Source organism: Nicotiana sylvestris, chromosome 8, assembly GCF_000393655.2.
Source record: "Nicotiana sylvestris chromosome 8, ASM39365v2, whole genome shotgun sequence".
Lineage (NCBI taxonomy): Eukaryota > Viridiplantae > Streptophyta > Magnoliopsida > Solanales > Solanaceae > Nicotiana > Nicotiana sylvestris.
The window spans coordinates 85,968,393-86,040,481 of record NC_091064.1 but is presented as its reverse complement, the minus strand read 5'-3'; the positions used below and the strand labels follow the sequence as shown (position 1 = coordinate 86,040,481).

The window sequence follows — 72,089 nt, the reverse complement described above, 5'->3', positions numbered from 1 at the left end:
CAGGTGTTTCTCGACAATTCTCTTAGGTTTTAGTGATCTACGTAGCTCGGTTGAGTTCGAAGGATTCAGTCCTGGCAGGTCTGGTTTGTGCAAGGGGAACTGGGAGAGTTCTTGATGGTTTCGACCTTGGTTGGAAATGTATATTTTCTATGGTCATGAGGAGCATGGTATGTATAGTGATTTTCTTCTAGATGGGAACAATGGAAAGTTCTTGGTTGGTTGAGTACATAGTTGCTTGTGGTTCGGAAGAGATACAAGGTTCTTGTGGTTATCCTAGAATGGTATGGTTTATGCGATATGTTGTGTAGGAGTGAGATTGGCATATGTAAGGTCACGGTTCAGATTTGAAAGGAAGGTCATAAATTCTTAGGCAGCACGGGCAGTTCAGATAAATTGAAGAGATGTGCTTCAAATGATTTGAGAAATACTCTTTAGATGATTAAGGAAATGGTAATGCTAATTGAGGTAATTGGACGAGGGTATATGATTCAGAGAGGTAATGTGATTAAGTTGATGGTACTCTGGTAGTATTGCAGCACTTCTTGTCAAATCGGCTGCTGATATTCAAGCTTGCTTGGCAGCACATAGGAATCATAGAGTAGATCTCGTGGAATGATTGAGTACTAGAGGTGAGTTATATATGCGAGTGGCAGAATTGGGATCAGATATGGTACTTCGTGTGTTTTATGGACTTGGAGACTGGAAGTTCTCATATGCAGGTTAGCTCGTGGTTGTGGATGGCAAAATGTGGGTAAGTTAGTCAAATGTTAGTATGTGCTATGATTCAGTCATTGTGAACCTTCGAAGGATTATTTATCTGTTGTGGGTAACTAGAGTTGATGTGTGGTCCATTGGTAGACCTATATGGATATGTGTCCAGCATCGAGACGGCCTTGTTGACTTTGAGTTTCTATAGGCGAAGGGTGTGTTGATTCGATTGTTATTGAGCTTATTGGTAATTTGGGGAGATCTATGAGTTACCTTTCTGTGTTGCGAGATGTTATGATCTACTGATTAAAGGCACCTATGGTGTGGTTCTGTCAGAGTTTCATAGTGGATGTCGAGCGGGAAGAGTGATTGGGTGTTGCTCGGTGAATGGCGTATCGGTTATGTCCTTTCGGGTTTGCGTGGTGTATGTTATTTGTTTCACCGTGGGTGTAATTATTTGCTTTGGCTCCAGACATCAAATTGCGTGTGGTTGTCAATTTCGAGCATAGTGACTCAAGGAGTTTCATGTGGAGCAGCGTTTGGATAGGATCGCGCGTTGCAGCGAAGCTATGTGGAGTTATGACCTTGCAGGTTAGATTCATGTGTCTATTTCTATAATGAGAGACAGGTTCTCAGCCTTGTGTTGTGATGGTATTGGTGAGCTTGAGGGGCCGCTCTTTCGTTAGAGTCATTTTCATGATTTGAGTATGTTTGGACCGTTGCTTATTGGTGTGTGTATTATGCAAGTTGTGGCTTAAGCCTGTATTGATGTGTCATGTCACCAGAGTAGTGTGTTGGATCAGAGGAGATCGTTGGGATCATTAATGAATAAAAACGGATTCGATTTCAGCAAGTTGGAAGGATAATATCGAAGTTCGGCTCAGAAATTGCTATGGTTTTTGCCAAAGGAGAAGTGGCTTCATGAATGGTTAATCTGAGGAATGGTTATGGCTTACTGTGTGGTTTATTTATCATTGGCAGTATATGGAAGTGTTGGGAATGAGACTTTGGTTGATAAGAGGTTTTCTATCGGTATTCGGTTGTTGTGTGCAGCTATTGTGATTAGAAGTTATCGCTACAAGTGGTTGAGGTATGTGGTATACCATGTAATTGCACCTGAGGTTCCAGGTATGGGTTATTAAGCCAGTTCGGGCTTATTCGGAGTATAGATGTGAGATTTTGATCTTGAGGATGATCTCAGGAGTGGAAATATGGTTCTAAGGTTTATGGGCTAGGTCAGATTGTGAAATTTTGGTTGCATTGTGTTATCAAACCTATATGTGATAGGGTGACGTGGGATCACCCCCAGGTATGTGCATGGTAAGGCTATTCAACGATTGGTTGGCTTTTGGAACAACTCAGGGCACATTCGAGGACGAACGTATGTTTAAGTAGGGGAGGATGTAACGACCCAACCGGTCGTTTTGAGCTTTTGCAGTTTGCTCGCCAGTTCTTGGGCATGACTAGCCCCGTGTGATGAATTATGACTTATTTAAATCGTTGGTTTTGGTTTTCAGGAAAATCGGAATGAATTTGGAAGAACAGTTCCTAGTTTGAAGCTTGAAATTCGAAAGGTTTGACCAATATTTGACTTGCTTGTATATGATCTCATATAGGAGTTTTATGATTTGGTTAGCTCCATTAGATGATTTGGGACTTAGGATCATGATCGGAATACATTTTGGAAGTCCGTGGAAGGCTTAGGCTTGAATTGGCGAAAGTGAGATTTCGGCGTTTTCCGATGGATAGGTGAGATTTTGATATAGAGGTCGGAATGGAATTCCGAGAGTTTTTGTAGCTTTGTTATGTCATTTGGGATGTGTGTGCAAAATTTTAGGTCATTCGGATGTGGTTTGGATGGGTTTTTGATGAAAAGCGTATTTCGGAAGTTTTTAGAAAACTTAGGCTTGAATTCGATGTGAATTGGTGGATTTGGTGTTGTTCGAGGTGTTTTGATGATTGGAGCAAGTTTGAATAAGATTTTAGGATGCGTTCGCGTAGGACAAAATTTGGTCAACGTAAGTTTGTGTTTCGCAAACACGAGGCGTTGACCGCATTCGCGAAGAAGGAAGGGTCAGACGTGGGCAGAATGTTTTAAGTCACTTCATCAGCGATTTTGGGGCTCATTTCCCTCATTTTTGATCCTTTTGAGAGCTTTTTGAAGGAAATTAAAGAGGGATTCAAGGAGAACCGATTTGAGGTAAGATGTTTTGAACCTAAAACTTGATTTTATTGTGAAATCAACCTAGAAATTCATGGAACTTAAGCTAAAAATGGAAGAACTAGGGCTTGAAATTTTGGGGATTTTAATTGGGGATTTGGAAGACCTTTGGGATCGGATTTGAGAACTTTTGGTATGTATGAACTCGTGGGGAGATAAGGAATCTATTGATGTGAAAATATTTGAGATTTGAGAAGTGGGCCCAAGGCTCGGGTTTTGCTAATTTCGGGATTTTTGGCCTTTTTCGATTTGTTTTCGCTTGGGCTTTGTTCCATTTGCATATTGTGACGTATTCGTTCTGATTTTGGATAGATTCGACGCGCGTGGAGGACGATTTGAGGGGCAACGGCGTCGCGAGCTAGAGATTTAGCCGGTTCGAGGTAAGTAATGAGTGTAAATGTTGTTCTGAGGGTTTGAAACCCCGGATTACACATCGTTCTGCTATGTTGAGGTGACTTACACGCTAGATGACGAGCGTGGGGCAGATCAGCGGTGGGGATTGTGATTTAGCCCATTCCGAACAATAATTTTAATGCGTAATTGATAGTTAATTGTTTGATGTTATTATATTTTGGATTGTATGCCATGTTTGGGGTCTTGTGCCGACCTGTTGAGACCCTTAGGGGCACTTCCACTATTTTTCCTCTCTCTATTTGTTTTAAAAGCATATCCTCAGTCATGTTTTACCTGTTTATTGTTTAAATCTGGTTTATCACTTTATTTCTTAAAAATATGAAAACTGTTTGGGCTGAGTTCCCTGTTTTACTGATGGTCCAAGTGCGTGAGGTTGATGACTGAGATAGACCGAGAGTCTGATTGTGAGGTTAATGACTGAGAGAGGCCGAGAGCCTGGTTGTTAGGATTATATAGATATGGATCAGGATGCACGCCGCAGCAATATATATATATATATATATATATATATATATATGTATATGGATCGGGCTGCACGCCGCAACGATACTTATATGGATCGGGTTGCACGCCACAATGATATGTTGGATCGGGTGGCACACCGCAGCCATATAGCGCTTGGGCTGTAGGAGCCCCTCCGGAGTCTACACAACCCCAGTGAGCGCTGTCGACGAGATATATGGATCGGGCTGTGTGCCGCAGCGGTTATTATATGGTACCTATTGAGTGTGAGTGCTGAGTGTGACCGTTGATTGGTAAGAGTTGAGTCACGAGTGACTGAGAGGCTTGCCCGAGGGGCGATAGATATATAGATGGACATAAGTGATGCTTTGCCTGAGGGGTCTGTTTATGAACTTATTGATTTTCACCCCTCTTTAAAATGAGTTTCTATCGAATATGTTGATTTATTGACTGTTTTCACTCATCTTTATATTGAGACTCTGTCGAAAGTGTTGAACAAATGTTTTAGAACAACTTCCATTTAAGCTGGGGTTTATGAGATGTTCAGAATAATCATTAATTTGGCTTTGTTATTTCCACTGAGATTTTCATGTTATGAGGTGTTTATGATTCCTGTTTTGCTCGAGGGGCTATTTACGAACTATGTTTTGCCCTGGGGGGCGATTATGGTTTTTCATCTCTTTTTTTATAAATTGTATTGAACCCCTATTGAAACTGTCGGAAAGCATTTTCAAATGATTTTTACCAAAAATGCTGGATTTTAATAAGATGATCGACTCGTATTCTGAATTAGCAGCCTGTGTGCTTATTGAGTTATCATTAATGTGGATTCATTGTTTCCTACTGCTTAGTCTTTATTTACTCTTATTACTTACTGGGTTGGAGTACTCACATCACTCCCTGCACCTCGTGTGTAGATTCAAGTATTTCAGAACCCAGTAGCGTGTATTGATTGCTCACACGCGGAGTCATCAGAGTTAGCAAGGTGGTTGCAAGATGTTCGCAGCACTGTTTCTTCATCTCATTTCCATTTCTGTACTTAGTAAACTTTAGTATTTTGTTGTATTTAGACCTTGGTAGATACTCGTGACTAGTGACACCCCGATGTCGGGCTTGTGTAATTATTCCGCATTGTTCTTTTAAATGTTCATTATGAGATTAATGGTTTATAAATGGTATAAAAACCCCTTTTAAATTGAAAATGGTTGATTTAGGAATTGTGTCAGCTGGCCTTGTCTTCATGAGAGGCGCCATCACGACTGGGTCCGGTTTGGGGTCGTGACAGGGAACAACATATTTTTGGCTAAACAAAGTCCTTATTTGGTTTGCCAAAGATGCCATTGTTCCAGGTTTTGTGTATGTCGCGCTTGTCTTTCTTTTGGGCTTTGAAGGTCTTTCTTGACTCATGTCTATCAAATCTGATGAACAATACAAATAAAAATAGCTTTATTAGGTATTATATAAATGACAATAGTAGAATGACAATAGTAGAAATTCCAAATAAAATGCAGCTTCATATGATAAGTTAAGGATATACATATGATAGTTTCAGAGTAAACTATGGCAATGCGCTGCATATTATAGTTTCAGAGTAAACTATGGCCTCACATGGTAAGTTGGAAAAGATGCATATATGATGGTTTCTAAGTAATGATTTTAGATTACAAGACAAGGAAAAGCCAAGGTAAAAAATGAAAACAAAGGTCAAGAACAAAATTAAAACAAAAGCAGCAGTGACGACAAAGAAAAAGTAGTGAAAAAAGATAAAATAGCAGCAGTAGCAAGCAGAATATATGCAGCAACAACAAAGTGAAAGAAGAACAAAAGAAGCACCAGGACTATCATCTTGTCTTAAGTCTCATTTCTTGTCTTAAGTCTTGTCTGTTCAAAGACCTGTGAGCACGTGATTTTTACTTCACAACAATTACTCCAAAAGAAATCAAAAAAAAAAGTAAAATAATTTTCCTTTACATGCAATTTTTGAGAATTTTTTGTGGTATTTTATTAATTATTTGCATTTTTGTGCGTGCATGTTTATTTTTTCTTAATTAATGAAAAATACAAAAAAATAATATATGTGCATGTGCATTTAGTAATTAATTTTGCATTTTTAGAATTAATTAGTCATATAAAAGGGGAAAAAATACCCTTAGGATTTAATTTTATAATTTGTGGGTTAAAACTTAAATCATAATTTATTTGGCAATAATCGAAAAATCATAAAAAATAGGCATTTTGTATTTTTTGTACTTAACCTAATATTATTTAAGTTAATTTGGCTTTTTATAAGTTAGAATAGGATTTTAGGCTTTTAAATTTTAAAAAATTAGTTTGAAAAAGAAAGAAAAAAGAAACAAATTAAAGAAGAGAAGGAAATCGGACCAGGCCCAATAATCATCAGCCCAATTCAAACATTCCTTTACCGGTCCAATTGGCCCAAGCGTCACAGACGTCCCAAACGACGTAGTTCCGTCATGCCCCATCCTGACCGTTGATCTCACTTGATCAACGGTCCAGATCGTCCAACCCTCACCCACATGCATTATCCGACCCTGACCCGTTACTAAATCGGACCTCCCCATCATTTCTTTAAAATCAGAGCCGTTGGATCCCATCACCCAACGACTCAGATTAAGATATCATTTTCTAATATGTCAAAAGACCCCCCCAAACCCCTTTTACCCGTCTCATTTCCAAACACCCCCCCCCCTTCGTATCTGAAAGAGACGAACCAAACGACCTCTAAACCCTAAGCGTCGCCCATCCATCCCCTCACCGTAAACCCAGCGGCAACCACTCCGAATCCGACCAAAATAACACACCTGAACTACCAAAGCACCCTCTTTCCAAGAACCTGAACCTTATTCTTCGAATCCTCATAGAACCTTTCGAATATTGGATCGAAGATGAACCCTAAAATCCCAAAAAATGGGCGAGTGGGGGTTACTATGAACGGATTAGGTCCGTTTGGACTTTATTCTTGTGTTTTGCTAAAACAAAACACACGAATAATGTCCGAGTGGACCAAAATTGGAGAGATGTGGGAAATTCAAGTTTGTTCTTGCTTAGATCAATTTCAGGTACTTCTGTTTCCATTTTCTTGTTTATTTTTAGTCGTTTGATGTCGTCTTGTTCTCCTACTATCCTTTCTTTCAATTTCTTTTTCTTCACAGTTTCGCCGGTTCAGCCCGTATAATTAGGTCGATTATTTGTTTGTTCGTATACGGTTATCGACTATGAATCAATTGTATGTTAATTAATCCATTACGAATTGAATACGAATGTTAATCGATAGTTTAAACTTTACTGATTCTGATTTTTAGGTTGTGTTGGAATTTCTGTTTGCATTTTTTTTTATGAAATCGATTCGCTTTGCTGATGCTTGACTCATTAGTTTAAGCTCACTGTTAATTGATTTTGTCTGGGCTTGTTTAATCCTAATATGCTTACTGCTGAGTTTTAATGGATAATTGGATAGTTTTGAGTCAAGATCACATTGTGGTTGAAGTTCAGTCCAGAATTAGGAAGTTGAATTGGTTATAGCTGCAGTTTTAATGTAGATTTTAGAGTTTAGTTTGGGATTTGAAAACCTAAAAAAGGGGTTTAGATTAAGTGGGCTGCCAGCTGAGTACGTAGTAAACCATTAAATTAATGAATAATTTAATCAAAAGAGGGAATCTATAGTGCAAATACATCCTGGCTGACATCTTTAAAGGTGGGAAGTCAGATGTAGGATGACTTTTAATAATAAAAGTTGAGAATGCACATGGAATAGGTAGTGAAACTTGTTGTACAGTAGGATATGCATTACTTTTTGAACTTCATGAGATTTTTTAAATAAGAAAACCCATGCCTAGACAACAAAAGGTGGAAATGACAGATTAGGAACTATACTTTAAGTCTGGGCAGCTGTTTATTTTGAAGGGGGAGGGCTCCTCTTTTCTAAAAGGCATATAAAATCAAACGAGAGAAGATCCCTGAAGGGGGAGGAAGAACTTCAGCCATAAAAAAAATTCCATTAAAAAGTCTCTCTTACTTTTCTCAATTTTTTTTGAAATCTGCATTTGACATTCAAATACACAAAAATACAAAAAATAATATCAGAAAAGTACAAAAAAAAATAGAGTACTGTTGCATTGAAGTATTGGATCAGTTGCAGGTTAATGGTTCATTCTGATTCCTACTGATTCTGAGTTGGTCTTCTTCTCTCACTTCTGGGTCATCAAGTTTGTTCTAGAGTCGAATCTGACCCTGTGCTGCTTGAATTTTGGTTAGTGTGGGCTGCTAGTTACTGCTGCTGATACTTCATTTTCAGTTTTTACATTTCCAGGTACACACTCAAATTAAGCTTAGTTTCGATTGGTATTGGTTGGGATGGTATACTGTATAATTAGAATTGTTTTGGACCGTTAATGGACTATCTAGTTGCTGAACTTTGGTTAGTTAATAGCCTTAATAACGTCATTTTGTGGTTAGTTTAATTGAAAGCTTTAGCAACAGAATTAACTGGTTCTAGATCTGCATTTTGCAATTAATCATTAAACAGTCGAGTAGTAGAATAATTTCAATTCATTTGTAGTTAGTCTTGGACTGTCCTGGGCTGGCGTAATTGGAAATTTGTGTCAATAGAGCTGTTTAGTATAGCTTTAGTATGATTCAAGTTCATTTAGCATTAGATACCTTATTCATAGACAGTGAGTCATAATTTAATCTGTGCTTAAGGGAATCCATCAATAACTCACGTAGTTTGTTAGTTTAATAGCATGAAGTTGAGTTTTAACTTGGATTGCCGGGTTTATACAATTGTATACATTTTGAATTCAAAAGCACTAGATACATCTCATCTCTGAAATAATACACACTGCATTTGCATGTTGAAAGGCCATCTCATCCCCACCCCTTCATAAATGAAATTAATGTTCACGTTTACCATATATGTGCATTGTTAAATGAATTGAATGGTCTGAGTGTCCATTGATTGAGGACTAGCGTGCAATTTGAATTAAAAAGGGTTAGTTGGGCATAAAACACTAGCAGGTCTCGAAATTGAAATTGTTGTCATGTTTCTGGGCGCACTATGGGCTCAAACCATCCAGCCCCCTTATGAACACAATATGGGCTATCTTGAACGAGTTGCTAAAATGATATATTTTTATTTATTTAGTTAATGGGCCTGGCTGATCTGAAATGGATTTATAAGAATTTGGCCCTTTCAAATAGGCTAAATAATTAGGGCTTCTTCTTTTATTATTAGAGACAAATTAAATAGAAAATCGTAGTTTGCTTTAGGTTGGCCTTCAAATAAAAAAAATGATGAGACGAGCCTCGCCAAATAAAAAATGTAAATTGCGGGGCCCTCAATAATTGGTCAGAATAAAATACTTAGAATTCGGAATGGCCGTTTAGCGAATTTCATGGCTTTCCCCAAAAATAATAATACGCTAGCCTCTTTAGGCGCGTTCTTAATAATATTACCTCCTTAAACTCGGGTGCACATTTATGTGACCCAAATCCAAATCTCAATGGAGACGAAATGTGTCAACAACCACGGGTGCATTGATTGCGACGTGGTTCGAGACGCATTTTTCATAACGTTGCAACTCTATTAAAAAAAATATAAAAGCGGTTTAAAGTTAATAAAAGCACATAAGTTATAACATGTATTAAAATCAGATATTTAGCCATTACAATAATTTAAGCGACCGTGCTAGAACCATGGGATCCGGTGGTGCCTAACACCTTCCCTCGGGTCAACAGAATTCCTTACTTAGAATTTCTGGTTCGGAGACTTCATTTGGAAAGTCGAATATTTTCCTCGAATTGGGATTCAAGATAAACCGGTGACTTGGGACACCAAAAGCCAAATCTATCCCAAGTGGCGACTCTGAAATAATAAATAATCCCATTTCGAATAATGTCACTTAAATTGGAAAAACTCCTTTGTGCATTATCCTTCGGGGTAGGTGCGCAAAAAGGAGGTGTGACAGCTCTGGCGACTCTGCTGGGGATCCAAACCCATAACCTCGGTTCAGGGTTCAAGAGTTTGAGCTTAGAATAACTGTTATAGTTGGCTTGTTTTATCTGATTTTTACATGTTGAGCCTAATGTGCTAAATGTCTCTTTTACCGCTTTGATATTGTTTGGACTGTATATAAATTGCTACGAAACCCTCCTCTCTCTGAGTCTTCTAAATCATCTGGGAAGTGTGCACTTCGTGTGACTTATTTTCTGTTAGAGTCTTATCCCATTTTAGAACGAGGTTCGGACAAGTTGCAAAGCCGGTGAAGCTTCTGTATTCCCGGTACACTGCCCCCCCCCCCGGCTCGAGCTGTCCGCTCGGGTAAGCCAGGTCTAGAACAATAAACCCAGGTTTTTAAACCTAGTATAACAAGCCTCATGCCGGATCCCTAGTAGGAACGTTTGTTTGCATCATGTGCATTTGACCTTGGAGACTCAACATAGGGGTTGAGTCTGTCTAGGACAGGTGTACCCAAATAAAAAAGACAATCCTGATGCATCTTACGTGCTACTTGCGCATCTGTTTGTTTCGGCTTGCATGTTGACCGGCTTCTAGAATAGAGGAAGAAAATCAAAAAAAAAATCAAAAAATCAAAAATAATAATAATAATAATAATAATAATATAGTAGTGAGAGGTAGGTATTTAGAAAATTCTGAAACTCTGTCGAAATTCTGAAAAAAAAAAAGAGAAGTCATCTCCAAATGAGACAAAGTTTTCAACTGCCATGTTCTGTCAAAACTACCGAACTACGCTAGTTTGATTCTCATCGGATGTGGGATACGTAGGCAACCCCTATCGGGTCCAACTTCATTTTTGTAAAAATAGCCCAAAAAGAACAAAAAAAAATTTTGATTGTAAATAAGAAGGTGATGTCATTCTTGTCTAAAATAGTTGAATGTCCCCAAAAGGGCGCCGGAAGGCCGTTTTTGCAAGAACAACCACCTTTAGTAGTTTTTTTTAAGTTTTTGGCCGTTTAGCAAACACAGCCTTAAAATCTTCTTCCCCGAACTGCTGAAAGGCCGTATTTGCAAAGCCGGATATTTTATGAAAATTTTAAAAAACAAAAGTGATAACCTTTTCTTGAGTCAAAATGAGTCATAACCTTTTAAATTAAATCACCCTAATAAATGTGCAGGATGAGCACAGATGAAAACGAACCCTTCGCAGCTCTTGAAGAGATCCCCTTACAGCTCCACATGTGGTGGAATGACCTAGGAAAAGGTAGCCGAGGAACTGTGATAAAAGTTTTGGGTGGTCTTATCGGACTTTTTAACATCAAGCCAAGATTGGACGTGATTGAAGCCTTTTTACCTTTTTGGGATCCGACTCGCAATGTGTTTTGCTTTTCTGATTTTGAGCTCACACCCACACTAGAGGAAATTGCGGGTTACGCCGGCCTTAGCGGAAACTTTAGAAGTCGGTACCCGGTGTCACCGAGACCAGTATCGCCTCACAAGTTTCTTGATATGTTGAGTATTAGCCGGGATATTCAGGATGGGAATTTATTTGAAGAGTTTTGCACTTTCCAGTTCCTGTACCAACGCTATGGAAATCCCCAAGGTTTCGAAGCACCGAATACTGGTCTGACCCATGCCGGAAATAAAGATAAATGGGAGGCAAGGCGGGGTTTGGTTTTTATAGTAGCATTCTTGGGTGTTATAATATGTCCACGAAAAGACGACAACATAGAATTAGGCCTCGTGGGAATGGTTGATGTCGCAATCAAGAAAGCTAATGGCACATTAGTTCCCCTGATCTTATCTGAGATTTACCGAGCTTTGACCATCTATCGAGAAGCGGGAAAATTCTTCCAAGGCTGCAACTTACTACTACAATTGTGGATACTGGAACATCTTTGTCACCGTGTCGGGTATATGAACAATGGCATGACCGGTTTGGATTGCATCGAAGAATTTGAAAGTCGAGTGGCGGGGGTTGAATTTCCAAAGGGTACCGAAGCTTGGTTTGCCCACTTGAGTTCTTTAACTTCGGATAAAATTGAGTGGACGTTCGGATGGCTCCCTGCCACCGAAGTCATATACATGTCAGCTAAAGTGTGCTACTTTCTCCTAATAGGCATCCGGAGCATCCAGCCAAATACTCCTCACAGGGTTTTGCGCCAACTAGGAAGATTTCAAACCGTCCCCCATGACGAAGATTTGAGTATACATGTCGTCGAATTGGGCCCAAAGGCTGTATTTCCAGAAGGAAGAGTTCGCCAAGTTTGGAATGAGTGCAGATTTCTCGAACCCAAGACTATGGTGCGGGATCTAGCTAGAGGTGAGGTGGACCCCAATTATATGGTTTGGTTTGGCAAAAGATTTCAAATTCCTCGAGAGCCCGAGAGACCTGCTAAGAGACCTCATGTCCAACAATTCACTAACGACTCGCAGGAGCAGTGGGGCTGGTTGGCAAAAAAAGAAAGCTATAGGGCTAAGATAAGTAGATTAGAGGGACAAATCAGGGACCTCAAATTTGGCCACAGTATCAAAGTTGCCGCAGATGAAGGGGAAAAGAAAAAAGCTAACTCAGGAAAACAAAGCTCTCAAAGCTCAAATCCATAAAATGAGAATAGCTGCTAGAAACCCGGAAAGAAGCCGGGCAGATGAAAGGCTTATAAGCGGTCTGAGAAAGAAAGTGCTTGAGTGTCAAGATGACCTAGAAAAATCTGAGGCTAGTCTAGCAAAAGTCCGAGCACAATTGGCAGAGAATGCAGAAGGGCGGGCAAAGTTTGTGCGACAAATGAAAAGAAAATATGAGGGGACAATCGCCAATTTAAAGAGAAAGCTAATCACCCTTGAAAATGAGGCGGACAAACAGGCCAGGAATTTTAAAGCCGATAGGGAACATTGTTATGCTTTGATGGCCCAAATGGACGAAGATATGCAATAATTGCGGAACCAAAATCATCATGACACTCAAGTGTTGGAAGCCCGGAATCAGCAAATCGGGCGTTTACTTCAGGAAAAGGGTATTGTCCGAGAGAGGGTTAGAGCCATTGCCAACTACATCGTCATGAAATGCCACGCATGTGAGGATATGACTCAGACCACTTTCTTCGCTACTGTAATGATATTCGCCTGCCAGATAATGAGTGATTTGGAGCAGCTTCAAGGGGATCTCGCGCATAGGCCCGTGAGACCGAATGATGTCCCACGGGCCCCAGGAGTCGAAGCATTGATGTATTCATGATTTTTCACTTATTGAGTCTGTATTTTGAAAAAAAAAAATTTAGTCTGTTGGTAGTTTTAAAATCCCAAGAAAATGAGTAGTTTGAAGTCTTTTGTAATAGAAAGTTTAGGAGTTTTTTTAATGAAAATTTGAAAATTCCCAAAAAATTGTTTCTTTATTTTTCGCACTTGTTTTTCTTGAACTACGTAATGATATGATTCACGCGGCGTCGTGATACGTAGGAAATAATCGTCGGATCCGGTCACGATTTTTGTAAATAACTCAAATAAGAGAGGGATGTGAAAAAGAGAGCAAAAGAAAAACGAAAAAAAAGGCAAAGAAAGAGAGGAAAGAAAAGAGTGGAAAATGGGAATAAGAGGAGAAGTACAAAAGCCAAAAGTGGAAAGAAAAAGAAAATTGGGAAAATAAGCAGAGCTGGGATGAAACATGCAGCCGTTGCGAAACATGTAGAAACACATTTAACTGTATAGGTGCATCACACCCCAACGTGCGATTTCCTATGTGTTAATTGCTTCAAACTAACTGGTTTGTTGTCTGCTATTGTAAAGGTTCTATAGTAAGGTGGTTGGTTTTGTGGTAGTCTGGCTTCACATTCATACTTCACAAGGTCAAAAGGAAGCATTGAAATGTCTTCGGAAATTCCTCTGCCAACAGTTCCTATTCCAGAGGATAGTCCGATCTCGACCATCCCAACTTCTGAGTCAGCAACGGCTGAGGAAAATAGAATTCTACGTCTCCGCATGATGGAAATGTGGGACGCCTGGGCCAATGGAAAAGAACCGCCAAGTGCGATCCGTGGATTCCCTGAGCTTTTCCCCAGGGCAAGTGGGACCTCCAACATCCCCATAAGTTATCCAAATACCCCACTGGGATATCCTACCATTTCAGCCCACTTTGCTGGAACACCTTCTAAGTCTCGCCCCCAGGTTTTAGCTTCAAGTGCGGCTTCAAACATATTCACCGCGCTACCTTGTTCAGCTATGGCACAACCTGCTTTACCCAGGCCTAACTTTGATTCATCTTCCTTCACATTTCAAGCACCATCTTTCCAAGTGGAACCTCCTCAGTTTCCTACCTATACTTACCCTCAACCACCCCAATTTGAGTTCACTGCGGGGCAAGAAAAGACCACAAAAACTCCTGAGCAAGAAGAGATTGTGAGGGAGATGAGAAGTATGGAACAGAGTCTCAAAAGAATATAAGGCTTGAGTGGACAGAAAAGTGTATCCTATGTCGACTTATGCATGTTCCCTCATGTGCACCTACCATTGGGATTCAAAACCCCAAAATTTGAGAAGTACGATGGGCATGGTGATCCTATTGCTCATCTCAAGAGATATTGCAACCAGCTGCGAGGAGCCGGTGGAAAGGAAGAACTACTCATGGCCTATTTCGGAGAAAGTCTGGTTGGCATCGCATCTGAGTGGTACATGGACCAGGATATATCCCGCTGGTACATCTGGGATGATCTTGCTAGAGATTTCGTCAGGCAATTCCAGTACAACATTGATATTGCTCCAGATAGGAACTCATTGACAAACTTGAAAAAGAAATCCTCAGAAAGCTTCCGAGAGTACACAGTTAAATGGCGTGAGCAGGCATCCAGGGTAAAGCCTCTGATGGATGAGGTTGAAATGGTCACAGTTTTCCTTCAAGCTCAGGAAGCTGACTACTTCCAAAATATGATGTCCGTAATGGGTAAACCGTTCGCTGAAGCTATCAAGATTGGCGAAATGGTTGAAAATGGGCTGAAAACGGGTCGAATTCTAAGCCAATCCGCTATCAGAGCTACCTCCCAAGCCATTCAGGGTGGGTCTGGAGGAATATAAAAGGGAAAGAAAAAAGAAGAAACATTCATGGCAGTGTCGGGTGCAAGGAGAAACTGTACTCCCAGATCCCTTTTCTCAGAAAGGACCCCGCAGCACTATTACCCTCACCAAGACTTGGCCTATACTCCTCAGCCATACTCGGTCATGAATACTCAGCCTTATGTCCGGCCACAATAACAAGCCAACAGAAATCAAGCTCCATTTCCTAGAAACCAACCTCCTTACCAAACCCAATACAACCCCTGTCCTCTACAAAATAATTTCCACCCTCATGAACCGCCCAAGAGGCCAAATTTCACACCAATTGGCGAAGCCTACTCCAGCCTGTTACCAAATCTTGTTCAAATGGGTCTGCTACAGCCTGTTCCTCAAACCAGGCAAAACCCAGCATCTTACAGAGTCGGTACCCGATGCGCCTATAACCAAGGGGCAGAAGGGCATGACACGGATGATGCTGGACTCTAAAGAGAGCCGTGGAGAACTTGATAGAACAAAGAAAGATAGTGCTAAGGGATGAAGATGTTCCCAATGTGACCAATAACCCACTGCCAGCCCACAACAACGGGCCGGTAATTGGAATGATTTGTAAGGATAAGGAATTTGACCCAGCATTGAAGGCCATCATTGCCATTACTGACAAAGAAAAGAAACCAAAAGCTACCCCGAAGCAAGATAAAGGGGAGAAAAAGAAAGAAACCACCCTTCCAAAGTCAGAGAAGAAAATTGAAGTTGAGACCGGAGCAACGCCTCCCAAAGATGTTGTTCTCTATGTCCCTCAAGGCCGTAAAGAAAAGCAGATGACATTGAGTCCTCCCAGGAGATTCGAGCTGAACAAAACAACCCAGATGTATGTGGCCAAGGGGGTTTATACGATGCGAGGGCTAATTAAGCCATCGAGGCTAAATGAACCCGTGGTTATTGGACGCGCACCACAGAAGCGCATGAAAGATCCTACTGCTGTACCCTGGAACTACGACAAAACGGTGGTGACCTATAAGGGCAAAGAAATCCCAGGAGAAGTTCAAGAAAATAACCCTGTTGAAAAGTATTCCAATTTGGAAGAGGTGAACAACGCTACTAGAAAGCGCTTCCCACTTAAGAAACCCGTGAGTGCCGAAGAAGCGGAGGCTTTCTTCTAAAACATGAAAATGGCAGATTATGAGGTGATTGACCAGCTTCGAAAATTTCCCGAACAAGTCTCCTTGTTGGCTTTGTTGATGAACTCCGCCGAACATCAGAAGGTATTGATCAAGACCCTTAACGAAGCATATGTGCCTGTTGACACTTCTGTAGAGCAGTTGGAGAGAATGGCAGAAAGATTTTTTGCAATCAACCAGATCACTTTCAGCAAAAATGATTTGCCCTCAGAAGGGGCCGCACATAACAAAGCCCTGCACCTAACAGTCAAATGCAAAGGGCACTACGTGAAAAGGGTTATGTTGGACGGAGGCTCTGGAGTAGACATTTGCCCACTTTCAACTTTACAGCGCATGGAAATCGGGACCGAAATAATCCAACCAAATAATGTCTGCGTACGTGCTTTCGATGGCATCAAAAGGGACACAATTGGAGAGATCAATCTAATTCTGACCATCGTCCCAATAGACTTTGAAGTAACCTTCCAGGTTCTAGACATGGACACATCCTACAACTTTCTTTTGGGGAGGCCATGGATTCATGCAGCGCGAGCTGTACCCTCTACTCTTCATCAGATGGTGAAGTTCGAGCATGAGGATCAAGAGATCGTGGTCCACGAAGAAAATGAGCAATCAATTTATCGGGACCCATCAGTCCCATGTCTTGAAGTAAGAGAGGGGAGTGAGCACATAGTTTATCAGGCTTTTGAAATTGTGGTTGCAGACCAGTACAAAGAAGGAAACCCTTGACCCCAACCCTTCCTTTCTAATGCATCAATCATGGTGGACAAAGAAATGATCCGACATGGCTTCAAACTGGGGAAGGGACTTGGGAAATCATTGCAAGGGATAGTTGAACTTATCACCCTGCCCACCATTGAAAAGTTCTTCGGGGTAGGCTTCCGACCCACTCCAGTTGATATAAGATGGGCAGATGATAGAAATAATGATGGTTGGGTCTTGCCTCAGCCGGTTCCGCATCTGTACAGAACATTTGTCAAGCCAAAATACCAGAAGAAAGAAAAAGATGAGGCCTTTACTGCCGAAGAGATTGAAGAAATCTGTGGGGCAATGAGGAAGATACTATATGAAACCCACATGGTCCAGCCAGGGGAGGGCTCAAGCACCGCTGAGGTGCTGTATATGGGACCCAATTCCAAGCTGCAGAATTGGAAGGCTACGCCATTCCCAATCAGACGGGAGTCTCGATAGACCTGTCCTGCCACTTTTTCTGCATTGCGAGTTATGTTAGGGTGTAACTCAGATGTTTTTCTTTAGTTTCTTGTCTTTTAATTTCCAATGTAAACCTTGTTATCTTCAAATTCAAAGAAAGGAAATCATATTTCATCATCCATCCTTCTTTATTCTTTCTGATTTTGTTATTTTTTCTGTTTTTTCTTTCAGCTCTAATAATGTGGCTTTAAATAACATGACATGCTTGCGGAATTCATGCCCAGATCCAAACACGCTGTCTAACTGCGAAATAATGAACCAAGAACCGGAATATGATAAAGAAGAGGCTTTTAAGGAAATAAATCGAGAATTGGAACAATTTGAGAATAAACCTAAGCCAAACTTAAATGAAACTGAGCCGGTTAATTTGGGTAGCTCTGAAGAAGTCAAAGAAACCAAGATAAGCATTCATACAGATGAAAGGACCAGGGACGCAATGATCCAACTTTTGTTTGAATTCAAAGATGTGTTTGCTTGGTCATATGATGACATGCCAGGATTAAGTGTCGATTTAGTGGTCCATAAGTTGCCAACCTACCCTGATTATTCCCCTATCCAGCAAAAACAGAGGAAGTTCAAAGTTGATATCAGTGACAAGATTAAAGAAGAGGTCACAAAACAGTTAAAGGCGGGAGTGATCCGAGTGGTCTGATACACCACATGGCTGGCTAATATAGTTCATGTGCCAAAGAAAGATGGGAAAATTCGGGTGTGCGTTGACTACCGAGATCTGAACAAAGCAAGCCCCAAGGACAATCTCCCTTTGCCAAACATCCATATCCTTGTTGATAACTGCGCCAAACATGAAATACAGTCTTTTGTGGATTGTTATGCAGGATACCACCAGGTGTTGATGGATGAAGAAGATGCAGAAAACACAGCTTTTACCACACCTTGGGGCACTTACTATTATAGAGTCATGCCATTTGGTTTGAAAAATGCTGGGGCAACCTACATGAGGGCCATGACTTCCATTTTTCATGATATGATGCACCAAGAGATAGAGGTATATGTGGACGATGTAATCATCAAATCCAAAACCCAGGACGACCACGTTCGGGACTTTAGAAAATTCTTTGGACGGCTGCGCAAATATGATTTGAAGCTGAACCCAGCCAAATGTGCATTTGGAGTACCATCCGGCAAACTCTTGGGATTCATAGTCAGTCGGAGGGGTATCGAGTTAGATCCAACAAAGATAAAGTCTATTCGGGATTTGCCTCCTCCAAGAACCAAGAAAGATGTTATGAGTTTTTTGGGAAGATTGAATTATATCAGTCGTTTCATTGCTCAGTTGAACTCCACGTGTGAACCCATATTTAAGTTGTTAAAGAAAGATGCGGCAATCAAATGGACAGTTGAATGTCAAGAAGCTTTTGATAAAATCAAGGAATATCTGTCAAATCCACCAGTCTTGGTCCCACCTGAGCCAGGAAGGCCTCTGTTCTTGTACCTGACCATCTTGGAAAATTCTTTTGGCTGTGTCCTCGGGCAACATGACGTGACCGGAAAGAAGGAGCAGGCCATTTACTATCTGAGCAAGAAGTTTACTAGTTATGAAGCCAAGTACACTTTATTGGAGAGAACTTGTTGTGCTTTGACATGGGTTGCTCAGAAGCTGAGGCATTATTTGCAAGCTTACACCACCTACCTCATAACCAGGTTGGATCCTTTAAAATACATATTTCAGAAACCAATGCCCACTGGGAAATTAGCAAAGTGGCAGATCTTGCTCACGGAGTCTGACATAGTCTATGTTACTCGCGCGGCAATGAAAGCCCAGGCATTAGCGGATCATTTGGCTGAGAATCCGATTGATAATGAGTACCAACCTTTAAGAACTTACTTCCCAGGTGAAGAAGTAAATTCAGTTGAGGCAATATCTGAAGACACTCATGCTTGGAAAATATTCTTTGATGGGGCAGTAAACGCAAAAGGTGTTGGAATTGGGGCAATTTTGATCTCACCCAAGGGTCAACACTATCCAGCCACAGCTCGGCTTCGGTTCTTCTGTACAAACAACACCGCCGAGTATGAAGCTTGCATTATGGGTATAAACATGGCAATCGACCAAAATGTCGAAGAGTTGTTGATCATGGGAGACTCAGATCTGATTATCCGACAAGCCCAAGGAGAATGGGAAACCCGAGATGTTAAGCTTATCCCTTACAAGAAGCATGTGGAAGACCTCAGCAAGCAATTCAAGTCAATAGAGTTTAGGTACATTCCTTGTTGTCACAACGAATTAGCCGACGCACTTGCTACTTTGGCCTCAATGTTGCCGTATCCAGGTAATGCTCACATAGATCCCTTGGAAATTCAAATTCGGGAAAGGCATAGTTATTGTAATACAATTGAAGCAGCATCAAATACCCGACCATGGTACCATGACATCAAAAAGTTTCTGAAAACTCAAGAATACCCCGAGCAAGACAGTGGAGACCAAAAGAGAACCATTAAACGGCACGCGAGTGTTTTCTTTTTGAGTGGGGATGTCTTGTACAAGAGAACTCCAGACCTCAATTTGTTAAGATGTGTTGACACAGAAGAGGCTGGAAGAATCATGCATGAGGTACACGCGGGAGTATGAGGGCCCCACATGAACGGGTATGTTTTAGCAAAGAAAATCCTTCGAGCGGGTTATTACTGGATGACCATGGAAAAGGACTGTTTTAGTTTCGTTTGGAAGTGTCATCAGTGTCAGGTGCACGGTGATTTGATTCATGCACCTCCCACAGAACTGCATCCCATGTCTGCACCTTGGCCATTTGTTGCCTGGGGCATGGACTTCATTGGGCCAATCGAGCCAAAAGCCTCAAATGGACACAGATTCATACTAGTTGCCATTGACTACTTTACAAAATGGGTTGAAGCAATCACTCTCAAGTCTTTCACCAAGAAAGTTGTGGTAGATTTTGTGCACTCCAATCTTATCTGCCATTTTGGCATTCCTGCAACTATTATCACAGACAATGCTGCAAACTTGAAGTCATTTGATGGGGGAGATATGTGAGCAATTCAAGATAATGCACCGAAACTCTACTCCTTATCAGCCTAAAGGCAATGGTGCCGTTGAAGCAGCAAACAAAAATATCAAAAAGATTTTGAGAAAGATGATTCAAAGTTCCAGGAAGTGGCATGAAAAGTTGTCGTTTGCGTTGTTTGGATATCGCACTACTGTGCGCACAACAATTGGAGCCACCCCGTATCTTTTGGTTTATGGCACGGAAGCCGTAATACTCGCCGAGGTTGAAATCCCCTCTCTCCGAATCATTGTTGAAGCCAAAATTGAAGACAGTGAGTGGGTTAAAACCCATCTGGAACAATTAACCTTGATCGATAAAAAGCGAATGGCTGTGGTCTGCCACGGGCAGTTGTACCAACAAAGAATAGCTCGTGCCTATAACAAGAAAGTGCGGCCTAGAAGTTTTGAAGTGGGGCAACTCGTTTTAAGGCGTATTCTTACCCATCACCAGGAAGCAAAAGGAAAATTCGCTCCTAATTGGAAGGGCCCATACGTCATCAGAAAGATATTGCCGAGAGGAGCATTGTATCTGGGCGATATCGAAGGAAATGATCCTGAAGCAACTGTAAATGTGGATGCAGTCAAAAGGTACTATGTTTATTCTTTCTGTAACAACAACATTGTCCGATTGGGAGGACGAAGGCTTTTATTCTCGCTACCCAAACACTATCTACCCTTTGCAAACCTATTTGTGTCAGTTACGCTTCTTTGATTGCCCTCTTTGGATCTTGAAAGTGTTATTGAAAAAAAAATTAGACTTGATTCCGAAAGGATACGTAGGCAGCCTCTCTATGGGGTTCAGTCACACCAAAATAAAAATCCAAATTCCCTCAAAAGTGAAACTGGGGCAGATGTTGTAATGGTCCTGCGATAATCCCGCTTGAATGGTTCCAAAGTTGTAATTTGATCCAAATCATTTTTACCCAAATCCTTTCAAGTCCTTCCGATCAATCGGTGAGAATGTTCAAGGATCAGAGAATACAGCTACTTGGATCCAATGCAATAAAAATTAGAGAAATAAAATGATAGAGTCTTATTGGTGAAAACTCACACGGGCACCATAAGGCGTCGGTGAGCAGAAAAATTGAAAATGAGAGAGCCTGGTTAGTGAAAACTCGTAAAGAGTAATATCAGGCGACGGTGAGAAGAGAAATGAGAGAGGTCGATTGGTGAAAACCCACAAAGGGCGTCGTCGATCGAAAAGAAGACACCCCCACCACTGAAAGAGTCCTGGCCAGGTTTCTCGATTTGGAGATGTGGTTCACAATGAGTTGGATAGTTGTGCATATAGGGTATCTAGTCCAAGAAGTATGTCATGTCTATTGAAGTCTGCATGCACCCCAGATAAGTCCTTCTTTCCCCCAAAAGGGACGCTTCTCCTTAAATTCATTTTTTTTTGTCCTTTCTTTACTTTTCCTTGAATCCCTTTCGGTCTACCTCTGTTCCGAAACTAATACAAAGAAAAGATGGCAAGATTGGTTTTATAGGGTTTTGTTTAATAAAGCCAAGTCCAAAGAAAAGTACCCAGCCTCGGTGGATGCATCAAGTCGATCCCAACTGGCCATGATAGCCGATGCTCTGAAATCAGAGTTATTGAAAATGAAAAGAAATCTAAAGTCAAAAGCCCCTAGAAGCAGATTAAAATGAAAGGGTTAAAGCCCTATACGGGGGAGCCGTCATGATAAATTTTGAAAAGTTGAGTTCTTCGGTTTTAGGAGAGAGACCAATCTTTAAGAAAAGCCAGCAAGCGGCGGAGGTTCTCGCCAAAAGAGTTAGGCTGAGATCAAGTGATCAAAAATAATGAAGGCCACAAAACCGACCACCGTTTCAAACTAACAGTGGTTCTTTGTTTGAAAATTGAAACAGGTGCAATCCAAAGCAACAGTGCAAGAAGCAGGTGTAACCAAAATGGAAAAAGAAATATGCAAGCGCTAGAAATAGCTTAGCAACAATAATCAATCCAAAAGGGAAGTCTCCTCCAAATTCTTTCCTGCATTTTTTTTTACTAAAGAATGAATTGAAAGAAAATAGATAAGAAGAAAATAAAAAAAAGGGTAGTTTAGAAGCCCCAAAATCAATCTTTTGCCTTTTTGCCGACATTAGGGCTCCAATCCCTAAGTTGAGATTTTAGACATAGGGCCTCCATTCCCTAGTCGCCTTTACCAATATTAGGGCTCCAATCCCTAAGTTGAGATTTTAGATATAGGGCCTCCATTACCTAGTCGCCTTTACCAATATTAGGGCTCCAATCCCTAAGTTGAGATTTTAGACATAGGGCCTCTATTCCCTAGTCGCCTTTACCAATATTAGGGCTCCAATCCCTAAGTTGAGATTTTAGACATAGGGCCTTCATTCCCTAGTCGCCTTTACCAATATTAGGGCTCCAATCCCTAAGTTGAGATTTTAGACATAGGGCCTCCATTCCCTAGTCGCCTTTACCAATATTAGGGCTCCAATCCCTAAGTTGAGATTTTAGACATAGGGCCTCCATTCCCTAGTCGCCTTTACCAATATTAGGGCTTCAATCCCTAAGTTGAGATTTTAGACATAGGGCCTCCATTCCCTAGTCGCTTTTACCAATATTAGGGCTCCAATCCCTAAGTTGAGATTTTAGACATAGGGTCTCCATCCCCTAGTCGCCTTTACCAACATTAGGGCTCCAATCCCTAAGTTGAGATTTTAGACATAGGGTCTCCATCCCCTAGTCGCATTTACCAACATTAGGGCTCCAATCTCTAAGTAGAGATTTTAGACATAGGGCCTTCATTCCCTAGTCGCCTTTACCAATATTAGGGCTTCAATCTCTAAGTTGAGATTTTAGACATAGGGCCTCCATTCCCTAGTCGCCTTTACCAATATTAGGGCTCCAATCCCTAAGTTGAGATTTTAGACATAGGGACTCCATCCCCTAGTCGCCTTTACTAACATTAGGGCTCCAATCCCTGAGTTGAGCGTTCTTCTTTAGCCGATATTAGGGCTCCAATCCCTGAGTCGAGCAATTTTTCTTTAGCCAACATTAGGGCTCCAATCCCTGAGTTGAGCACTTTTACCTTAGCTGATATTAGGGCTCTAATCCCTGAGTCGAGCAATTTGCCTTTACCAACATTAGGGCTCCAATCCCTGAGTTGAGCACTTTTACCTTAGCCGGCATTAGGGCTCCAATCCCTGAGTTGAGCGATTTACCTTAGCCGATATTAGGGCTCCAATCCCTGAATCGAGCAACTTTCTTTAGCCGATATTAGGGCTCCAATCCCTGAGTCGAGCAATTTTCCTTTAGCCAAAATTAGGGCTCCAATCCCTGAGTTGAGCACCTTTTCCTTTAGCCAACATTAGGGCTCCAATCCCTGAGTTGAGCGACTTTCCTTAGCCAACATTAGGGCTCCAATCCCTGAGTTGAGCAGTTTACATTAGGGCTCCAATCCCTGAGTTGAGCGTTTTCTTTTTTGCGAACATTAGGGCTCCAATCCCTGAGTTGCGCCTTTTAGACTTGGGGTTTCCAATCCCCTCATCGATTCCGCGAATTTTTATTGCAAATAATTCACTAAATTTTCCTAGTAACACTGGGGCAGAAAAATTTTGTTCGGTTTTTGTTTTGATGCTTGAGCAGGTTTAACCTCGAGGCACAGAGATCGAGATGACCTGCGGAGTGAGTCCCAATCCAGAATAAAGAAAAGAAGGAAAGAACAAAAAATAAATGAGCTAAAATATTGGAGCAAACAAAGGTGCGGATTGCTCGAAATCTGATTGAAGTCACAAGCTCCGCCAATCCTGTCTTACTCAATGCTGTAGAAATAAACAAGCACCTACAACTTGCGAACATCAAGATTCAGATCGAAGTCTACAGCAAAATCAGCTAAGACTCAAGATCAAGTTTCAAGAGAATTGTAGATAGGAATCTTGTAACTCATAGTTGATAGGCATAGCTAGCTTAGCTTCGATTTTACCTTTTGGTGTAATAAGGAGGTCAGCAAGCAGTAGCAGCAGCAGCAACAGCGGTAACAGTAAAACCACAGCTCCTGGTAGTCCCAGCTACCAAAACTTCCCGAACTACATTAACCCGATTCCTTTTTAGCCAAGGATATGTATAAAACCTTCGAAGCAGAGGTTCGGTCAAATCTTTCAAAAAATGCTTCACACGGAGTAGTCAAACGGACAAAAAATCGCTCGTATCCGCTCACTTTATCTTTGTGCGAAAACTCTTTGTGTTTTCGAACAAAGAGGGGCAGCTGTGAGCACGTGATTTTTACTTCACAACAATTACTCCAAAAGAAATCAAAAAAAAAAAAGTAAAATAATTTTCCTTTACATGCAATTTTTGAGAATTTTTTGTGGTATTTTATTAATTATTTGCATTTTGTGCGTGCATGTTTATTTTTTCTTAATTAATGAAAAATACAAAAAAATAATATATGTGCATGTGCATTTAGTAATTAATTTTGTATTTTTAGAATTAATTAGTCATATAAAAGGAAAAAAATACCCTTAGGATTTAATTTTATAATTTGTGGGTTAAAACTTAAATCATAATTTATTTGACAATAATCGGAAAATCATAAAAAATAGGCATTTTGTATTTTTGTGTTTAACTGTGATTTTTGTACTTAACCTAATATTATTTAAGTTAATTTGGCTTTTTATAAGTTAGAATAGGATTTTAGGCTTTTAAATTTTAAAAAATTAGTTTGCAAAAGAAAGAAAAAAGAAAGAAATTAAAGAAGAGAAGGAAATCGGACCAGGCCCAATAATCATCAGCCCAATTCAAACATCTCTTTACCCAGTCCAATTGGCCCAAGCCTCACAGACGTCCCAAACGACGTCATTCCGTCATGCCCCATCCTGATCGTTGATCTCACTTGATCAACAGTCCAGATCGCCCAACCCTCACCCACATCCATTATCCGACCCTGACCCGTTACTAAATCGGACTGCCCCATCATTTCTTTAAAATCAGAGCCGTTGGATCACATCACCCAACGGCTCAAATTAAGAGATCATTTTCTAATATGTCAAAAGACCCCCCAAACCCCTTTTACCCGTCTCATTTCCAAACACCCCCCTTCTTTCGTCTCTGAAAGAGACGAACCAAACGACCTCTGAACCCTAAGCGCCGCCCATCCATCCCCTCACCGTAACCCGGCGGCAACCACTCCGAATCCGACCAAAATAACACACCTGAACCGCCAAAGCACCCTCTTTCCAAGAACCTGAATCTTATTCTTTGAATCCTCGTAGAACCTTTTGAATATTGGATCGAAGATGAACCCTAAAATCCCAAAAAATGGGCGAGTGGGGGGTATTATGAACGGATTAGGTCCGTTTGGACTTTATTCTTGTGTTTTGCTAAAACAAAACACACGAATAATGTCCGAGTGGACCAAAATTGGAGAGATGTGGGAAATTCAAGTTTGTTCTTGCTTAGATCGATTTCAGGTACTTCTATTTCCATTTTCTTGTTTATTTTTAGTCGTTTGATGTCGTCTTGTTCTCCTACTACCCTTTCTTTCGATTTCTTTTTCTTCACAGTTTCGCCGGTTCAGCCCGTATAATTAGGTCGATTGTTTGTTTGTTCGTATACGGTTATCGACTATGAATCAATCGTATGTTAGTTAATCCGTTACGAATTGGATACGAATGTTAATCGATAGTTTAAACTTTACTGATTCTGATTTTTAGGTTGTGTTGGAATTTTTGTTTGCATTTTTTTGTTTAAGAATTCGATTCGCTTTGCTGATGCTTGACTCATTAGTTTAAGCTCACTGTTAATTGATTTTGTCTGGGCTTGTTTAATCCTAATATGCTTACTGCTGAGTTTTAATGGATAATTGGATAGTTTTGAGTCAAGATCACATTGTGGTTGAAGTTCAGTCCAGAATTAGGAAGTTGAATTGGTTATAGCTGCAGTTTTAATGTTGATTTCAGAGTTTAGTTTGGGATTTGAAAACCTAAAAAAGGGTTTAGATTAAGTGGGCTGCCAGTTGAGTACGTAGTAAACCATTAAATTAATGAATAATTTAATCAAAAGAGGGAATCTATAGTGCAAATACATCCTGGCTGACATCTTTAAAGGTGGGAAGTCAAATGTAGGATGACTTTTAATAATAAAAGCTGAGAATGCACATGGAATAGGTAGTGAAACCTGTTGTACAGTAGGATTACTTTTTGAACTTCAGGAGATTTTTTAAATAAGAAAACCCATGCCTAGACAACAAAAGGTAGAAAGGACAGATTAGGAACTATACTTTAAGTCTGGGCAGCCTGTTTATTTTGAAGGGGGAGGGCTCCTCTTTTCTAAAAGGCATATAAAATCCAACGAGAGAAGATCCCTGAAGGGGGAGGAAGAACTTCAGCCATAAAAAAAATTCCATTAAAAAGTCTCTCTTACTTTTCTCAATTTTTTTTGAAATCTGCATTTGACATTCAAATACACAAAAATACAAAAAACAATATCATAAAACTACAAAAAAAAAAATAGAGTACTGTTGCATTGAAGTATTGGATCAGTTGCAGGTTAATGGTTCATTCTGATTCCTACTGATTCTGAGTTGGTCTTCTTCTCTCACTTCTGGGTCATCAAGTTTGTTCTAGAGTCGAATCTGACCCTGTGCTGCTTGAATTTTGGTTAGTGTGGCCTGCTAGTTACTGCTGCTGATACTTCATTTTCATTTTTTACATTTCCAGGTACACACTCAAATTAAGCTTTGATGTAGCTTTGACTTGAAAGATGAAATGGAAATATTCATGCCTTGGCCTCCACATCTGTGCTCATGTAGTTTACCCTGTACCTGTGTTTCAAAATAGATATTAGTTGATGTGTAATTACTTAATATAGCTTAGTTTCGATTGGTATTGGTTGGGATGGTATACTGTATAATTAGAATTGTTTTTGGACCGTTAATGGACTATCTAGTTGCTGAACTTTGGTTAGTTAATAGCCTTAATAACGTCATTTTGTGGTTAGTTTAATTGAAAGCTTTAGCAACAGAATTAACTGGTTCTAGATCTGTATTTTGCAATTAATCATTAAACAGTCGAGTAGTAGAATAATTTCAATTCATTTGTAGTTAGTCTTGGACTGTCCTGGGCTGGCGTAATTGGAAATTTGTGTCAATAGAGCTGTTTAGTATAGCTTTAGTATGATTCAAATTCATTTAGCATTAGATACCTTATTCATAGACAGTGAGTCATAATTTAATCTGTGCTTAAGGGAATCCATCAATAACTCACGTAGTTTGTTAGTTTAATAGCATGAAGTAGAGTTTTAACTTGGATTGTCGGGTTTATACAACTGTATACGTTTTGAATTCAAAAGCACTAGATACATCTCATCTCTGAAATAATACACGCTGCATTTGCATGTTGAAAGGCCATCTCATCCCCACCCCTTCATAAATGAAATTAATGTTCACGTTTACCATATATGTGCACTGTTAAATGAATTGAATGGTCTGAGTGTCCATTGATTGAGGACTAGCGTGCAATTTGAATTAAAAAGGGTTATTTGGGCATAAAACACTAGCAGGCCTCGAAATTGAAACTGTTGTCATGTGTCTGGGCTCACTATGGGCTCAAACCATCTAGCCCCCTTATGAACACAATATGGGCTGTCTTGAACGAGTTGCTAAAATGATATATTTTTATTTTTTTAGTTATTGGGCCTGGCTAATCTGAAATGGATTTATAAGGATTTGGCCCTTTCAAATAGGCTAAATAATTAGGGCTTATTCTTTTATTATTAGAGACAAATTAAATAGAAAATCGTAGTTTGCTTTAGGTTGGCCTTCAAATAAAAAAAATGATGAGACGAGTCTCGCCAAATAAAATATGCAAATTGCGGGGCCCTCAATAATTGGTCATAATAAAATACTTAGAATTCGGAATGACCGTTTAGCGAATTTCACGGCTTTCCCCAAAAATAATAATACGCTAGCCTCTTTAGGCGCGTTCTTAATAATATTACCTCCTTAAACTCGGGTGCACATTTATGTGACCCAAATCCAAATCTCAACGGAGTCGAAATGTGTCAACAACCACGGGTGCATTGGTTGCGACGTGGTTCGAGACGAGTTTTTCACGACGTTGCAATTCTATTAAAAAAAATATATAAAAGCGTTTTAAAGTTAATAAAAACACATAAGTTATAACATGTATTAAAATCAGATATTTAGCCATTACAATAATTTAAGCGACCGTGCTAGAACCACGGGATCCGGGGGTGCCTAACACCTTCCCTCGTGTCAACAGAATTCCTTACTTAGAATTTCTGGTTCGCAGACTTCATTTGGAAAGTCGAATATTTTCCTCGAATTGGGATTAAAGATAAACCGGTGACTTGGGACACCAAAAGCCAACTTTATCCCAAGTGGCGACTCTGAAATAAATAAATAATCCCATTTTGAATAATGTCAATTAAATTGGAAAAACTCCCTTGTACATTATCCTTCGGGGTAGGTGCGCAAAAAGGAGGTGTGACAAGACCAATTCTGCTTGCTTAAGCACCAAAAGAACAAAAGAAGCACTAGAATATTAGCAATTTGGCACAGCACTATAGAGTTATACTACTGCATACAATGGCCTCCAATTCTTGAGATGACAGATTAGTTACCAGAAATAACAATGGATAATATAAAACTTTGGAATGAAACAAACTAAGCTTGTGAACTATAGCAGATTAAAATAGCTTCGAAGGCCCATCCACCTTTTATCTCCGTTATCCATTAAATTACTTTTATCCTATATGACACCAAAACAAATAGTATAAAATTGGTTTATATACTCTTAATAAAAAAATCATATAATAAGAAAGATAGGAAAAAGCCACTTATTGTCAAAATTATATGGATTTCATTGTTGCAAAATTTTACAATCACCAAAACCATCACATAAACAGCTACATAAAGCAAATCTCATAGTTTTTAATACGAAATTAAAATCCACCAACTAAACCCCCGATTTTGCAAACCATAAATCACAAAATGTATCACATAATACTAACAACACAAAGTAAAATAATAGGCTTATTAGCAATATTACCGGAGAACTCATAGGCTTATTAACAACACAAAGTAAAATAATAGGCTTATGCACCATTAACAGAGTAGACGAACTCAGTACCTTTTCTTTTTCTGGACTGGAATATCGAACATGAAATGAAAAATACACTCAAACGTATAATCTAAACAAGTCTCATCCCATCAAACTCGTCCTGTAGTCAGGCTCTAAAATGAATTCATGAAACATGAAAGGAAACCTATTGAAGTGTGTCAGATGACGAAATCTAGCACTAAAACATCAAAGAGAACCCTTTCTGTTCTCAACATTGCAGCAGACTATTGGAAATAAAATTCAAATAACAGTGATGATTTAGCGATCCCTTTTCCCTCTTTAACATACAAACTAGCTCTTCGTTTTACTAAAAGCGATTTATTTGAGGTGAAAATGTTACATAACATACAGAAATCAGCCAAAATCCACCCTACTAATATACATAAAAATTACATTTCTGAATTCAAAAGCTAATCAACGACAATGAGGTGATTAACAGCAGCTTAATCTACTTTTCTTCAATACATAACTTTAAATAAAATAATTATGCAACATGCACTTAAAAAATACTTCCGCTAATAAGAAGCCTTCCTAGAGGAGTAGGCATTATAACGAAAGATGTTGAACCACACATACTCAGCGTAATCCTATAAGTAAAGAAATATTTCGGGGAATTCTCGACAATAAGGATATCATTCTGTAAAGAATTTTTTGGAGGACAAACTCAGCAATCAAAACACACATCCCAAATCAAATACGTCACTCATTATTCTAAGAGAAAAAATAAAGAAACGAACGAACAAATGGCGATAGATAATAAGAAAGCCCTAATGTAAAACCATGCTCGTATAGTCTGCCGATGTATAATACGACATGCCGTGTATTTTGGTGCTCAAATCATTCCTGTTAATCAGATCAAAACTTCCAACTGAAAATACCTCAAAAAACCCTAAACAAAATTTAACTTGTTTTTCCAACTAAGTAGATAATTAGAGTTTTACAAACTAGAAATCAAAAAATTTATCATATAATACAAACAAAGGATAGAGTAAATTAATGGGTTTATCAGAAATCTTACCATAGAAAGAAAACAGAAGAAGCGGCGAAACAATTTTCCGGCGAAACAATAGCGAAAGCGAACAGCCACAGAAAATATCGCACACGGAAAAATACTGATAACCTACATCTGAGATTCCCTCATATTAGCCAAAATGGTTGTCCTTCGTCAGAATTCCTTTGTCAGAGTAGGTCGCACAGTTCGTCGATGGCGGATTTTTCTAGGTCTAAAGACAAGAGAGAGACGAAGAGATGCTGATGAGAGAGACGAAAGGTTCTGCCTTTCTATCTTACCAAAACACTTAGTATTAAAATTTTATTGGGGTCATAATTTATTTTTATTTTTTTAATAAATATTTAGGAGGGAAAGTAGGGAGGAAAAAATAAACCGTCCCAATAAATATTTTATTTTAGAAAACCGTTCTCATAAATAACCCTATTGTATCGCCTTTATAAATCGCCTTCATAGCTTCATTTATGGGGACGGTTACTATCCTATTGGAACGATTTTGCTTCAGAAGTGTACCAAAAACCTTTTCACTCTATTGGAATGATTAAAGCCGTTCCAAAAGATAATCTATTGTAACAGTTCTATAACCATTGCCAAATAATTGTTCCAATAGAACTGTTTTTAGTAGTGCTTAAACATGATTCTTATTGATAAATGGTTAATTTGGGAGTTGTGTCGGTTAGCCTAGTTTCACGATAGGCGCCATCACGACCGGGTCGGTTTTAGGGTCATGACAAGTTGGTATTAGAGTCTAGGTTACATATGTCTCACAAGTCATGAGCAGGTTTAGTAGAGTCTCGCGGATCGGTACGGAGACGTCTGTACTTATCCTCGGGAGGTTGTAGAACCTTTAGGAAAAATTTACATTCTTGAATTCTTATCGTGCGTCCTTGATTCAGCTTGAAATATAACTCTTGAAATTTCTTCCACTCGTTCGTATGCATGCATAAGCGCTCAGTATCAGATATGCATCGATGGCTTGTGATTCCCTGATCGAGGGGTGAGGTGTGATCTCTGTGTGTATTGATGTTGGGCCAGTCTGGAGGACTTGAGGCCGGGTTTGCCTATAGCTTGAGCATTGAGGCGTTGATTGTGTGAGCATGTGCTTTTGGATTTGTATGTCCGATAGTGTCCCTATTGGTGGGAGTGGTGATAGGATAGCTACGTGATGAGTATGATGTGACTGCGAAATATGTGCATATGATTTGAACGAGAAAAGAAGGGTCTACTTGGGATAGTAAGGACTATCCGATGCTTGGTTTCCATCGTGATTTGATGTTTATCTCGAGTTGTGGGCGTGTTGTCGGACCTTTTGATGTTGCCTAGTTGGGAAGTGAAGTAAATTTCATGTTGTGATATGAGTTCAGACTCGGGAAGATTAAGTGACTGGGTAATGTTTATGACGGTGGAAGGGTATAAAGAGATGTTAGTTTGAGGCGAAGTAGGTGGGTTATCCCCTGCAGGTGTTCTGATGTTTGTGCGATCCTTATGATGTCTGTTGGAAGATCTCATTTACATGTGAAATATGTGTGTTGCAATTTAAATTTTGGTAGCTTAAGAGAGTGGGCTTGACTATTACTGGTGTGAATGCAAGATTTGCAGAAGATTTGAAGTACTAGATGGTCTGTGTTGCACGAGCTTATGAGGGATTGAGTTTAATCTCACTGTGGTATTATGGCAGTAATAGAGTATATGCATTATGAGTTATTGTGTGTGTTTTGATCCATGGCTTTGAGCCAAGTGGGGGAGTCGGCTATTGATTAGTTGATTACACGGTTATGTGCTATGTTGGTTCCAGTTTGTGGCATACGGGTGAATCAGTTATAGCTTACGGAGATTGAGACCGAGGATGGCTCGAGTAAAGGAAAATTTTGACAAAGGTTATGTTATGCTTCATAAGTGAATGAGAATCACGGAATGTCTTGAGTGGTTATTAGTAAAGGATGTGCGGTGCACTGAATAGGAGGTTTCTTGGTTGTAGGTGAGGTTACATTCTGCAGTGTTGGAGTGCTAATGAGGCACACGTTGTTCGCTTCATTTGATCAGTCTAATTGAGGTTTGAGTAGAGTAGATTACTCTCGAGAATGGTTCTAATGAGTTGAAGCTTTTACATGTAGTAATTGGAGGTTTTCAAGTTGTATATTTGGCTAGAAACTGAGTTTTTCATTGGAGGATGTCAAGACTCGTGGTATTTCTATATCGTCATGGGATTCTATATATCAGTATCAGAAAGGTGAAAGAAACGACTTTGGGATCGCAGGAAAATCCTCTAGGGTAGGTATTTTGAATGTGGTGCTTTTGGGAATATTTAAGAGAGTATTCAGCGGCTTATATGCCTTAGACGATGTGGTTTTATGCTTAGGTCTCGTGTGGTGAGTCTGGGTTGAGGAACTGTGGTTTTATAGCAAGATGAAGTACCAATTTGAAGGTAAATCAGAAGGAACTTGGATAGATGGGATAGCTTGTTAGTAGGCCGGGTCGACATGGTAAGGATATGATTAGTTCTTTGGGGTGCTTATGAGGTAAAGTGTTTCTACAGGTGTTTCGTGGCAATGCTCTTAGGTTTTGATGGCTTGCATAGCTTGGTTGAGTTAGAAGGGGTCAGTCCTGACGATTTGGTTTTGTGCAAAGTGGATTCAGAGAGTTATTGATGATTTCTACCACGGTTTGGAGGTGTATATTCATGAGGAGCTTGGGATGTATAGTGATTTTCTTTTAGATGGGATCAATGGAAAGTTCTTGGCCGGTTGAGTACCTAGTTGCTTGTAGCTCAGAGTGGATTGTAAAGTTCTCATATTTATCATTGGATGGTAGGGTATATGCGGTATGTTGCGTGGGGTTGAGATTTGCATGTGTAAGGTCATGGTTCAGTCTTGAAAAGAAGGTCATAAATTTTTAGGCAGCATGGATAGCTTTAGATGACTAGATAAATGAGATCACTGATTGGTTTGGCTTGACGAGGGTATACATTTCAGAAAGGGTGATGTGTTTGAGTTATAGATGCTTTATTGTTATTGCGACACTATCTTGTTTGATCGACTGCTGATATTCAAGGTTTGCTTGGTGGCACAGAAGAACTTTTTTTAGAAGTACCCCTCGTGGGATGATCGAGTAGTAGGAACGTGTTAGATATTCGGGCGGTGGAGGTGGGATCAGATATGGTGATTCATGTGCTTTACGGATTTGGAGACTGGGAGTTCTCATAAACAGGTTATTTCGCGGTTGTGGACTATAAAAATGTTGGTAAGATAGTCAGATGATAGTACGTGCTATGATTCAGTCATTGTGAACCGTCGGAGGGTTATTTATCTATTGTGGGTGACTAGAGTTGATTTGTGGTTCATTAGTAGGCCCAACATGGATGTGTATTTTACACCGGGTCGGAATTGTTGACTCCAAACTGTTGTTATTGAGAGATGTGTCATTTGATTGTTGTTGAGCTTATCCGTGTTCTGGAGTGATCTGTGAGCTACCCTTCTGTGTTACGAGGAGTTGTGATTTGTGGGTTATATGCACATATGGTGTGATTCCATTTGAGCTTTATAGCAGACTTTTAGCGAGACGGGTAATTGGTAGTTGCATGATTTGTTGCGCATTGGGTATGTTCTTTCGGACTGATATGGCATTGTGTCATTTGCTTTTCCATGGTTATGGTGATTCACTTTTGGGTGCTAGGCATCAAATTGCGCTTGGTTGATGATTTTGAGCATGGTGATTTGTGGTGTCTTATGTGAACCGGCATTTGGAATGGGGTCGCGCATTGCAGCGAAGTTATGTCGAGCTATGATCCTTCGGGTTAGATTCATGTATTCTGGTTCTACGATATGTGATGGGTTCTTAGCATTGTGTTGTGGTGGTATTGTCGAGCTTGCGGTACAGCTCTCTCATTTGAGTCATTCTCATGATTTGAGTATGTTTGGATTGTTGCTTATTGGTGTGCAGACTGCACGAGTTGTGGTTTTAGATGGTATTGATGTGTCATGTCACCAGTGTAGTTGTGTTTGATTAGATGAGATCGTTGGGTATCTATAATGAATAAAAACGGATTCGATTTTAGCGTGATGGAAGGATATTATCGATGTTCGGCTCAGAAATTTTCTATGGTCCTTGCTAAAGGGGAAGGGGCTTCACAAATGGTTGATCTGAGGAATGGTTATGACTTTTTACATGTTTCATTTATCATTTACAGTATACAAAAGTGTTGGAATGAGGCCTTATATGATTAAAGGCTTATTATCGAAATTCGGATGTTTTAAGCACTGCTGTGATTAGAAGTTATCGCTACAAGTGTTTGAGTTATGTGGTATGTCACGTAATTGCACCTGAGGTTGCAGGAATGGGTTATTACACTAGTTCGGGCTTATTCAGAGTATAGATGTGAGATTATGATCTTGTAGATGGTTTCAGAAGTGGAAATGTGGTTCTAAGTTTTATGGGCTAGGTTGGATTGTGAAATTTCAGTTCCATTGTGTTATCGGATCTATATGAGATAGGGTGAAGTGGGATCACCCCCGGGTATGTGCATGGTAAGGTTACACGGTGATTTGATGGTTTTCGGAACAACTCTGGGCACGTTCGAGGACAAACGTATGTTTAAGTAGGGGAGGATGTAACGACCCGACCGGTCGTTTTGAGCTTTTGCACTTATCTCGCCATTTCTTGGGCATGACTAGCCCCGTGTGGTGTATTATGACTTATGTAAATCGTTGGTTTTGGTGTTCAGATCAATCGGAATGAATTTGGAAGAACAGTTCTTAGTTTGAAGCTTAAAATCTGAAAAGTTTGACCATGTTTTCACTTGTTAGTATATGACCTAGGATTGGAGCTTTTATGTTTTGGTTAGCTCCGTTACGTGATTTGGGACTTAGGAGCGTGATCGGAATGTATTTTGGAGGTCCATGGAAGGTTTAGGCTTGAATTGAAATTTTGGCATTTTCCGGTTGATAGGTGATATTTTGATATAAGGGTCAGAATGGAATTCCGAAAGTTTGAATAGGTCTGTTGTGTCATTTTGTGACGTGTGTGCAAAATTTCAGGTCATTCGGACGAGGTTTGATAGACTCTTTGATCGAAAGCGAAATTTGGAAATATTTGGAATTCTTAGGCTTGAATTAGGTGATGATTTGGTGTTTTGATGTTGTTTTGAACATTCCGAAGGTTGGAACAAGTTTGAATGATGATATGGGACATGTTGGCATGTTTGGTTGAGGATCTGAGGGCCTCGAGTGAATTTCGGGAGGTAATCGGATCTTTTCGGACTTGTAAAGATTGCAGAAATTGCTGCTGGTGTTCAGTTCTGGTGTCCTTCTATGTGGTCGCGTGGGTACGAATGCGATCGCATAGGGCTATTTGGGGGCAACATCATTTTGTTCTATGCGATAGCCTTAGAGTGATCGCGATTGTGTAGGGGTCTGGAGCGCGTGAGGTGGAGGAGCTGTTCTTCGCGACCGCTTGAGGGAGTACGCGATCTCATAGGTCAGTGGATTGCAGCTTCGCAATCACGTGGGCAAGTGTGCGATCGCAGTGAGTAAAATTTGGAGGCTGTGAGTTTGTTCTTCGCGATCGCATGGGTGGTCCCGCGATCGCAGTCTATTAATGACCTGGGCAGTATTAAATAGCCAATCCGCGACCCTTCTTCATTTTTTTACCATTTTTGAACGGGATTGAAGCTTTTGAGGGAGATTCTTGAGGAAACCAAAGGGTAATCTCTTGGAGGTAAGATTCTTGACTTCATAACTCGTTTATATGTGATTAAAGGCCTAATTAGTGGTGAAAATTTGGGAAAATCAGTGCAAAATGGGTAATTAGGGCTCGAGATTAAGAGACCTTTGAGTGGAGATTTGAGGGGCCATTTGAGGTCCGATTTTGATGTTCTTGATATGTATAGACTCGTGGGAGGATGAGGATTATATTGATTTAATTTTTGTTGGGTTCCGAGACGTGTGTCCGGGGGTCGGGTTTTGCCAATTTCGAGATTTTTGAGTTAATTCGATTAGTTTCGCTTGGGCTTTATTCCTTTTGCGTGTATTAATGATGTGGGACTTATTTTGGTTAGATTCAGAGTAATTGGAGGCTCATTCGAGAGGCAAAGGCATCGCAGACTAGAGTTTGGACCGGATAGAGGTAAGTAATGATTGTAAATGCCGTCGTGAGGGTTTGAAATCTCAGATTTTACATCGTTGTGCTATTTTGAGGTGACACACACGCTAGATAACGAGCGTGTGGTCATCCACCGTTGGGGATTGTGACTTAGTCCATCCCATATGACTGTTTAACTGCGTATTTGATTGAACGCTGCTTGTTATTATCATGTTCTGGGCTAAATGCTATGTTTGGGCCTCGTGCCGACTGTTTTGGACCATTATGGGTTTTTTTACTACTTTCCTCACTGTTTTGAGTTAATAATTGTACTCAGTCATGCTGCATTTTGGAAATTCCCTAACTCAGCCTTATTTACTAAATTTTGGCACTATAAATGATATTTGAGCTAAATGCCCTGTTTTACTGATAGTCCAAGCGACTTGTGAGGTTGATCACTGAGAGAGGCCGAAAGCGTGATTGTGAGATTGATGACTGAGATATACCGAGGGTCTGATTGTGAGATTAATGACCGAGAGAGGTCGAGGGCCTGATTGTGAGGATTATATATTAATGGATCGGGCTGCACGCCGCAGCAATATATATATATATATATATATATATATATGTATGTATGTATATATATATATGTATGTATGTATATAGATCGGGCTGCATGCCGCAGCGTTATTGGATCAGGCTGCACGCCGCAGCGATATAGCGCTTGGGCTGTAGGTGCCCCTCCGGAGTCTGCACACCCCCAGTGAGCGTAGTCGACTATATATATAGATCGGGCTGCACGCCGCAGCGATTTATGGATCGGGTTGCACGCCGCAGCGGTTATTATATGGTACCTATTGAGCGTGAGTGCTGAATGTGAGCTCTGATTTATAAGAGTTGAGTCAAGAGCGACTGAGAGGCTTGTCCGAGGGGCTATATATATATGTATATGAGTGATGCTTTGCTTGAAGGGTCTGTTTATGAACTTCCTGGTTTCACTCCTCTTTAAAGTGAGTTTCTATTGAATATGTTGATTTAATTACTGTTTTCACTCATCTTTAGACCGAGCCTCTATTGAAAATGTTGAACAAATGCTTTAAACAACTTTCATTTAAACTGAACTTTCTAAGTTATGGAATGGTTATGAATTTCTGTTTTGCCGATGGGCTGTATACGAACTATGTTTTTGCTCGAGGGGTCGATTGTGATTTTCATCACTTTGACTATGAAATTCACTGAACTTCTACTCAAAAACTGTTAGAAAGGCATTTTTCAAAGGATTTTCCCGAAATGGGAGTTGAACGAGATGATTTGGTTTGTATCCTATTTTGGAAACATGCGGTATCCTGTGTGATGCCATGATGTGGTTTACGTGATTTCTTACTGCTCAGATAATATTTACTTTTATTACTTACTGAGTTGAAGTACTCACATTACTCCCTGCACCTTGTGTGCAGATTTAGGTATTCCGGAACCCGGTAACGGGTGTTGATTGCTCAGAGGCAGAGTCATCGGAGTTAGCAAGTTGGCTACACGACGTTCGCAGCACTGCTTACCTTCATCTTGTTTTCATTAGACTTTATTTAGTACATTTTAGACTCCTATTGTATTCATACCTTAGTGCTTGTGACTTGTGACACCCTGTCGGGCTTGAATATTATTTCCGCACTGTTTATTTAGACTTATATTATGAACCATTTGTTTAAATTAAAGGCTTAAACATGATTCTTATTGATAAATGGTTAATTTGGGAGTTGTGTCGGCTGGCCTAGTTTCACGATAGGCGCCATTACGATCAGGTCGGTTTTAGGGTCGTGACAGTATCACTACTATGCCACGGGTGCCCGTGACCGTAATGATTTAATATTGAATACGCCTAAAGCAAAAATGTTTAGGAGTTGCTTAATTTTCCCTACCGTTACTTTGAGATTTGTTGCAAGATTTGCATATGGGTGAACGTTGTAGTAGGGGTGTATAATTTTTGTCACTCAAATATTTCTGAATGACTAAAGCATCTGCTCTTTATTAAGGATTAAGCAACTATGTTCATTGGCAAGACTAAAATTACGTGTAATGAAGGAAGATGTTTGTATTTGAGCTCTTCTAGTTCCTATATTTTAAAAGATAATCAAAGTAAAATGTGCTAATGTTTCTTGAATGGTGTTTGACAAAAAAAATGAATAATGCAAACCATCCCAAATTTATGCCAATTGTGATAGACTATAAAAAGGAAGAAAAATAATAAAAGGAGAAAACCCATACATTAGCTTATAGTACATAAATGATAACTCTACTAAACTAGAACGGCCTAAAACAATCCAACAATTTCACGTAAATGAAAGTAAGAGCAAATTCTTCTTAATTAACAACATGTAATCGTCGAAATTTCAAAGGGACTATTCAGTTCATTACACCAAAGGTCATAGTTTGAATTTACAATAAAAACAAACATCTTCAGCAACTGAATTTTTTTTTTTAAAAAGATGATATTCTTTGTTTATCTAATCAAAACTACAGAGCTGAAAACTTCTTCACTTCACCTTTTTATCCTTCATATTCAAAAAATGAATCCTGGCATAATAAAAAAACAGATTTGCCCTATTATACGAATGACTATCCATGTGAATAATCTAAATATAGATGACATGTGATAACTCTGGAATACTGGCCAGCTCCATTGCACTCCTGTGGAGGTCACTTTACATCTAAGGACTCAGTCTCTAATCACCAGTAAACTACAGAGCACTTGATCAATATTTAAACACTCAGTTTAAACACACTAAATCGACCAAATCGACCAACTTGTGACATTAATCAACTATGCCTTGTTCATAAAACTCAAAGCAAATCATACAAAGCCTTAGAGCAAACCTAATTGCAGAGAAAGAAACTCAGCCAAGCCAAATAGAAGCCCAGGACGCTTATGTATGAGCTCAGTTACACGGCAAATCAGTAATTGCTTCAAATCAACCAAACTTTTGAACCCAGAAATGATGCAAGAATCCAGGGAGGTTAGAAGCAGCTTCTAACCTTTCCTTTTTTGACTATATCTTCTCTGATTTTGGAGTGTTTTTAACAGCTATTAAACTCAGATTTCAAAAAAAAAAAATTAAATTTCTAGCAGTTGTGTCTCTTTTCTGTCTCAGGCTCCCTAATGAATGAGAAAATGATCTTTTTATAGAAGATTTTAGGGTAACAAAAATTTCATTTTTTAATTCACTTTTACCCTTCAAACTTTTGTTATTTGACTACTAGGCCCCAAAATTTCAGTTGTATATGTTTTCTTTTGCAGAGACCATCCCTTTTATTTCTTCCGGAAACTTTTTTTTGTTGTTGTAACAAAAAGACTCCCATTAGGTAAAAATCCCTTAATACCCTCTAAACTCTAGCTAATTACAAGTTCCTCTTTTTTTTTACTCTTCTCATTTACTGCTTTTGTTTTAGTAGAAATAGAATGGGCCAACTCAAGTTGGGGTTCACAGCCTATCAAATATTGTGTTCGATGGTTGTACTACCCGGACCAAATTCCACTAACAACACCTAAAATCAATTAAAACTCAAACAAACAGAAACAACTTGTTTACCGTGAAAATAGTAACAACAATTAAATTTGTAAATGCGATTCTAAAAATACGTAATCTATTTTTATGCTAGTTGTTAGAGCAGTTGATGCTAAGAATATGAAGTTTATCGAAGAGATACAAGCTAAAATGGGACAGTAATCAAATTGAGGGGCTTGCTGCCCGGGCTTCGAACAGATCGATGAAGGGCCTCAGGGTCGATATCCAGCTTGAGCTCGAGCTATCGGGGGTAACCGGGGAAGGGATAACAGTTAGAATATAATTGAAGATGACTCTTTATGGCCAATACCAAACAATAAATGAAGAACAAGTATGAAAACAATAAATGCAAAGAGTATCCTCGAGCGAGTAAGAGCGAACAAGTTGGGGAGAAGAAAGAGAGAGAGATAGTATTGATCTTATGTAGAGTAGTTGGAGATCTGCCTTACAAAGTGTTAACGACTCTCTTTTTATAAGAGGGGGGAGTCCAAACATAGTACAAGACACGTTGAGTGACAAAGGAAACGGGGATGAGACAGATAGTAAGCTTCATGACGTATATGTAGGTCAATGTCAGGCTGCCCAGGTAGAATTATTCGACTCCGGATGCACTTCTTCAGAGGCTTCCCATGTTTGTCGGGGTTTCAGCCGATGTTATCCTCGGCTGGGTATCGACAGATCTTGAGGGAAATAACTGGCTCGAGGTCCTGAACCTCCAAGGCGACCTACTAAAGCAATTTGTCAATGAGAAATTGGTCTTCCGATTTCACCGTGCACATATAGTCTCCGCGTTTCTTAGAGGGAAGCGATAAGAAATGATTTTGGCATCCCACTTTATGGGCTCCCATAATGACATCGTGCTGATGGTATAGCCCCCTTTTACAAGTGCCGAGGCGTTTAACCCTTTCACTTCTTCAGGGTCGTCTAATGTGTCGTGATTTCTCGTTCTTCTGGGTCATAATGTTGTCGTTGATTCATATTTCATGAACGCATTGATTGCGTCAGCTGTTACGCTTTTCGATGGCGATAATGGCGTCGTTAGTTAGCTTGCCCTCCCCCCCTATAAATGGGGCTTCTTGTGATCAGTTTTTCATCCAAGCATTCTTTGATATCCATCCTTTACTCCTTTCTTGCTATTTTTTTTCTTTGCCGTCTCACCATATTTGAGGCGCATGGCCTCAAGGTCTTATGCCAACGTCATGCGTGTTATGGCCCAACTCTCGATCCTTCTGTCACGACCCAAACTGAAGGGTCATGACTAGCACCCGACCACACTTGCCGAGCACCAACGTACATTTCATCTAACCTTCATTATTATCTTTTAAGGCTAAAGAGATCAATATAAATGGTAGACCTAGATCATGGACAACCAGCAATAAAATATGACGACATGAACATACATAGCAGGGGATGACCAGACAATCAAAAAACCACATATAAGGTATGAGCTACCACGCTACTATGAAAGACTATACAACAAAAACTAGCCGACAAGGCATACCAAACTATACATGAGCCGACACCTGTCTATGAGCCTCTAAAAGAACATAAGTGTTGCAACATAGCCGGAACAGGGCCCCGACATACCCATAATGTCTATAACAAAAATTGCATACCAAGACCAAGGCAAGTCCGGAGAAGGGATCTCGCCAATCACCGCTGAACTGGACAGTCTACTGTGGTGGGGGAGCTGCACCTGTCTGTCTATCAGGACCTGCAGCACGACATGCAGCGTCCACAAATAAAAGGACGTCAGTACGAATAAAGTACTGAGTATGTAAGGCAAGGAACCATAAATACGATCAGTAATGTAAGCAAGGATAAAGAATATACCACCTGTAACATCTTAGTACCTCTGAGGGCTACTTACATGAAATGCATGATACATATGTATAAATACATAAACCTTTAAAGCATTCGCCTCTGTGGGCATCATCATCATCATATCGTACCCGGCCATAATAGGCTCGGTAGAATCGTACCCGGCCACGTGGAGCTCGGTAAAACCCAACTGATCAGTGGTTGCACAATAGGTGTCGTACCCGGCCAACTATAGCGTGGCTCGGTAGAGTAAAATAGATACATATATATAATGCATGCTCGACTCATGGAATCACATTCTAAACCTTTCGGAGTGACGTAAGGTCGGTATCCTCTGTACGCGTTATTAGGACTAACTCTTCACTATGAACCTTATAAGATTTAGGAAGTACGAACAACATTGATAACATAAGAATAAGAGAAGCAACATTAACATCAATCGTTCCATAAGAGGGAAAACAATGTAAGTACTGCTAGCTTCTAAGAGTAGAGTATCTTGGAAGCTCGTTCATTACATTATGTACAATCGGAGTCGTGCAAAAGAAGGAAAGGGATAGCCTCACATACCTTGTATATACTTCCCCAATCTCAAGCTATGCAATTGTCAAAACTCCTTAGTCTACAATAAGAGAAACGATACTATCGTTATCATTTAAGCGTCATAACTATTATGTATCGACCACAACCTATTTTACGATGAAACGGACAGCACCTCCCCTATATATATGACCTCACACCATTCAAAATAGTCACCAAACAGCCCAAACAACATCAATAATAAACATATTGAGCCTCCCAATATAGTCCACACACAGCCTAATCACTCCATACATACGACGACCACCATAGTCGTGTCAAACAATCTGGAAATGTTACGAATAACTATCAGCCCATAACCCTACATATATATGGTGTTTCCCCACACCCTTCCTCCTCCAAAACTCCACAAGATAGTAGTAAAATACGCAGCCCAACAACAACGCAAAACAGTCCACAAAACAATAACATTACTACCAAACCTTTCGATATATATCTCACAAGTTCTAGCTTCAATGGCTTAGCCGCAACTTGGATAATCTTAAATACATATAGAGTAAGAGGTTACTTACCTTTATACAGAAAGAACAACTCCAATTTGACCTTAAATTTCCATGAAATATCCCTCCAATGCTGCCACACAACAAAAAAAACGAAACTAGCGATCAATTAGTGTTTTTCGGCACTAGAATCACTTTAGAAGGCTTGAAATCACCTAGGATTGATATTAAGAACATGAGGGAGTATTTACAGAACATAAACCCTTTAAAACAACCTCCCACACGAGCTGGAACGACACAAAAATGAGCAACAACAAGAAGAACAAGAGACTTACTAGCGCCACGGAATTCCCGACACTTGATTTGTGTTGTTTGCCCTTTTTTGGGTCTTGAATCTTGAGAGAACCTTGAGAGGATGTTCCTAGGGTTCTAAGGTCTGAAAATAGTGAAAAGAAATGACTTAAAACGGGTTGGAGTCATCCTATATAGGTCCAAATATCTTAAACCGACTTAGTGGGCCCCATAGAGAGGTGCTTGGCGCAGTCTCGCGAAAACGCGAATATCTCTCTACTCCGAGATCGTATCGATGAACGGTTTAATGCGTTGGAAACTAGACTCATAGATATTTAATTTGGTGGGTAGATCACCCCGTAATTCCTTGTAAATTATGAGAAAAGATTAGAAACATTTGACCTAATGTTTAAGTAAAATTATGAACCTAAGTTGCGACAACTTTTGTCGACTTTTGTTTCATAACTCGTTTGACTTCAAGACTTATGATACAGATATTATATGATTAAAATACCTTAATAAATGACCTCTTGAGTGTATTAAGCACCGCTAGATTACCTGAAAATACGAGTTACAACATCCTTGATTCGTTTAACTTCTAATACTGGTTAATCACCCTTATACACTCTTGTATCACTTAAGACCAATAGGATTGACTTCTTATCATCTCAAAGATAATTCCTTCTTGGATTTATGTTAACTAATATATGGCATGAACTAACACATGTGGATATGGGTTGTAACACCCTCCCCCCCTTAGGAACATTCGTCCTCGAATGTAAGGGTTTATGGGGAGTTTAAATCATCGTGGATTCCAATGGAAATTTCCGATCAATTTTCCCCTATAAAATGGTCACTAGCAAAAACTTGCAAGTAATTAAGCCCAACATATGGTTTCACAAGTCTACACAAAGCATTATGCGTATTTACATTATCTACATATCATCATTTTGTATTAAGGAGGAGTATTCTCAAATTATTGCTTACCTCATAGAGCCGTTTCTTCTTCCAATGTATCCTGTCTTCCACCAGCATCCTTGTTATCTTCATTCTGGAATAAGTAAGGGTATTTTGACTTCATCTCCTTTTCTGCTTCCCATGTCATTTCTTCCATATTTTTGTTCCTCCACAATACTTTGACGGAAGCTACATCTTTTGTTCTCAGCTTGCGGACTTGCCGATCTAATATCGCCACTGGCACTTCTTCATATGATAGGTCCTCTGTAACTTGTACATCTTTGATAGGGACGACTCGAGAAGGGTCTCCAATACATTTTCTCAACATAGATACATGGAATACCGGGTGGACAAATTCCAATTCGGATGGCAATTCTAACTCATAAGCAACCTGTCCAATCCGTCGAAGAATTTTATACGGCCCGATATACCTTGGACTCAGCTTACCTTTCTTCCCAAAACGCATAATACCCTTCATTGGTGAGATCCTCAGGAAAACCCAATCACCAACCTCAAACTCTAGATCACGACGTCGGACATCAGAATAAGATTTTTGCCTGCTTTGTGCCGTCCTCAATCGCTCCTGTATCACTTTCACCTTCTCAATAGCTTGGTGAATCAAATCTGGCCCATATAATTCTGTTTCACCGACTTCGAACCATCCAACTGGTGATCTACATCTCCTCCCGTATAGTGCCTCGTATGGGGCCATTTTAATACTGGAATGGTAGCTATTGTTATAGGCGAATTCTATGAGTGGAAGATGATCATCCCAATTCCCCTTAAAATCTAGAACACATGCTCGTAGCATATCTTCCAGTGTCTGAATGGTACGTTCAGCCTGTCCGTCAGTCTGCGGATGAAATGCAGTGCTGAGATTTACTTGTGTGCCTAAACCCTTCTGGAAAGACCTCCAAAAGTTAGCCGTAAATTGAGCTCCTCGGTCTGATATAATAGATATGGGCACACCATGAAGCCTAACAATCTCCTTGATATACAACTTTGCATAATCTTCAGCCGCGTAAGTTGTCTTCACTGGCAGAAAATGGGCACATTTTGTAAGTCGATCAATTATCACCCAGATGGAGTCAAACTTATGATAAGAGCGAGGTAATCCAATAATGAAGTCCATATTAATCACCTCCCACTTCCAGGTCGGAATCTCTATATTCTGTCACATATAAATGAATTTGTGTTTTTATAGAATCTAATAATTCTTGGCCGTATAACGTCTTTGTTTTGGGATCAGTTTTCATCAATTTGTCCCAAAAATTGTTGTAGAATACCCTATATAAACAAGGGATTTGTTCTTCCGTATAACCCATTTCCGGGGTCCATTTATGGATCCAGGGGATAGAAAATTCAATAAAGAAGTAAATCTGATCAATTTTTTCTAAATAGCAGATATGATCTGCGTGATATAAATCTGTTAAGAATGGAGAGGCTTTTGTCCATTCTCCCAGATGGAGTCAAACTTATGATAAGAGCGAGGTAATCCAATAATGAAGTCCATATTAATCACCTCCCACTTCCAGGTCGGAATCTCTATATTTTGAAGCAATCCACCGGGTTTCTGATGTTCTATCTTTACTTGTTGACAATTGGGACACTGGGCTACAAATTCAGCAATAGACTTCTTCATATTATCCCACCAATACTGCTCCTTGACATCATGATACATCTTTGTCGAGCCGGGATGGATGGAATATCGGGATTGATGAATCTCATTCATAATCTTCTCTCGCAACCCTGCCACATTAGGCACACACAATCGGCTCTGGTATCTCAGTGCCCCATCTTTTCCGATCCTAAAAGCCATACTTTTACACTGTTGAATGCTTTCTCTTAATCGTACTAAGATAGGATCTTCATATTGTCGTGCTTTTACCTCGGCTACCAAAGATGATTCTGATGTATTCTGTACAGTAACACCTCCGTCATCAGAGTCTAACAATCTGATTCTCATATTGGCTAGCTGATGAAGCTCTTTAATCAACCCCCATCTACCTGCCTCAATATGTACTAAGCTTCCCATTGATTTACGGCTGAGAGCGTCTGCCACAACATTGGCTTTACCGGGATGATACAATATCTCGACGTCGTAGTCTTTCAATAATTCAAGCCACCTACGCTGCCTCAAATTCAACTCTTTCTGCTTGAAGATGTATTGTAAACTCTTGTGATCTGTGTAGATGTCAACATGGATGCCGTATAAGTAGTGCCGCCATATCTTCAAAGCATATATTACTGCAGCCAATTCCAAATCATGGGTTGGATAATTCTTTTCATGCTTCTTCAATTGTCTTGATGCATAAGCAATCACATTCCCACGCTGCATCAATACGCACCCCAAACCTATACCTGAGGCATCACAATATACCACATAACCTTCTGTTCCTTCAGGAAGAGTGAGCACTGGTGCAGATGTCAATCGATTCTTCAACTCCTGAAAACTACGTTCACAAGTGTCAGACCACTGGAATTTGGTAGCTTTTTGTGTTAACTTAGTCAATGGTGATGATATAGAGGAAAATCCTTCTACAAACCGCCTATAATATCCTGCTAGCCCTAGGAAGCTGCGGACTTCTGATGGTGTTGTAGGTCTCGGCCAATTCTTTACTGCATCGATCTTCTGAGTGTCGACACTAATACCCTCATCAGATATCACATGGCCAAGGAATGCTACTGAGTTCAGCCAGAATTCACATTTGGAGAGCTTAGCATATAACTTACGATCCTGAAGCGTCTGTAATACTATCCGCAAGTGGCCCGCATGTTCCACCTCCGAACGAGAATACACTAGAATGTCATCAATGAATACAATCACGAACACATCAAGATAGGGCCTGAATATAGTATTCATGAGATCCATAAAAGCTGCTGGGGCATTTGTTAGCCCGAACGACATCACCAAGAACTCAAAGTGCCCATATCTTGTCCGGAAGGCCGTCTTTGGAATATCCTTCTCCCTAACCCTCACCTGATGATACCCTGAACGTAAATCAATCTTAGAGAAATACTTGGCACCCTGGAGTTGGTCAAACAGGTCATCAATTCTTGGAAGTGGATACTTGTTCTTTATAGTAGACTTATTCAACTGTCGATAGTCGATACACATCCGTAACGACCCGTCTTTCTTCCGCACGAATAGGACTGGTGCACCCCAAGGTGAAGTGCTAGGCCTAATAAAGCCCTTATCCAGCAAGTCCTTCAACTGCACCTTCAACTCTCGCAACTCTGCCGGGGCCATTCTGTATGGAGGAATAGAGATCGGTTGAGTGTCAGGCAACACATCAATGCTAAACTCAATCTCCCTTTCAGGAGGAAGGCCCGGGAGTTCATCTGGGAAAACATCTGGGAATTCGTTAACCACAGGGATTGATTGTAAAGTAGGCGGTTTCGCCTCCGCATCCCTAACGCGAACGAGATGATAAATGTAACCTTTTGAGATCATTTTCCTTGCCTTAAGATAGGAAATAAACCTACCTTTCGGTGTAGCAATGTTCCCTTTCCATTCAATGACGGGTTCACCCGGAAATTGGAACCTAACCATCTTCGTACGACAGTCAACATTTGCATAGCATGAGGCCAACCAGTCCATTCCCATTATCACATCAAAATCAACCATTTCTAACTCAAATAAATTTGCCGAGGTTTGACGACTACAAATCATCACAGTGCAACCTCTATATACCCTTCTAGCAATCACAGAATCTCCTATCGGAGTAGATACCGCAAGGGGTTTACTTATCAATTCAGGTTCAATGCCAAACTTATTAGCCACAAAGGGTGTAACATATGATAATGTAGATCCCGGATCAATCAGCGCATATACATCATAAGAAAATACAGATATAATACCTGTAACAACATCTGGAGACGACTCGAGATCCTGTCGACCTACTAGAGCATAGGTTCGATTTTGAGCACCACTCGAACTCGGCACTGCACCTCTACCCCTACCACGACCTGTCGACTGCTGAAAACCCCGTGCTGGAGGTCGAACTGATGAGGAAGAACCAGACACAGATCCAGTCGGCTGAGCCATACCATCACCTCCTCTATTAGGACAATCCCGCATCATATGGCCAGGCTGCCCGCACGAATAGCATGCATCAGAACCTCGACGACACAGTCCAAAGTGGGCCTTGCCGCACTGATCACAATGTGGTGTTGGGGGTCTCATCTGACTAGTATCCCTGTGATGTTGCGAGCCAGATGCCCGCGAACTCTGACCTGGACCAGAATAGGATCGATCATATCGAGGCCTCTGAAACTGTGGAGGAGCACTAGCTACAGGTGGCGCCGAACTCCTCGAAAACTGTGGCCTGATGCGGCCTCTGAAGTCATCAGAATACCCTGCAAATCTCGCCCTCTTATGCTGGCCTCTATCCTGCTCCCTAACTGCCCTCTGCTGGCGCTTACGATCCTCTAGGGTCTGGGCATAAGCTTGAATACGGGAAATATCCATGCCCTCCACCAAGGAGGCTGTCGTACACTCATTTATTAGATGTGGTCCCAACCCATTCACGAACATATGCACCCTATCACTCATCTCGGCCACCATATGGGGAGCATACCTTGCCAAAGAATCAAACTGCATACTGTACTCTCGCACACTCATATTACCTTGTCTAAGGTTCAAGAACTTATCAGCTCTAGCTCGTCGTATCTCAACTGGCAAGTAGTGACGAAGAAAGGCCTCAGAAAATTCCTTCCACACAGCTGGAGGAGGGTTCGGACCCCTGGATCTCTCCCAACTATCATACCAGAGAACTGCTAAATCCCGTAGCCGATAAGAAGCCAACTCTACTGCCTCTGTATCACTAACATGCATAACCCGAAGTGTACGATGAACCTGGTCAATAAAAGTCTGTGGGTCCTCCTTGGGGTCTGATCCGGTAAACACTGGAGGGTCTAAATTAATAAAATCACGAACTCTTGTACTAACTGGTTTCTCAGCAGCACCTGTATTCTGCCTCTGAGCCTGAGCAGCTACCAAGCTAGTCAATAACTGCAAAGCACTCTGCATATCCTGGTCTGGAGTGCCAGACGGAGGAACTGGAGGCGCTGGGTGCCTTCTAATATCCTCTGGAGGAGATGGAGTAGATGAGGTATGAGAGGGCATCTCACTTTGAGCCTCACTTTGTCCTGCTCTGACTTGGGGCACCTGACTGGTACCCTCTCCCGCTGCTGTATCAAGCCGTCTACTAATCGTTTGCTTCCTAGTCGAAGGCATCACTGAAAAAAACAAGGTGAATATTAGAGACAAACACTTACGACTCAACTCTACGCACGATCTAGATTCAGGAAGAAGGTAACAACCCTAGATGTCATGTAGCCTCCTGATTATAAATGTGGCGCGCTACACATCCATAATCAAGACTCTACTAGACACGGCTCATAGACAACCCCTAGGACAGACTTGCTCTGATACCAAGTTTGTCACGACCCAAACTGAAGGGCCATGACTAGCACCCGACCACACTTGCCGAGCACCAACGTACATTTCATCTAACCTTCATTATTATCTTTTAAGGCTAAAGAGATCAATATAAATGGTAGACCTAGATCATGGACAACCAGCAATAAAATATGACGGCATGAACATACATAGCAGGGGATGACCAGACAATCAAGAAACTACATATAAGGTATGAGCTACCACGCTACTATGAAAGACTATACAACAAAAACTAGCCGACAAGGCATACCAAACTATACATGAGCCGACACCTGTCTATGAGCCTCTAAAAGAACATAAGTGTTGCAACATAGCCGGAACAGGGCCCCGACATACCCATAATGTCTATAACAAAAATTGCATACCAAGACCAAGGCAAGTCCGGAGAAGGGATCTCGCCAATCACCGCTGAACTGGACAGTCTACTGTGGTGGGGGAGCTGCACCTGCCTGTCTATCAGGACCTGCAGCACGACATGCAGCGTCCACAAATAAAAGGACGTCAGTACGAATAAAGTACTGAGTATGTAAGGCAAGGAACCATAAATACGATCAGTAATGTAAGCAAGGATAAAGAATATACCACCTGTAACATCTTAGTACCTCTGAGGGCTACTTACATGAAATGCATGATACATATGTATAAATACATAAACCTTTAAAGCATTCGCCTCTGTGGGCATCATCATCATCATATCGTACCCGGCCATAATAGGCTCGGTAGAATCGTACCCGGCCACGTGGAGCTCGGTAAAACCCAACTGATCAGTGGTTGCACAATAGGTGTCGTACCCGGCCAACTATAGCGTGGCTCGGTAGAGTAAAATAGATACATATATATAATGCATGCTCGACTCATGGAATCACATTCTAAACCTTTCGGAGTGACGTAAGGTCGGTATCCTCTGTACGCGTTATTAGGACTAACTCTTCACTATGAACCTTATAAGATTTAGGAAGTACGAACAACATTGATAACATAAGAATAAGAGAAGCAACATTAACATCAATCGTTCCATAAGAGGGAAAACAATGTAAGTACTGCTAGCTTCTAAGAGTAGAGTATCTTGGAAGCTCGTTCATTACATTATGTACAATCGGAGTCGTGCAAAAGAAGGAAAGGGATAGCCTCACATACCTTGTATATACTTCCCCAATCTCAAGCTATGCAATTGTCAAAACTCCTTAGTCTACAATAAGAGAAACGATACTATCGTTATCATTTAAGCGTCATAACTATTATGTATCGACCACAACCTATTTTACGATGAAACGGACAGCACCTCCCCTATATATATGACCTCACACCATTCAAAATAGTCACCAAACAGCCCAAACAACATCAATAATAAACATATTGAGCCTCCCAATATAGTCCACACACAGCCTAATCACTCCATACATACGACGACCACCATAGTCGTGTCAAACAATCTGGAAATGTTACGAATAACTATCAGCCCATAACCCTACATATATATGGTGTTTCCCCACACCCTTCCTCCTCCAAAACTCCACAAGATAGTAGTAAAATACGCAGCCCAACAACAACGCAAAACAGTCCACAAAACAATAACATTACTACCAAACCTTTCGATATATATCTCACAAGTTCTAGCTTCAATGGCTTAGCCGCAACTTGGATAATCTTAAATACATATAGAGTAAGAGGTTCCTTACCTTTATACAGAAAGAAAAACTCCAATTTGACCTTAAATTTCCATGAAATATCCCTCCAATGCTGCCACACAACAAAAAAAACGAAACTAGCGATCAATTAGTGTTTTTCGGCACTAGAATCACTTTAGAAGGCTTGAAATCACCTAGGATTGATATTAAGAACATGAGGGAGTATTTACAGAACATAAACCCTTTAAAAAAACCTCCCACACGAGCTGGAACGACACAAAAATGAGCAACAACAAGAAGAACAAGAGACTTACTAGCGCCACGGAATTCCCGACACTTGATTTGTGTTGTTTGCCCTTTTTTGGGTCTTGAATCTTGAGAGAACCTTGAGAGGATGTTCCTAGGGTTCTAAGGTCTGAAAATAGTGAAAAGAAATGACTTAAAACGGGTTGTAGTCATCCTATATAGGTCCAAATATCTTAAACCGACTTAGTGGGCCCCATAGAGAGGTGCTTGGCGCAGTCTCGCAAAAACGCGAATATCTCTCTACTCCGAGATCGTATCGATGAACGGTTTAATGCGTTGGAAACTAGAACTCATAGATATTTAATTTGGTGGGTAGATCACCCCGTAATTCCTTGTAAATTATGAGAAAAGATTAGAAACATTTGACCTAATGTTTAAGTAAAATTATGAACCTAAGTTGCGACAACTTTTGTCGACTTTTGTTTCATAACTCGTTTGACTTCAAGACTTATGATACGGATATTATATGATTAAAATACCTTAATAAATGACCTCTTGAGTGTATTAAGCACCGCTAGATTACCTGAAAATATGAGTTACAACATCCTTGATTCGTTTAACTTCTACTGGTTAATCACCCTTATACACTCTTGTATCACTTAAGACCAATAGGATTGACTTCTTATCATCTCAAAGATAATTCCTTCTTGGATTTATGTTAACTAATATATGGGATGAACTAACACATGTGGATATGGGTTGTAACACCTTCTTCGGTCGGACAAAGTTGTGCTGTTGTGATGTTATTGTTATTGTTGTTGTTGTTGTTGTTGTTGTTGTTGCTGTCTCTGTTGGCTCGGGGCGATGAAGCAGAGGACCGATTTTCTTCGACCTGGGGAGATACTTGGATTATGTACCACTGCTCAAGAGGGGGCTCGGATTATACACCACTGCTCACCCTCCTTCCTCGGTTTGGCGTGTTACACCCCCTTTGTATTCCTAGGGGTATGGCGACAGTCTCTACTGGCTGTCGCCTCCCGGGCCGAGGAAATGTCTCAAGAAGTGGCTTTATAATGGTAGTATTGGCGGAGTTCGTACTAGCCAAATTTTTCACCCAGCCACTTCTTACCTTCTTCCGGCTTCTCCTTTGTCATTTTCTTCTCCTTCGCTTTCCTCTTATATATCCCCTTTTGAAGATGCCATTCTAGGAGGATCGAGATGAGGTCCTCGAGGGGATTGGACTTGGAAGATATTGTCTTTGAGGTCGCACGCCTGAGGAGATGATGTCGGAGATGTCATACTTTTGGAATAGGCTAGAATCTTAGACTTTTGTTGTATGTATACCTTTGAACTTCTTTGTTCCTATGTAAGGATCCCCTTGCGGGCTTTGGTAATCACATGTAAGTACCCCCCGGGGTCGTTGTAAGCTAATATTTATGAATACAAAAATATTTCCTTGACTCTTGCATTTAATACTTGTTTTATTTCTTCACGTTTGCGGCAGCTCCGAATGCACGATCCTGTTTGTCGTTGCTAACACTGAACCCGGATGCGAGTGTTCCTTCCGGCCTTCGGTTGATGGAAATGGCTTTGCGCGGGGGCATTTTTTATTCCTCGGACGGAACCTGGATAAGGCCAATAACCTCGTACCGCCAGGACCCCGACTCCGCGTGAAAATGAGGATAATGTTTTTGAGCCTCCTGCTGTTCCCGATGTTTTTGGTTCCTGGGCAGTGGTTCCTCAACGTATTTAAGCCTCGACTGAGGTTGGTTATTCCAAGGCCGAGGGGGCTGGATCAACAGGGATATGCTCGGCCTTCGAGTATGTCCGTCAGCTTCACTTCGCGGTGAGTTTCGGCGTAGTCCTTCTGCATTTCGCATCTTTCTTTCCTTATCGAGTTTTTCTTTTGCAGGCCTTTGATAGGCTCAGGTCTGAGCTGCTTCGTCATGGGGCTAGGCTTCGGAAATCTCTGGATGAGGGTGAGTCCTTTGGGACACTCAATGAGGAGAAGGAGGTTGAGTTGATGCACTGGTGATATGAGGCGTATCAGAGCTCGAATTACGAGAGTTATTTGATGGAGCAGGTAACATCTCGTAGTTTATGTTTCGCCTTTTTGACCCTTAAGGTTAATCTCTTTGCCTGTCATAGTTGTAGAAAAAGATGGAGGCTCTGGAGTACCTTAGGGGTGAAGTCGTCCGAGTTAGGAATGCTTGTGGTGAACTGAGGGCTCAGATGCAGGCTCAAGCTTTAGAGGAGAAGGGTGTCTTGGCTAAAGTTCCCGCCTTCGAGGCCCAACTTCGCTTGGCTCGTGACAATGCTTCAGTTCAAGTGGATATGATCGCGAAGCTCGAGTCCGATCTCTTGAAAGTCAGGGCTGAGAGAATCGATGCTCGGGCTAAAGCAGTATTGAGTTGGACTAAGGCTGATTAGGAGATGGCGATTCATTTGAAGGGCGCTACTGACCCAAGCCGAGTTGAAGCGGGCCCTCGATCGTGAAAAGAGGATCGAGGAATATGTTCATTGCAGATCCCGAAGAGAGGTACTCGAAGAGATTGGCACCAAGGGCTTCGTTCTCTCGGAGGAATCTGCTCGAGCGAGGGCGGATGAGCATAATGCTCGATCACTTCTTGCCGACGTCATGGAGAGCAAAGCTGGGACTTGTAGGTCGTAGCCTTCTGAAGCGGAGCGTAGATTTTGCCATTTTGCCATTTTGTATTTGAATTTTGCAGAGCATGTTTGTAAATGGAGAATGCACCTTTTGCGTATGTAAATAAAAGAAAGCTTGAAGTTTTATCTCTTTTGTATCTCTTTCTGCATTGCTTTCGACCAGGCGGGCTGGTTTTGGTGCTTGGCGAGAACTCTCAGATCCGTAATACAACTCCGGAGCTTATCAAGCAGGCCTGGACGCTTTTGCAAGCTTGGTGGACACGGCCTTTAGTCCAAGCTGGTGCTATAACTCTTATGCTTTGCCCAGTTGTTTTGGGTTGAGTCTCCGAGTCAGGCTTTGGCTCGAGCTTACCTGACCTTTAATCCTCTATGCCTGTACGGGCGGACGATAACGGTTCTTGTGCCTTGCCCTTGGGCATTTGTATTTTGACTATTTTGGGTTCAGTCTCCGAGTCATGTTGCGACTCGAGCTTAATTAACCCTCAAGTTCTTATGCCTGCATGGGCGGATGAAAAATGGCTCTTACGGCTCGGTCGAAGCGATCTTTCAAGTTTGTGGCCCTGAGTCTTCGTGGAGCTGGTGACGATGGCTCTTACGTTGTACCCTTAGGCACACATGGTTATCTATTTTGGACTCGGTGTGCGAATCTAGTTATGACTCGAGCTCACTTTAATCCTCAAGTTTTCAATTTTTAATTTGGCAACAATGGCTCTTACGCTGTTGGTCATTGCGAACTTTTAGTATGCGGCCCTGAAGCTCGTTTGGCTGGCGATAGTGGCTCTTACACTTTTGCTCGTAGGCATATTGTAGGCTTTGTTTTCTTCTCATTAAGGTCTTATTGAAATAATTTTGCCTGACCTATTATCGGTTCGGGAAGAACCTCGATTTGAAGTCGTTAGCGGTGATGTTTGAGCACCTCTAAAGGTTTAGCTCGTTGGCTTAGTAGCTCGAAGCCTTGTGATTTGGAGCTGACATGGTTGAAGCTCATTTGCCTGTTGAGGGTAGCCTGTTTTAACCGGTTCTTTTCGAAGTAGATTTGAAGTAATAGACAGCAATTTTGTTAGCGACGGTCGGGCGTCCCCGAGTCGCGTTAATTTGGCTGGTGCAGCCATTTTGACCATAGTCATATATGTTTGGCTGGAGCCATTTTTTATCCCGAGTAATAGTTTAGGCGTCTACATCGAGGGTATGCCCTTTCGGGAGTCTTACAAGTACTACATATAGCCTAAGCTTCGGGATTGAGTTTCATGCCTGTTGAGGTCTTACAGTTTGTCATGCCTGTTGGGGTCTTACAATTTGCCATGCCTGTTGAGGTCTTACAGTTTTCCATGCCTGTTGAGGTCCTACAGTTTGCCATGCCTGTTGAGGTCTTACAATTTGCCATTCCTGTTGAGGTCTTACAGTTTTTATTGCTATGTAAATAGATCTGGCTAGACCGAGTCTGCCCGTTCGGGGTCTTATGGCTTCAGGTTTTCCAGCGTATGGTGATTGGCGATAGTCTCCGAGTCATCGAGTTTTCTTGGGCCCAAAGACCATTGCTCGTGAGTTCAGAATTTCATCGTTGGGGCCTTGTGTGTCGGAGTTCTGACGCTAAGGTCGTGCGCGTGTGAAATTGTTGACGCTAAGTCTCCGAGTATTTCGGGACGTATTTGGTGGAGGGACCCCTGCCGTGAGCATGTTGAACCTTATTTTGGAGTACGAGATGCTTTCGGTGAAAGATACTCTTTGATTGCTTGACGTAAATACGTGTCATTGTGTTGAATAAACCTTTGCTAGATCGAGTTTGCTCGCTCGGGGTCTTACTGCCTCAGGGTTTTAAGTGCGTGGCGACTGGCGACAGTCCCCTGGCAGTTCGAGGTACCTTTAATATTGGTGACGCTTGGCAATTTTCGTGTTGCCTTACCTGTTTGTTTCGTGATTTCAGAGTTTCGACCTGGAGGCCGTCTAAGCATTGAATTGCTGGCGTCAGTCCCCGAGCGTTCGGGATATTTTCGACAAAGGGATTGCTGCCTTACTTTGTGAATGTGTATTTGACAAAAGGTATTCTTTGATTGCTTGGTACAATAGTGCATGCATTAGCCGACGGGAGCCTGGCTATATGGACACGGTTCGTTATACCGTTTGTCCCGGTACTTTACTTCCCTATAGGAACCCCACTTGGCATTTCAAGGCCTTCTTGAGTGGGTAGCTTTCTGGGGAAATGCCCCTCATTGTCCAAAGTTGTCTGTAAAAGAAGTTTTGAGCATTTGCGGAGTTTTCCTTAGGCAGCTGCAGACGTTGCCTCGTTAAAACCCTTGCCGGTAAAACCCTTCTTTTGGGACAAAAACTCGGTCGAAGGAAAAGAGTGCAACAGATGCATTTTTAGAGCTCCGGTCAAGTGCCTACATAAGGGTTAGTTCTAACTTTGAAATAAAAAAAGGGGGATGGTCGTACCTTGAAGTGAGATATGCTGGTGATGCCTCGGGATTGATTTCTTACAACTACCTGAGGCAAAGACGTTGTATGGTTTTTAATTCATTTTGTCAAGTTCGATTGAGGGTAAGGCCCGATTCGCCCTTTGGTTTATTTAGGGGCGGAGGCATGAACGTTGGTGCCACATCGTGTATTACGAACATTTCCCTCTCCGCGTGTTGTTCCCCATAGATGGTTTTATTCTGTCCTTTGTTGGAAATTTTATCATCTGGTGAAGGGTGGATGGCATTGATCTTATGTAGTGTATTCACCCGAATAAGGCATTATACCTCATGTCTCCTTCGATGACATGGAATTTGGTGTCTTGGGTCGTGCCGGCCACGGTAATCGGGAGGATGATTTCTCCTTTCGTTGCTTTGCTTGCCATGTTGAATCCGTTGAGGACCCGAGTGGCGGGAATGATTTGGTTGAGCAATCCAAGCTGATCTATCACCCTCGACCTGACAATATTAGCCGAGCTACCTAAATCCACGAGTACACGTTTTATTTGAAAAGAATTTACAAGGAAGGTGATTACTAATGCATCATTGTGGGGTTGAGACAGGGTCTCAGTGTCCTCTTCGCTGAACGTGAGGGCACCTTTGGGGATATATCCCTGAGTTCGCTTTTCTCTAGTGATGGATATTTTTGTTCTTCTCATTACGGGTTCTTGCGGGGCATCAGCGCCCCCTATGATCATGTGGATGACATGTTGCGGCTCGTTTGTCTCTTTCTTCTTGGTTGCCTCCCTTTCTCGGAACTGATTTTTGGCTCGGTTGCTGAGGAATTCCCGAAGATGTCCCTTGTTAAGCAGTCGAGCTACCTCTTCCCGTAGCTGATGACAATCATCGGTCATGTAGTCATGCGTGTTGTGAAACTCGCATATCAAGTTATAATTCCTTTGCGAAGGATCTGACTGTATAGGTTTGGGCCACTTGACATCTCTGATCTTATTGATGGTGAGCACGATGTCTGACATATCGATGTTGAAGTTGTATTCTGACAGGTGGGGCACACCCGTTGGCACTACGTTTTGATCAAACTTGGTTTTGTTGATGAGCCCTCAAGGGTCCTGTCCTCGATCTATTCTCTGATCGTTGCGAGGTTGGTTGCGCCTTGGGGTGTTCCTCCTATCCTCGAGGTATGGCTGATACCTTTCTTTGTTTGGTTTTGGTTGCTTTGCCAGGAGCCTGTTTGGGTATACTGAGCCTAAAGGGGCTCCCAACTGGTCATCCTCGGCCCTGATCTTCGACTGGTATTGATTGTGGACGTCCGACCAGGTCACGGCTGGATACTCAATCAGGTTCTATTTCAAATGTTTTGAATCCACCGAGCTCTGTTCGTTCAGGCCTTGGGTGAAGGCCTGCACTGCCCATCGTCGAAGACTAGCGGTAGCTCCATCCGTTCCATCTGAAAGCTAGACATGAATTCACGCAACATCTCATTTTCTCTTTTCTTGATTTTGAAAATGTCGGACTTCCTTGTCGCCACCTTGATGGCTCCGGCATGTGCCTTTATGAAGGAGTCTGCTAGCATGGCGAATGAATCTATGAAATTAGGAGCTAAGTTGTGATACCACATAATGGCCCGCTTCGAGAGTGTTTCCCTGAATTTTTTAGCAATATGAACTCGATCTCGTCATTCTTTATATTGTTGCCTTTTACCGCGCAGGTGTATGCAGTAACGTGTTCATTAGGGTCGGTGGTCCCGTTGTACTTAGGGAGTTCCATCATTCTGAACTTCTTTGGAATGGGCATTGGGGCCGCTTCCTCGGGGAATGACCTTTATGTGAATTTCTTCGAATCCAAGCCCTTGAGGACCGGGGACGCACCCGGGAACTGGTCGACCCTAGAATTGTAGGTTTCGACCTTCTTATCGTTGTTCGCTATCATTTTCTCGCCTGATTCAATCCTTTTGGTGAGGTCCTCTAGAATTTTCACGATGGCGGGATCGGTTATCGATCCGTTATTGCTCGATCTTTCGAGTACTTGTTCGGCGTAGGGAGCTGTTTCCGGCGCTGCTGTACTGGGAGTCTTCGGATGGCTTTGTAACTGAGCGATGGCCAACTATTATTCCTGCAACATTTCAAAATAACATGAAGACTAATTTCTTGTTCTTCCCGGGCTGAGGTTTTTTGGGCTTCCTATCGGTCGCCATGTCGTATGCTCATGTCGGGTGTGCGAGGTTTCATCGACCTGTTGTGCGTCCTGTAAATCCGCATCCATTAGAATTGGTCCAGGAGCATTATCGGGGTTTTGTGGTAGCGCATCGACAGCCGAAACAGCCATGCCGTTTTCCCTGTGGTTTTCAAGGTTGTCGCTCTCGACTCTGTTTACCGAGCCAGACATTTCGACCTAAAATCAAAAGATCTTGGACAAGAAAAAGTGTGAAAGATAACTTGCGTTTGCGTAATGAAACTAGCAAGAAAATAATCACTATAATATTTAGCCCCACGGTGGGCGCCAAACTGTTTACCGTGAAAATGGTAACAACAATTAAATTTGTAAATGGGATTCTAAAAATACGTGATCTATTTTTATGCTAGTTGTTAGAGTAGTTGAAACTAAGAATATGAAGTTCATCGAAGAGATACAAGCTAAAATGGGACAATAATCAAACCGAGAGGCTTGCCGCCCCGGCTTCGGACAGATCGATAAAGGGCCTCGGGGTCGATATCCGGCTCAAGCTCGAGCTATCGGGGGTAATAGGGGAAGGGATAATAGTTAGAATATAATTGAAGATGGCTCTTTATGGCTAATACCAAACAATAAATGAAGAACAAGTATGAAAATAATAAATGCAAAGAGTAGCCTCGAGCGAGTAAGAGCGAACAAGTTGGGGAGAAGAAAGAGAGAGAGATAGTATTGATCTTATGTTGAGTAGTTGGAGCTCTTCCTTACAAAGTGTTAATGACTCCCTTTTTATAAGAGGGGGAGTCCAAACTTAGTACAAGATACATTGAGTGACAAAGGAAATGGGGATGGGACAGATAGCTAGCTTCATGACATATACGTAGGCCAATATCAGGCTGCCCAGGTAGAATTAGTCGACTCCGAATGCACTTCTTCGGAGGCTTCCCGTGTTCGTCGGGGTTTCGGCTGGTATTATCCTCGAGTGGGTATCGACAGATCTTGAGGAAAATAACCGGCTCGAGGTCCCGAGCCTCCGAGGCGACCTACTGAAGCAATTTGTCAATGAGAAATTGGTCTTCCGATTTCACAATGCACATAACTAGACATTGAACTAGGGAATTAATGCAACAAAACTAACAAAGGTACATGCAAAACACAAAATGAAACTAATTTATTGAAATGCCAATAATCAGAGGAACTACCTATTAGAACAAAAAGCACAAAAAGAGGATGAGGACGGAAAAAGGAATATTGAGGACAAAAGAAAAAAAGGCTTCCTGAATTTACTTCTTTATATCGCCAAACATTTCTAGCCGATGAGTATTTATTCTGATTCTCAGTCTGGAAAATACTTCACAGGTTAGTAATCCTTAAGGAGTTGAAGGTTTGAAAAGAGAACTCATCCAAATGAATCGATTCAAATATGCTCTAATACTAGAGAAAACAGAGTTGAAGGAAATATGGTAAGAAAATCAAAAGCAGTGTATTTTTATGCTTAGATCTTCTATTCGGAAAGAACGAGTGATTCTTTGAAGGAAATAGTGGTGGTTTTGGAATTAGGGTGAGGAATAGACTATAGGGTGATGGATTGGGTGGATTTGGGGATTAACCGCCGCCACAAGCGAATGCCGGCGGCGGTTCTAGATGGGGTTGAGAGAGATGATGAGGAGAGGGGTTGAGGAAGATGAGTCAGGGGTTGAGGGATTTTCGGACAATTTTATTGTAAAGGAAAAGGAGTCCCCGTCCGTTGGATTGGACGAGATGATGGGACCTATTACTTTGAATGAAACAACGTCATTTGGGCGTTAAGAGCTTGACCTGATTTTTAAAGAAGGATCTGGGCTGGGGCATGTTTGTGGGCTAGGCAGATTTCCCCCATTTGGGCCTCGGAAATGCTTGATCCAACATAAATAATAGCCTATTTTTCTTTCTTTTTCTCTTTTTGACTTTAAATCCTAATTAATTAAAAACCTAAATTAGATCCTAAATTTATCTAATTTATAAAGTTAAGCATAATTATCTATTTCTATCACTTAAATAATTAATTAACTTTAAAACTAATGAAAGGAAATTACTAATTTAAAACTAGAAGCTAAAAAAATATAAAAACGAACATTATTTTTGTGACTTTTATTTAATAATATAATTAACTCAATTAATCAAATCCTAAATGCAATTAAGACCTAAAATGCTATGTAATGAAGATTTGGATATTTTTTGGTATTTTCTTTTAATTTTAAAATATTAAATATGCAACTAAATTCAAACAAAAATTAACAAGAAATTCTTAAAAATTCAATAAAAATTAAAATAATTAAAACAAATATATTTTTTGTGAATGTGTAGGAGTATTTTTCGTCGGGCGAAAATCACGTTCTCACAACTGCTCCTCTTTGCTCAGAAACACGAAAGGTTTTAGGGCAAAGATAAAGTGAGCAATTACGAGCATTTTTTGCCCGTTTTGATAGTCCATGTGAAACACTTTGAAAAATGTTTGACCGAACCTTGCTTCGAAGGTTGCCTACATATCCTTGGCTATAAAGGAATCAGGTCAGTGTAGTTCTGGATGTTTTAATAGCCGGGACTACCAAGAAGCTGTGATTTCACTGTCGTTGCTGCTGTTACTACTTGTTGAACTCGGTATGGGGTAAGTTTTTATATCTCGAGTTTCCCACTCGCCCTAAGCTTGCCGGATATTAGAGTCAGAATCTCCCATAATTAACAATTCCTCAATATCCTGATCAACTACCATGTTCATGCCCATGATGCATGCTTCATATTCAACAGTGTTGTTCGTATAGAAGAACCGAAGCCGAGTTGTGGCTGGATAGTGCTAGCCACTCGGCGAAATCAAAACTGTCCCAATCCCGACACCTTTGTATTTGCAGCTCCATCAAAGAACATTTTCCAAGCATTGGTGTCTTCTGGAATTACTTCAACTAAATTTACTTCCTCGTTTAGGGAAATAAGTTTTTTAGGGTTGGTATTCACCATTGACCGAGTTCTTAGCTAGATGATCAGCCAAGGCTTGAGCTTTTATCGATGTGCGAGTGACATAGACAATGTCGAACTTAGTGAGCAGGATTTTCCATTTCTCTAACCTGCCCGTGGGCATTGGTTTTTGGAATATGTACTTCAGAGGATCCATTCTAGTTATAAGATATGTGGTGTAGGCCAAAAGATAATGTCTAAGCTTCTGGGCGACCCAAGTTAGGGCGTAGCAAGTTCTTTCTAACATAGTGTATTTGGCTTCATAGCTGGTGAACTTCTTGCTTAGGTAGTATATGACTTGTTCTCTCTTCCCGGTCACAACATGTTTCCCCAGGACAAAGACGAAGGAATTTTCCAAAACTATTAGATACAAGAACAAAGGTCTTCCTCGCTCGAGTGAAACCAACACTGGCGGATTTGACAGATATTCTTTGGTTTTATCAAAAGCCTCTTGATAATCATCCATCCATTTGATCACCACATCTTTCTTCCGCAACTTAAATATGGGCTCAGACGTGGTAGTAAGCTGAGCAATGAACCTGCTGATGTAATTCAATCTTCCTAAAAGACTCATTACCTTTTTATAGGGTCTCGGAGGTGGCAAATCCCGAATAGACTTTTATATTTGTTGGATCTAACTCGAAACTTTTCCGTCAAACTATAAACCTTAGAAGTTTCCTAGATTGAACTCCGAATGCACATTTAGCTAGATTTAATTTCAAATCGTACCTGCACAAATGCTCAAAGAACTTTATTAGATCTCGCAAATGGCCTTCTTGCATTCTGGATTTAATGATCACATCATCCACATACACCTCAATGTCTTGGTGCATCATGTCGTGGAAGATGGCAGTCATGGCTCTCATGTAAGTCGCCCCGGCATTTTTTGAACCAAATGGCATGACTCTGCAACTGTAAGTTCCACAAGGTGTGGTGAAAGCCGTCTTTTCTGCATCTTCTTCATCCATCTGAACCTGGTGGTACCCAGCATAACAATCTACGAATGGCTATATATCATGTTTGGCACAGTTGTCAACAAGAATGTGGATGTTTGGCAAGGGGAAGTTGGAAAAGCAACTAGGGAGTGGAGACCCTATGTCTAAAATAAAATCAACTAGGGAGTGGAGACCCTATTTCTAAAACAAAATAAACTAGGGAGTGGAGAACCCACGTTGGAAAATCAACTAGGGAGTGGAGACCCTATGCTTAAAATTAACTTCAACAAGGGAGTGAAGGCCCTATGTTGGAAAAACGACTAGGGAGCGGAGACTCTATGTTGGAAAAGCGACTAGGGAGTGGAGATCCTATGCTCAAAATAAACTTCTACTAGGGAGTGGAGACCGTATGTTGGAATAGTGACTAGGGAGTGGAGACCCTATGTCTAAAATAAAATCAATTAGTGAGTGAAGACCCTATGTTGGAAAAGAGACTAGGGAGTGGAGACCCAATGTCTAAAACTATATTAACTAGGGAGTGGAGACCGTATGTTAGAAAAGAGACTAGGGAGTGGAGACCCTATGTCTAAAAAAAAACTAGGGAGTGGAGGTTTGGAAAAACGAAGCTAGGGAGTGGAGATCCTATGCTACCATGAATTTGAACTTTTTTCCTTTCTTTCTTTATTTGTTTTTTCATCATCATTTTTTTTATTTCAAAGAATGAGTGAATGCAGGAATGAATTATTGAGGAGACTTCCCTTTATGGAGTGGTTGCTGCAAAGCCGTTTCTAACCTTTGCGCCATTTCTTTTTGGTTGCACCTGCTTCTTGCAAGGCTGCTTTAGATTGCACCTGTTTCCTATTTTTCAAACAAAGAACAATTTATTAGTTAGAAATAGTTGTTGGTTTTGTGGCCTTGAACATTTCAGTCACTTGATCTCGGCCTTTTAGCCGCGACTTGTTGTTTCCTGAATACAGATTGCATTTCTAACCTTGGAGAACCTCTGGCTTTTCAAGACTTTTCCATGACGGCTAGTCATGTGGGACTTCACCGTTTCAACTTTATTTTGCCTAGCATTTGATTTTGAATTTCCTCTTTCAACAGTTTTTAATTTTGAAGCATCGACCACCATGGCCAGTCCGAGTCGACTTGATGCCCATGCCGAGGCTGGGTGCCCTTTTTGCATATTAGCTCGTATCAAGGGATAATCCTATAAATCAGTCTTGCCATCCTTTCTTTGTCTTAGTTTCGGAACAGAGTTAGACCAAAATGGATTAAAAAAAATAAAGAATGAAATGGACAAATGAATTTAGACGAGAGGTATCCCTTTTAGGGAAAAGAAATAAGGAATTATCTGGAGTGTATGCGGACTTCAATGAACATGACATGCCTCTTGGAGTGGATTCCTAATTTTTGTAAACCGTCCAACTCTCCGAAATTCATCACAACTTATGCCTCAAAATTGAGAAACCTTGCCAGGACTCTGTCGATGCCGATGGTTGGGAGGATCCTCTTTTCGATCAGTGGCATCCTTTGCGGGTTTTCACCAGCTGAACTCTCTCATTTATCTTCTCATCGTCGCCTTATAGTGCTCTTTGTGAGTTTTCACTAACATGACTCTCTCATTTTCAATTTCTCTGCTTACCATCTCCTTATGGTTCCCGTGGGACTCTCTTATTTTATTGTATCAGATCCAAGTAACTGTATCGTCTTATTTGAAAATCTTTGCTGATCGATTAAAAGGACTTGAACAGGGTTTTGGGGTAAAAACATTTGGATTGAATTACAACCTTGGAACCTTTCAGGCGAACCCATCGCCAAACCATTGTAACTGCTGCCCCAGTTTCAACTTTTGGGGCATTTAGAATTTTATTTGGTGTGATTGAATCCCAGAGAGAAGCTGCCCACGTATCCTTTCTGAATCAAGTCAAACGTAGTTCAAGAAACTTTGTTTTGCTTTATTTTCATAATTTTTTTTTTCTTCTTCTTCTTCTTCTTTTTTTAGCAAACTTCCAGATTCCAAAGAAAGTAATCAAAGGAAAAAGGGAACCAGCTTAAATGGTTTGCAAGGGTTGGTAGTGTTTAGGTAGCGAGAATGAAAGATTTCGTCATCCCAATAGGAGAGTATTAAAGTTGCCTAAATGGTCAAACTTAATACCTTTTTACCGCGTCTGCATTGACAGCTACTTCGGGGTCATTTCCTTTGTTGTCTCCCAAATACAATGCTTATTTTGGCAACACTGTTCTTATAATGTATGGACCCTTCCAATTCGGAGCAATTTTCCTTTGGATTTTTCATGATGCGGGAGAATACGTCTCAGAACGAGTTGACCCACTTCGAATTTCTTGGGCTGCACTTTCTTATTGTAGGCATGGGCCATACTTTTCTAATACAACTGCCCATGGCAAACTATGACCATCCGCTTTTCATCAATCATAGTGAAATGTTCCAAATGGATTTTGACCCATTCCTCGTCCTCGATCTCGTCTTCAACAATAATCCAAAGAGAGGGTATCTCAAATTCTACAAGTATTACGGCTTCAGTGCCATAAACCAATAAGTAAGGCGTGGCCCCAACTGATGTGCGCACGTTTGTGCGATATCCCAATAATGCAAAAGACAACTTTTCATGCCACTGTCTAGAGCTTTGAATCATTTTCCTAAGGATATTCTTGATATTCTTGTTTGCAGCTTCAACGATGCCATTAGCTTTGGGCCGATAAGGGGTAGAATTACGATGCGTAATCTTAAATTGTTCGCATACCTCCCTCATCAAATGGCTGTTCAGATTTGCAGCATTTTTTGTAATGATAATTTTAGGAATACCAAAACAACAGATAATGTTGGAATGCACGAAGTCCGCCACTGCTTTCTTAGTGACAACTTTAAAAGTGACTGCTTCAACCAACTTTGTGAAATAATCAATGGCAACCAAGATGAATATGTGCCCTTTTGAATCTTTCGACTCGATTGGCCCAATGAAAACCATACCCCAGGCAATGAATGGCCAAGGTGCTGACATAGAATGCAACTCTGAAGGAGGTGCATGAATCAGGTCACCGTGTATCTTACACTGATGGCACTTTCGGACAAAACTAAAAGAATCCTTTTCCATGGTCATCCAGTAATAACCTGGCCAAAGGATTTTCTTTGCAAGGACATATCCGTTCATGTGGGGGCCACATAATCCCAAATGCACTTCGTTCATGATCTTTTTAGCTTCTCGAAAATCTATCCACCTTAAAAGATTCAAATCTCGAGTTCTTTACTACAAGACCTCTCCGCTAAAAAAGAAACTACTTGCAAGCCTTCTGATAGTTCTCTTTTGATCTCCACTGGCCTGCTTGGGATATTCCTTTGTTTTCAAAAATGATTTGATATCATGATACTATGGGTAAACATCTGGTTCTATTTCAACTGCATTACAATAACCATGCCTTTCTCGAATTTGGATTTCCAGCAGGTCAATCATTGACCGGATACGACAGCATTGAGGCCAAAATAGCTAGTGCATCAGCTAGCTCATTGTGGAATAGAGCAATATACCTGAGCTCAACAGACTTGAATCGTTTGCTAAAATATTCCACATGTTTCCTGTATGGGATAAGTTTGATAACTCAAGTTTCCCACTCGCCATGAGTTTACCGGATAATCAAGTCAGAATCTCACATGATTAACAATTTCTCAATATCCAAATCAACTGCCATGTTCATGCCCATGATGCAAGCTTCATATTCGGCAGTATGTTCGTATAAAAGAACCAAACCCGAGCTGTGGCCGAATAGTGCTAACTAGTGGGCGAAATCAAAATTGCCCTAATCCTGACACCTTTTGTATTTGGAGCTCCATCAAAGAATATTTTCCAAGAATTGGTGTCTTCTAGAATTACTTTAACTAAATTTACTTCCTCGTCTGGGAAATAAGTACTTAAGGGTTGGTATTCATCATCGATCAGGTTCTTAGATAGATGATCTACCATGGCTTGAGCTTTCACCGTCGTGCGAGTGACATAGACAATGTCGAACTCAGTAAGCAGGATTTGCCATTTTGCTAACCTTCCCGTGGGCATTGGTTTTTGGAATATGTACTTCAGAGGATTCATCCTGGTTATGAGATATGTGGTGTAGGCCAAAAGATAATGTCTGAGATTCTGGGCGACCCAAGTTAGGGCGCAACAAGTTCTTTCTAACATAGTGTATTTGGATTTATAGCTGGTGAACTTCTTGCTTAGGTTGTATATGGCTTGTTCTCTCTTCCCGATCACACCATGTTGCCCCAAGACACAGCCGAATGAATTTTCCAAGACTGTTAGATACAAGAACAAAGGTCTTCCTCGCTCGGGTAGAACCAACACTGGCGGATTTTACAGATATTCTTTGATTTTATCAAAAGCCTCTTGATATTCATCCATCCATTTGATCGCCGCATCATTATTTAGCAACTTAAATATGAGCTCACACGTGGTAGTAAGCAGAGTAATAAACATGCTGATATAATTCAATTTTCCTAACAGACTCAGGACCTCTTTATAGGGTCTCGGAGGTGGCAAATCCCGAATAGACTTTATCTTTGTTGGATCTAACTCGACACCTCTCTAGCTGACTATAAACCCTAGAAGTTTCCTAGATGGAACTCTGAATGCAAATTTAGCTAGATTTAATTTAAAATCGTACCTGCACAAATGCTCAAAGAACTTTCTCCGATCTCGCACATGGCCTTCTTGCGTTCTGGAGTTAATGATCACATCATCCACATACACCTCAATGTCCTAGTGCATCATGTCGTGGATGATGGCAGTCATGGCTCTCATGTAGGTCGCCCCGGCATTTTTCAAACAAAATGGCATGACCCTGTAATAGTAAGTTCCACAAGGTGTGGTAAAATCCGTATTCTTCATCAATCAGAACCTGGTGATACCCAGCATAACAATCCACAAACGGTTGTATCTCATGTTTGACATAGTTGTCAACACGAATGTGGATGTTTGGCAAAGGAAAGTTGTCCTTCGGGCTTGATTTGTTCAAATCCTGATTATAATCTCACACTCGAGTTTTCCCGTCTTTCTTCGACACTTGGACCATATTTGCCAACCATGTGGTGTATCAGACCACTCGGATTACACCAGCTTTCAATTGTTTGTTGAATTCACCTTTGATCTTATCACTTATATCTGTTTTGAACTTTCTTTGCTTTTTTTGGACAGGTGGATAACCGGGATAAGTTGGCAATTTATGCACTACCAAATCAACACTCAGTCCTGGAATATCATCATAATACCATGCAAACACGTTTTTGAATTCAAATAAAAGTTGAATCAATGCATCCCTAGTTCTTTTATCACCGTGAATGCTTATCATGGTTTCCCGGACCTCTTCTGAACTACCCAAATTAATTAGCTCGGTTTCATTTAAGTTTGGCTTAGGCTTATTCTCAAATTGTTCCAATTCTCTATTTATTTCTCTAAAAGCCTCATCTTCATCATATTCTGGTTCTTGATTCATTATTTCACAGTTACACAGTATTTTAGGATATAAGCATGAAATCCGCAAGTATGTCATGTTAGTTAAGTCCGCATTATTAGGACTGAAAAGAAAAAGATAAGAAAAATAGCAAAATCAGAATAAAGAAAAAGGAGAACATCCATTGACGATGAAGTATTGATTTAATTTATTTAATTGAAGATATGAGGGTTTACATCAAAATCAAAAGATAATAAAGTAAAAACATTCGAGTTACACCCTGGAATAACTCGCAATGTAGAATAGATGGCAAGACTGGACTACTAGGATTCCCGCCTGGCAGAAAATGGAGTAGCTTTCCAATTCTGAAGCTTGGCATTTGGTCCCATATATAGCACCTCGACAGTGCTCGTGCCTTCCCCTGGCTAGACCATGTGGAACTCATAGAACATTTGTTTCATGGCTTCACAAATGTCCTCAATCTCTTCGGCCGTGAAGGCCTCTTCTTCTTCTTCTATGTACTTGGGCTTAACAAATGACTTGGTTAGATGCGGAACGGGTTGGGGAAAGACCCATCCACTTTTCTTGCGCTCATCTGCCCATCTTTTGTCGGCCTCTGTAGCTTGGAATCCTACGCTGAAGAACTTCTCATTGACGGTCAAAGTGATAGGCTCTGTGATGCCTTATAGAGACACCTCGAGCCCCTTTCCGGGCGTGTACCCATGTTCAATCATTTTAGTAGCAACCATGACCGAGGAATTAGATAAACAAGGTTGAGGAAATGGGGCCCCTTCTTCGCATTGGTCGGCGAGCACAATTTCAAAAGCTTGGTAGACAATGTGCTCACTTCCTTCTCTAGCTTCGAGATACGGGACTGAAAGGTCCCTGTAAATGGACTGTTAGTCTTCCCCATGGCCAACAATTTTTTAATTTTCATACTCAAATTTGACCATTTGATGGAGAATGGAGGGCACAACTCCTGCTGCGTGAATCCATGGTCTTCCTAGGAGAAATTTATATGAAGTATCCATGTCACCAACCTGGTGTCACGGCCCGAACTTAGGGAGGAATGGATGGTACCCGGTGCTGCACTGGCCCGAGCAAACCACTCTACAACTCTTTTTTCTCTTTGTAACTATCATGGGCCAAATGGCCACAACTCGTAATGTATAACTATAAGTGGGCAATACTATATCAATGAACTATTTCTTAAAACATGAATATATATGGGCCGTCAAGGCCATTGACATACTGTACAAAATGAACTTTTATCTACAAAGCCTCTAAGATTATGCGACATCAAATGGAACAAGGTACCAGCCTACCCATAACACTGTAGCAAAACTCTGACACGATGACTTATGGGCTCGGTTGCACTCCGAATGAGGTGGAGTCTTACCGATCCTTCCCTAAATACCATTCTCGTCTATTATGAGAGCTTGTCAATCTGATTGTATATACCTACAGGCATGAATGCAGCGTCCCCAATAAAAGGACGTCTGTACGAATAATGTACTGAGTATGTAAGGCAGAACTGAAACATAACAATAAGTCAACATTAATTAAAAACATATAAAAATCAACCTGAATCTCTGAAGTGCCACCATAAATGCATACTTATTATACATATATATATATAATACTTCTCTTTGAGACTATTATCCATATCGTATGATGCATGATTGCCCAGCTGATCAGTGGTAACTGCCTGACCGGCCGTCACACGGTGATAAATATATGACTAACAAAAACGGTGGTAAATAATGATACATAACTGCTCAACCGGTGGTAACTGCCCGACCGGCCGTAACCTGGTGGTAAATGCAGGTCTGCCCTACCGGTCGTAGCACGTTGGTAAATGAATATGTATGACTGCTCAACCAGTCATAGGACGATGGTAAATATGTAACTGCCCAACCGTCCGTAGCTCGGTGGTAAATGCATGACTGCCCGACCGGCCGTAGCACGGTGGTAAATGAATATGCATGAAGATGCATGTACTAATATATTATAACCATTAACATCTTTATCGTACACTTTATTAGGAAACTAGATACATACTTAGACATGCTTGAATATTACTTTACGGGAATGAATAACATAGGCTTCCTTAACTGCTAATAGTAGAACCACTTATGGAATATCATTACGTCTACGTATCGTTATATGGATCATGCCAAAAGAAAGATGGTCTAGCCTTAACATACCTCAACCAATTCTCTTGACAATCCCTCCAACAGACGTCAAACGTGATAAAGCATGTAACGGCTAATCGAGATAGGAAAAAATCGATATGATATTCTAAGAATTGAACATACCAAAGATCTACACATGTTTATACCCAAGTGCTAGGGACATAGATCACCACCAATACAATCTCCTTGTACGGATGCTCACCAACATGTCAAGGCTCAAGCAATATAAGTTTGGTTCCTTTATTCATCACATATTTCACTAATACTATCCGCTTCCTTTTAGTTTTTAACCTTTAAAAGCTACTGGACTTTGCACTAGAGGCAGAGATACATAAAGAGAACGCTTTTAAGAATAATTTGTGTGCAGAAAAAATGTTCTTGCTAAATAGTTAGTCGAGCCCTCCTCCACCAAGAGACCAACAAAGGCTTTTTTTTTTTGCCGTATAGCAACATAAGAATTCCTAGCCTTTCCCAAATCTTCTCATTTTTTTTCTTTTAATTAATCATTACTTTCCCCAACTTCATAAATGTTTAGGATATGGAAATACGAGATATAAAAGAAAGTAAAGTTCTAGAGACAAAGACCCCAGCCCCTTCACGACAGAACATAAGTTCATTCATGACAATTAAAAGTATAGAGAAAACATGAGTGCTTCAAGACAACTTACCAAAAGCAGTAAGAGTCATGTAATGACTATTATAAGGCTGCCACGTTAAGGGAGGGGGTACGCTTATCCAATAATGATAATTAATTAGCTAATCTTTCATTAAAAGAAAATCAATAATTAACCCATTATCCATGTAATTAAGAATTATCTCAAATTACATAAAATATCACTTACTTTTAATACACATTATGTACTCTACTATCATGGTTATGTGGTACCATATAAAATCAATACATACATTATTATTTAAAAAATCCATGTAAAACTACATATATCTTCTCAACTTCTAATTTTCCTAATCTCATATAAATAGTACAAATTTTTTACGCTTAATTCTTAAAATGGTAAAAAAAGATAACCTTCTTTTCTTGTGAAAAAATAATTTCTATCTTTACAATAAAGTAAATCTCATAAACTTTCTTATATTATATGTATAATTTAAAACATATTCGGAAGTAGTAATATTAATAATTATATAAAATCATATTTTTCAAACCCCCCCCCCCTCCTTTTTTTACAAGAATTTTCCACTCAAAATACCATATCAAAATGTATCTAACGGTATCAAGGTTGTTAAACTTACGGGATGTAACATCCTTCCCCTTTTAGAAACATTCGTCCTCGAATGTTAACTCTTAGAGATTTACAAAATTCTCTCTAGGGCCTCCTTTGTAAACTAAACTAAAACTCAATCTTTATTGAAGTCTCGACTATTCACAACCTTTTCTACTTGAGTATCTCGTATCTTTTTCATATTTATCTTACATACCTTTCACTCTAGCATCGTATCTTCTATTTCTTTCATAACCTTCCTTCCACATAGGTAGAAATTACATCTACACCTTAAAGTTCTATTGCAATAGCACCTCTGGTGCATACAAAATTCAGTAGAAGCTTTATACTAACTTCTTACGACTCAGCTCTATGGCACGATCTGGAAACAAAATAAAGGTAACATTTCCTAAATTCCCTATAGCCTCTCAATTATAAATGTGGCGCGCAACACATCCATAAGTGAGACTCTACTAGGCACGACCTTGTAGACTCCCTAGGACACGACCTGCTCTGATACCACTTTGTCACGCCCCGAACCTGGGGAGGCCTGGCTGGTACCCGGTGCCGCACTGGCCCGAGCGAACCACTCTGCAACTCATTTTTTT

General features: G+C 40.7%; 1 protein-coding gene across 1 annotated transcript; it reads left to right on the top strand.

Moving 5' to 3' along the window:
- Nucleotides 1–18,986: 18,986 nt before the first annotated feature.
- LOC138875326 (uncharacterized) lies at nucleotides 18,987–53,860 on the top strand. The gene is made up of 4 exons (XM_070154151.1): nucleotides 18,987–19,714; nucleotides 20,205–20,574; nucleotides 53,343–53,444; nucleotides 53,585–53,860. The coding sequence occupies exons 1-4, from the start codon at nucleotides 18,987–18,989 to the stop codon at nucleotides 53,858–53,860; spliced, it is 1,476 nt and encodes a 491-aa protein (XP_070010252.1).
- Nucleotides 53,861–72,089: the final 18,229 nt, after the last annotated feature.

Coding starts and splice junctions, on each gene's coding strand:
- LOC138875326 (XM_070154151.1), top strand. CDS start 18,987: ATGAAAGCCCAGGCATTAGCGGATCATTTGGCTGAGAATCCGATTGAT. Junction 19,715..20,204: donor TTTTTGAGTGGGGATGTCTT/GTACAAGAGAAC, acceptor GCAAACTTGAAG/TCATTTGATGGGGGAGATAT. Junction 53,445..53,584: donor CACTCAATGAGGAGAAGGAG/GTTGAGTTGATG, acceptor TCATAGTTGTAG/AAAAAGATGGAGGCTCTGGA.